The following is a 72,089-nucleotide window of genomic DNA, read 5'->3' on the forward strand; positions in this document are numbered from 1 at the left end:
CAGCCAAGTCATCACTATTCACAAGATTAGTTAGCTTTGTAATCTGTCCATTTAAGCTGAAGCGCTTATGGTTTCAAAACCATTAAACTTGAGATTTACGTTGTCATGCTGACAAGCACTAACAAGAATCCAAGTACTTGAAAAACAAATTTGAAAGACTTAAATCTTTAGTAGCTCAGCTTTTGGCTCTACAGACCAATTTGCTTTAGGCATTTTAGAGTTGTAATGAGATGAGATTCCAGTTGTTCAAACATAACATTTAATTCAGTGACAGAGAAGGTGGCGTTCACCACGCTAACTACATTCAACTCACTTCTCTACTGCTTACGTAAGGAAAGAAATCACTATATAAGAAGTTTCAACACGGCACCAGCGCCACCTTGCGGAAGGAATCTCGTAACAACATATTTATAAGATAAAGAGTAAATGTTTGCGGATATATTTCAATATTGAAATTTAAATGTTGAGTTTGACACTGAATATATTGTTTAAATTTAACTAAACATAAGTGGTAGAACTTGCTGTCCGATAAACCCAGAGTGATGTGCTATTTCTTTTAGCTACAAAATAGATTTAAAAATTGGAAACATAAAACATTGGGACAAAAAGAGCTTGATTTTAGTTTTCAGTTTACTCTAAGGATTGTTTTTTTTTAAATTATCAGACGTTCTTTTATATCAAGTTAATCAATTTTATACTCAAACTACATATAAAGGTTGTCAATTAAAATTATAATACTGGACCAGTCTTTTTCCAATAACTTTTTTATAGTTTTATTCGTTTTTTTTTTTTTTTTTTTTTTTTTCACTAAGTCCGTAGTTTTTAAGGTCATTAGCAGAGTAATTGATTATGCTGCTAGGCCTCATAGAGTATTATAACCTCAAACTGTCCTGAAGATTTATTATATTTAAGTTTAAATTATCACTAAAAATTGGAAATATCTTTTGGTTGAAAGATCCAATTTAAGATTGTTCATTTACCATTTCGTTTCAAGTCATATGCGAATGATCGATTCGGGGATTGAAAGTCTACTCTTTCGTTTTTGAACGAAAGATTAGGCTATATCGTTCCCAACAGATGTGTTATACTCTTTCGTTCGGAGACGAACGATTTGGCTCTTTCGTTTGTTGTTTGTGAATTACCAAACTAAATTAATACTTTCCGGTTTTATTAAGTGTAGACGATTACCATAATTGTGGGAAATGTGACGGGACGCATACGCAGTTATTTTTCTTCATTCTTGGAAGTTCTTTGTGATTAAATGGGGGGGGGGTATTGTATTTCTCTCAAACACAGAAATGCGAATATACAAACTCGGATAAATTATCCTCCCCTCCAAAGTACACATTTTCTTTTTGGGTTACTGAAAGAAAGGAAGGAAGGAACAAGATTTGTGATTTTGTTTACTTTTCAATTATTCAATTGCCTTAAATACGAACGAAATGTTTTTCTTTTGAAGGTAAAGGATTTTTTTTATTAATAAAAACTAAATTTTTACTCAATAAATATTTTTAGCAGTGTTGTTGCTTGATTGTTGGTGATACCTGACATATTTTTTGGGTGAGACTCGTAAAATAAGTTTACTCAACATCTATTACTAATTATAAACATACTTCGTTTTCTGAGATACTGTTTATTATACCTTAATTAGCTTTGAAATATAATATAATTTAAAAGAACTTAGAAATAATTTTTTATTTATATATATTTTTTATTTAACACAATTAAGAGAAGACTCAGCTATAAATATCTGTAGTTTTATTTTATTCTATTCGGTTTGGAATGGATTCTCTGAATAAATTATACCTATTTTTCTCTCTTGGAGAATATGACGATATCAGTGTCTTCAGTACCTACGTGTCTATGTAATTATAAATATCTTTGCCAAATTACCGCATAGACCCGTTCAATCTTGCCAGACTATCTATAAATTGTGAGATGCGAAAAAGATTGAAAATATTGTAGGCATACCATTTGACTAGATCTTACAATTGATACATAATTACTTCTTGAGTAATTGGAGCTATGAAAGGATTTTTCAGAATTTAAATTAGAGTTTTAATGAAATAAAAATAATTGATGATTTTACTCAGTGACTTCAGAACTTCCCCAAAACCACTTGATGCCACTTTAAAATTCAAATAAGATCATAAAACACCAAGAATTTTTAATATCATAATTTATTAAACAATATAGCCAAAGTTTCATAATTTACAAGTAAATTTTGCATTTTCTTTGTGTTAAAATTGCATGCCAAAATTCATTCATCTAGTTCTTCCCGATTTATCATAATTTCAAAAGGCAGTTTTTTGAGAGGACACGTTGAAATATAAAATGAGGAGATTCTTTAAACTCTCAAAAAGTTTTTTTTAATAAAAACCTGCAATTGTCAAAAACTTTGAGAAAGTTACATTTTTTGACAAATTCAATTTTAGATTTGACAAATGAAAAAATATTAATTATATCATTTTTCTTTCTTTTCAAGTTTCTTTAAAAAACAAAACAAACTGTTTAAGCTAATTTTTTCTTTCTTTCTCAGCGTATTCAACACCAACACAAATTGTTGTTTCCAGATAGAAAATATCTGCAAACAAATTGGAAAGCATTTACGCATATAACAGGCGATATCATAATTTTGACTTTTCCAGTTGGATTTTCCAGGGTTTTTTTTTTTCCTGCAGAAAAGAAATTCCCATGACCTCCTTTAAATTATTACCAAGTTTGATATCATTTGGTCCAGTAGTTCTCCTTTTATGACCATTTCAAAGTGTAACTTTAAGTATAACCATCCTGTATATGTTTGGGCTTGTGTAATAAATGCACTGTCTAAAAGAACCGTGACCAGAATCTTATTTTCAAAACAACAACAAATGGCAGCAGAGCGTAATCATGATTTTCTAGAATTTTTTTTTGTGAAAAAAGCAACTGTGTGATCCGAAACCGAAACTTTAAAATGGGTAAGATAAATGTTTCGCAGTTAAATAGAACCAGTTACTTCCAATTACTTATTATTAATTAATTATTTGGGCTCTAAAGTTTCAAGCGACTCTATATTTGAAAAGATTGGATTATGTAATACCTAATGTGAAAAGAGAAATTCTCAGTGAAAAAGATGCAACTGAATGGAAGCAGCCAACTTCTGACGCTGTTGTATATGTTACGGCCAAAGCCCGAAGTAAGGCCAGTTCGCGAATTGACTGTACTTCAGGCTTTGGCCGTAACATATCTACAGAAGTCTAAATCACGCGGCTAAGGACTAAGGACTTTTACAGAAATAAAAATACAAGAAATGAGACGTTCAATGCCAATAATAAGAAAAAAAAAATCGTAATATCAACTAATCAGTTACTTAATACAAGGGGTGTTCAAATGAAAAGATACGAAACGTCGTAAAAACGTGACTGTTAACATATTTGCCTATGTCGCTATTGGAGAACATAGCGAGACATCTAGGGATGCGATTGGAATCTCCGGCATAGATCGGAGCATGCGCGGGCGTCCGCATACGCAGGAGAGAGCACGGGAACTTATAAAGAGCGCCGTCCAATTGACGTGGCACTCGATTCTTCGAGCGCAGAAGAACCATTCACTCCAATGTGTACTGTGAGACACTCCGAAGACCCACTAAGAACAAAAGACTGGGTTACTCACAGAGGGTGTGGCTCAACTCCATGATAACGTGCACCCACACGTCTCCAGAGTCACACACACGGAACTGGCGAAGTTCAAGTGGGAGCAGCTCGACCATCCGCCGTACAGCTCGGACTTTTCGCCCTGCGATTTTCATGTGTTTGGTCCCCGTAAAAACATCTGAAGGGGAAGCGCTTCAACTCGGACGGCAAACTCAAGGACTTTATGAAGGACTGGGTCTCGTCAGAACCACAAGAATTCTGGGAATAAGGAATCCTTCAGCTCGTTAATCAATGGGATCGTTGTGCTCAGGCCTGTGGTGTATACTTTGAATAAAGTTTTCATTTATATTCACAGTGTCGTTGCATATCTTTTCATTCGAACAGCCTTTATAGTAAAGAGATTCCATTTTTACTGCTTCTACACATCATTAAAAGCCATGTGACAAATTATGGTTACGCGATAGACAGTTTGTGGTTTGATAAAATAATCCCTGAAATAAAACATATTTATTTGGCAGGTAAAGATTTTAACTATTAAAAATGTAAATTATGTTGCTCAGTTAAAATATAATTTACTGTCTATTACATGTTTAATGGATAAGGATTACAAAATAAAATCTGATAATAATTGCGTATTGATATTTTTTAAAGATAACAGATATTAAAACATATAAGAATAATGGTATCTTAGAAATACAATTAGAACCACTAAACATTTTTAAGTGCCCCTTGTCTAATCAATCTACAAGTAATTACGAGATTTGGCATAGCAGATTATGTCATATAAATTCTAATGCTTAAAATAAAAGAATATATTGTTACGAAATTTCCCGGTTCGTGTGGATAGTGGAAGTGATATGGTGTGGATAACGCTCAATCAGCAGTAGAAGAAAAAAACGACGTTTATTTACACGAAAACAGGACAGCACAAAGGCGACAACTATGTACAGCAGAGATGACACACAGTAGGCGACAGTAGCACACTTCAGTAGACAGCAGCACACGAAGCGGATAGACAGAATCCAGCAGGAGAGAGGTTCCTGGGAGCTTCGCTCTACCGTCTCTCCTACGGCTGAACTTCTATCTTTAGCTGCCGACTCGCTACTTCTCACACGACTTCACTTACACCACGACTTCTTCCTCGCAGCTTCAGAGTGCCCGTCTTTTATAGTTCTGGGAGGCGGGGCTAGAATCTTCAGACAAAATCAAGACGTCTCTGGGTGTATCTCGGTTTCTACTGGATGGATCGTGAAACTTCTCGAACTTTCCAGTATGATCCATTTTGTCACCAAAGTCGTCAAATTCATCGCCAAGTTGCCAAATTATCGCCAAGTTTGTCGCCACGCTCTGAGGTCATTCATGCAGCACCCACTCAGCATGCACAGGACAGATCGTACAACGGTCTTTCTTACTATGACACTATTCGTGATGGGAAACAAATTACTGGTTTGTAACAATATTGATATTGGTGATATAAAATTTTAAACGTGAAATTTGTGATATATCAGTACAATAATTCGAAGAACTCAATCTAAGGTGACATAAGTAATGTTCAGAAATTCTTGGGTGAATTCATACTGGATTGTATTATTCCATTCAACTTGATTCGTTCGGTGGTACAAAATATTTTATGGTATTGGCGGATAATTTTTCTGGCATGTATATTTCTCATTTCTTAAAAAAATAAATAAAAGTGATGCATTTGATGCATTTTCTGATTTAAATCTAAATATGAAAATCTAACTGGTAAAACAATTTTAAAAAAGGAACTGATAATGACTTCGAATTTGTAAATGAGTTATTTCACACTTATCTTGAAAATTCAGGTACATTTCATGGAAAAAAACCATTCCATACAATAGTGAGAGTAACGGTAAAGCCGAAAAAGCAAGCCGTATCCTTCTAAAAAGCGTTAGTTCATCGTTATATGAAAATCAGCTTCCAATACAATTTTGGGATGAAGCTGTTAATTATAGTACTCAGGTATTTAATGTAACACCAAGTAAAGGGAAAAAAAAAAAAAAAAATTCACGTGAAATTTGGACAGGTGAAAAACCGAAATTAAATTATGTTAAAAACTTTTCAGCTGTACGGCTTATTTTTATTTTCCGAAAACAATGAGAAAGAAATTTGAGGTTCCAGGAAGACATGGTATAATGTTAGAATATGCTAGAGAAAGGAAGGATTATCGAATCTATGCTATTGTTACGAAATTTCCGGGGTTCGTTTGGATAGTGGAAATTATATGGTGTGCAGAACGCTCAATCAGCAGGCGGCAGTAGAAAATAAAACAACGACGTTTATTTACACGAAGACACACAGGAAAGCACAAAAACGACAACTATATACAGCATAGAAGACGATTATCTTCAGCCGAGACGTGCAGCTTACACAGCAGCACACAACAGGACTCTCTACTGCAGACAGTAGCGCACAGCTTAGTTCAGCGCTAGCTTGACTCCGTCACTGCTCTGCTAATCTCTGGAAGGCCAGTTCTTTACCGTCGATACCGACTACGACGACTCTCTCGACTACCCTGGTTCACGACTGCCCGGCAGCTGCGGCTGCTTCCTTTTATAGGTCTTAGTAGGCTGGGATAGAAGCCTCTCAACCAATCAGGAACGTTCGAGGCGTAACTCGGTTCCTACTGGACGGATCGGGAAAATTCTCGATGTTTCGGGTATAATCTATTTTGGCGCCAAACTCGCCAAATTGTCGCCAAACTCTGGGACCTCCTATGGAACCCACTATTCTGGGAAGCCGCATCACAGATTCGTAACACTATTAATAACCGAAAAATAATTGATAGGGGGAAAATCCTAAATCCTTGGTGACACCTACCTTTCTAAGCCATTTTGCTCAGCTTCTTCATGTTATATGACAGCAGCCTTACTGCTCAATTTTCAGTTCAGCAAATAAATACTTTACAATTCAATCTTCAATACAGCTGTAGAATAAAGAAAGACATTGAAAAATTGTGTAGCATGGCGATATATCGACATATTTCGTTGAATCTTCAAATCCTCAAAAAAGATTATATTAACCTCTTTAAGATATATTTTTTGATAAAATAATATGGCAATCATTGTGTAAACATTTTCAGCAGGTCACCAAGATTTAAGATTAAGAAAATCAAAAAATGCCAAACGTAGTAAGAAGAAGTTTAGTTTAGTTATACTTAGTTACGGACCTCGTAATTTTGAACCACGGTCAGATGACGAGGACGACACCTGGGCTGGCACCATCCTCTCCACACCAGCGGGAGGACGTTTGGTCAGAACGGATTTAACGTACAACAGACCCCCTTACACGACGGCTCTTCGGTGGAATCGGGTATCGAACCTGAAACCCTCCGGTTCCGAAGCCGAGACCTTACCACCAGGCCACCGCGGCCTGTAGTAAGAAGTTAAACGAAAAATTCCTCGAAAAATTCGCTGATTCGGTGTTTTTATGAAGTTGAGATACTAAAGGTTAAAGAGCCTCAAAAGTTAAAGTAGAAGTATTTTTATCTTTGAAATAAAGTGGAGTCAGGAAATTATGATATACATTAAATTAACCTGATTCCTTCGATAGAAAGTTGTAGAAGGCAGAAGAGGGACGCGGTGGTTTGGTGGGGAGGTCTCGTCTTCAGACCCGAAGGGTGTCAGGTTTGAGACTCTATTCCACTGAAGAACCGTCCTGTTAGCGGATCTGGTGGGCGTTAAATCCGTTGGGGACAAACGTCCTCCCGCTAGTGTGGTGCGGAAGTTTGGAGAAGGGGATGCAAGCTCAGATGTCGTCCTCATCATTTGACCACGGTTCAAAATTACAAGGTCTATTCCAAAATAGACCTAGTGTTCATTTAAAACGGGTCGTTAATATAAGTAAACTGTAAAAGTCAGACATAGAAAAGAGGTAAATATGTTTTAAAAAAAACGGACTTGGAATTACAATTCTTTCTGAAATAATTTTTTACTTCAAATTATAATCACACATAAAAGTGGAAAACATTAATGACACTCGGTATTATTATGCACTAGAGATCGTTTTTAATAATTTTTCTTGTATCATTGAATCTGTCTCTTGATAAATGTAAGAAAATCGATCAATTTCGTGATTGTTTTACTGATTATAAGTCGAATCAAGTTTTCAATCCTTCGAAAATTGAAAATATTTAAGCATATTATCCAATATTAGCTTCACCATAAGCAAATACTTTATTACATAGAACCTCGTGAAGTTATTATGAAAGAATTTGTATTAATATTTCATTGGAATATTACTAAAACAGAAATCGTTATTATGGCATAGGAGATTTTCTTTTTCTTTGTGAGTTATAGAAGAGATAAAATCCTCAAATAATTCAAAAGCGAACAGTTCGATTTTGAAAATATGAAGTTTTCATCCCTTTCTATTTAAATTTCTATCAAGTGTACATTTCAACAATCATGACAAAAACTACTTTTGCTTCTATAATTTATCTTGTTTTTTATTTTAACTATTTTGGAAAATACCAGCCAGAAAAGTTTCTTTTGTGTATTTAGTTAATTATAAAGCATCAGACGCAACAGAAATTCTTAATTCGCCATATCTCATACATTAAAGAAAACACATTGATCATTAATAATTTAAAGCAATTAAAAAGAAGAATCACATACATCTACTCCTAATTGCTCCTAATTTCTAAAAAGTATTATTCTTGGTTATTAGACTATTATCCAACACAACAGATCACATATTACAGATAATTTGTTCAAGAAATATTCAATACCCTTTTTTTCCTTTCAGTTTCAAATTTACAAAAAGTGTTCGCGTATTCAGTTTCTTACGTTTATACCTGAAAAATATATTTATAAATAAGACAATAAGTATCTTTTGAAGTGTTAAAAAAATCGCTCTAACTTTCGAAACGACAGACTATATTAAGAATTCTTATTTCCAAAGAATTTTTTCTCTACTTCACTGAAGATGGCGCCACGATCGTGTTACGTCATGTCACCAATTTTACGTGGTAAACATGAAAAAACTTCCCTAGCAAGTAATGTTTGAACAGACATTCTTCTTCATTCTCTTTTCCAACTAGTTAAAATGCCTACGATTGGCTGTGGTGAAGCCACAAATGGAAGTAAGTAGCATTGTTTTTATAAACATTTCGTTTTCTTGTCATTTGTTATGATTAGACTTTCTTAAATACTCAAAACTACTTGGGTCATTGGCTTCCTTTTGAAAAAAGATGTGCTAACCTGATTTATACTTCCGATCGTAAAAACCAGGTTTTGGGGTTCTTGTACCCTACAGAAATTTCAGTAAACTCCTAAGTTGATGCTTTGTAAAAAAAAATCTACTTTCTTCTTTCTCTAATCAATTTTTTTATACGTATGCTGGATTTGGAATTCTTTTGCTAGGAAAAAAAAATCTACTTTCTCCTCTCTAATCAATTTTTTATACCTGTGCTAGATTTGGAATGATTTGCTAGAGTAAATCTTTGTGAAACTCTTTAAATTTTGTGATTATAAGTTTTATAAAATATGACAAAAGCATTTCTAAAGTCAATCATACTTCTAGTTCAATTGTGTTAAATAAAATTTTTAAAAACTGCTATATTCCCAACGATGTGTTATTAGTTTTATAAAATGCATTTTTGTCTTAACCGATTTTTTAAAGTGCTTCTGTAAATATCTTTTTTATTTTTTCTTCTTCTTTTAGAAACCGTACATTACTCTCCTTTATGTTACATTGTAAAATTATTCTAAATTATCACTATATAACAAAATTGAAATTAAATCACTATATACCAAATTATCACTATATGCCAAATTATCGCTATATACCAAATTTCATTTATTTTTATGCTGCAAAACAGTGTACTATCCTTACTATCGAATTTTTTTTACATGTATTTCGGTTTTCGTAAATTTTCAACGCAGATAACATTTTGAATGTTGTTGTAAACACGAGCTTTTGCCGAAAACTTTTTCTTTTTATCCGTATTTTTTTGAAAAATGGAAAATTACAAACATGTATTTGAGCTATACTAATAATTCTGTCTAATAATTTCTCTGGAAATAGGACTTAATTGTTTCTATTTTTATGAAATAATTTCGTTTAATTTATATAAATTTGTTGAATAGCAATGGATGCATCCGAAGATATCAAAATAATAAAAATTAGAAATTTTAAGCTCTAATTCTGTCTAATAATCTTCCGACATGCTTCACTTTCGAAACAAATAAGTTGCCTTTTGTTGCTGTTGTTTGTATATATAAATATATTTAAATGCATGTAAAAACGAAACTATTTTACGAAAACGAAACTGTACGAAACTCTTTACCATGTTTATATATAAGGATGACATTTTCTTGAGGAGGAGAAATTTTATGTGAACGAAGCATTTCAGGAAATAGCACAGCAAATTTTAACTGCAATTGCTTTTTTTGAACTTTATTACAGTTTCTTAGATCTGCTTGATAAAATGACAAACAAACAAACAAGTATTTGATCTTTCCTTAATCAAACAAAATTCAACGATTATCCTTGTATAAATAAGATAAAGCATAGAACATTCAAAGACATTTTCAAAAAATGCGCTTTGATTTTGCAATTACTTCAAATATTTTGAAAATATATCGAAGGTACCTGTTGGATAAATAATCATTTTGGGGAAAAAAGGATTCTCAGCGGAAAAGTTTCCAAAAGTAAAGCAGCATTTATTATGTTTAATAAAAAATTGCAGACAGATAATGACTAATATTACAGATCGATTTAATAACTTATTGGACAGCAAGGACTGACTTTTTAATTTATTGGTAAATTACTTTTTAAATACTTTTAGTAGCTTTAGAATACCCTTTTAAGTAGATTTAGAGTATCAATGTACGTTACTGGAGTGTTAAAAAGCCAGGAGAGGACATTAAAAGTATTCCCACCACCTATTTATAAACATGAAACATCGCTGCAATTTCAGAATGCTGTGGTTGGTTGATTTGTTGGATTTTATTGGCGTAAGAGCCAAGCAAGAGCCATCAAGTTGGTGTCAAGTCCAAGAGTTTGGGTAAGCTGCGCCAGAATGCTGTGGATAATTATCAAGGTGAATACATTGAACAAAAATCAAAATGACAAATCGATGTTTATTAGACAATGTGACCCTGAGAGCAGAATCGATGTTTACCTAACAAATGGAAACCTGAAAAAGAAGCATTAAGACCGTGAAAAGAAATGATGTCAGCAGGATGTCATCATTAAAGCATCAATATGATATAATTATCATGAAAAAGAGACTGAGTGAAATTCAAAATTAGAAACCCATTGAGCACATGATCCTGAAAGCGAAATATTAAGAATTTCCTCCTAATTTCGAAATACATTTGTACCCGTCATTATACGACTAATTGCTCTGCGTGAATGGTATTTAAGTATAGAGACAATTTATTTGAAATTATGGCAATGCTTTTAACATTGCCTTTCTTACAGTCAAGGATATCATATCAGACACTTTTGACGACATTCTCTTTTGATTATGCAAACGTAAATTCTTTTCTTGAAATGTATATGCTATATATATAAGATATCATTTCACGTATTCTCGTAGGAGATTTATTAAAAGCAAATTAGATAGTGAACGAAATGTCTGATTGTATTTCCTATTTGAGAATATTATATTTTATATTCAAGGAAGTCTGATTTTGAGAATCTGCCATATTTATTCCGTGGCAAGAAGGAATGCTGCAATTAAATTTTATATGTATCTTCTCCAATGCACTGTTCTATAACACGTCACTTACTTGCTATATGAATTTTTGATAATTTGAATTTAAGTGAAACTCCTTTTAAATTTGAAAGTTTCATTGTTATTTAATTGTGTTTCTAGAATAGTACATCACTTGGTGTCTGAAATCTGATTTAAATTTAATTTATAACGTAACCAGTGTGTAATTGTACTTGAAAAACTCCCAGAAACTAAAGGATATATTTTTTTACAACTCTTTTTCTTTTAATAAGAAAAAGTTTTCATCGCCAAAAATTGTTAAAATGCAGATATTTTTTTATAAATGTAAGTAAAATATCATCTGATTTTTTGTCTTGATCGAACCTTGTATAATTTATAAAAGTTTCATAGTATCCAAAGTATAAGACCTGCGAGAATTTTTTCACTGTTTTTGTGCGTTCCATGGCTTTAAAGCAGATGCATTATACAATACAAAATGACACGATTTCCTTCTTTGTTAACCTATATACGTTGTGTTTCGTCTACTTAATAACTCAATGTCCAAAAGTAAAATGCCGGTAAAATATATATAAAAATAAATGAATGTCGTATTACAAAAACCAGAAACGCAACTTATATAAGCGAGATGAAATCAAAATTCCTATCAAATGGCACTCCTTGATAAAGAAGATTTTTATTTTACATAATTTTTTGAAATTTCTTTATTGTTCTCCTCTTTTACTACCATAAATTATTCTTCTAATTCAAATAAATTGATTTTTTTAATCATTAAATTGCGTTAAAACATCATTGAAATCTAATTTTGAATTGATATTTTTCTTTTTCTTTTCTCCGAAACAAGAGCAACAGCGTATCTTTTTTCACTTTTTATATCTTGAATTTTATTATTCTGCTTTCGCTGAATATCACAGCATTTCGATCTCAAAAAATATTAGTTTTCCTCCATATTGTATTTCATTTTCTGAATATATAAGAAAATCAAGTATCTTTACTTCCTGTCGTTGCTCGGATGATAATTTAGAGGTCAAAACTCTCTAGGTCAAACTGCCTCTAGGTATGGAAAGCCAAAACTTCTTCGAACAATTCGAAATGTAGCATCGTTTCAAAACATCGGTCAAGTTCACGGTCTAGAAGTTCCATGGCATGTTATCTCGAAAGTATATTCGTTCCTCTCTCTTTTGAAGGAATGTTGTAACTTTCGAATTCATTCTATCTACACTTTTCATTGTGTTTTAATCCGTTGCTAGGATCTTTAAATGATAAATAACGAGAATTATATATAAGTTGAAAATATACCATCGAATTCTTAGTAAGTTTATTTTATCTAGCTGGTTTTGGTGATCATCCTGGTTTGCCAAAAATATTAGCTATTTTTAAATTCAATAAAATCTCACATTCCTAATTTGATTATTACCTCAATAAAGTATTTTCAAGTATCAAATTATGACAGCCATTAAAGATATATTATTTTAATAGCTTTACAAATATTAAGTTTCCTGCGCACATAAGCCTTCTTAATTGAGTCAAATCCCATGACATTAGAGTGCCATTAAAAAGGAACCTGTCCAGGTCATCTACCTTTCAACTTCACGTTCCACTTTTCTGTTTCTCATGTAAACTGTGAGGATAATTTGTAGGATCGTTCCTCCTTAGCTTTCAACAATGTAAGAAACTTCTAAAATTAAATATTTGATGAAACAATGAAAATGGTTTCAATTTCAGACCAAGAATAATTGTAGAATGCATTGTTGAAAATTATACAATAAAATGTTTTTAGAAAAATGTCGAACTTTAGGAAAAGCGTGTAAGATAATTAATTGGTATGAAGGTTTCTTTTGAATTTAGGAATGAAACAAAATAATTTCTGAGCAATAATATTTTTTATAGTTATCTTTACTAATAATGAAGATGGATGCGTGCGTATATGTGTTTCTATCTGTATGCGTATTGGTATTTTACAGGCTAGGCCATTTGCTCCATAGCTGCCAAATTCTGCATATATATATACCTTGAAGGGTACAAACGGGCTCTACAGAACATTTTTTTTTTTTTTTTTGAAATTGTGATTAATTAAGAGGAATTTTGGGCGATGTTCTGCTATAACTTCCGAAATAATTTTCGTAAAAAAATAAAATATACCCCGTTTCAATTTTTTTAATTGTCTTTTTAATAATATAAATTTTGTAATCGTACAAATTTGTGCTGAATGTTGGGGAACTTTTTTTGGTCTGTTTTCAACAATAGTCCTAATTGTTGTTAATTCAATTGTTGCACTAAAGTTCAAACCATTTTCTTTGTTTCAACGAATATTTAATTGCGTGATTTTCTTCCATTGCGGAAATCTAAAGAAGAAGGATTCTGTTTAATATCTGTATAGTTTAAAGTAGAATACTACGGATTTTAAAAAAATAATTTAACCGCATATTTAGTTTTTAATACCTTTATGGGACTGTCTCCAATAGAAAAGTTCATGTACACGATAATCATAACTTAACTAAGACAATTAAAATAACACGGCTTTAATATCAGACAATTTGACGGAATCATTAGCATTGAGTTATAAAAAACGATATACCTGAAATCAAATCGAACCCATTCTCCGGGTGAACTATCTGACCATCTGAGGTAACTAATCGCTAATAAGCACCATAATCTTGTTTAAGTTTTAATTAAATAAAATTCTAGTTGAAATTTAAAAAGTAATCTTTCCGAAGTCCACATTCCTACTTACCAAGGTTTATCCGTGACTAATCTAGTAGCTCTAGATCACACAATCTACAGCGCCAATATACTCACCCTGTACAGCGCCAATATACTCACACAGAATACGCACAATGATGTTATCTCTGACGATAGTCCCTCTTCTGATTGCCAAACCATTCCAAGGAAGGATGTTTAACAATAAGGGATTTAATGTGAATTAGAGAGAGAAGCAGTCGAGATCTACCGCATGCCATCCTTTGAATCCATTTATTTCTAAGAACCACAATGCCATTGGAAGAATATCGTCACTGTTTTGTTAAAGACTTAAGTCAAAGACACACAACAAAACATGCGCAATTTTGATATAACAGCTGGAACCATTAGTGATAGATATGTTTTATATTAACATGCAACAGTTCGCAACCAAGTGTAGCTAACTTATTCAAATGTTTTTGGAAATTTTACATATGTTATTTTGTTATAATACTGATATAAACATGTTCAACATAATCAAAACCTGTTACAATGTCAATTAATACGATATTAATATTTTGTACACATTTCGACAAACGCCAATCAGAATCATTAAAAGAAAGGAAAAAAAAAAAAACGCATTTTAGAGAAACAACCCACTCTTTCACATTATTCACCTTTTGTACACATTCCAACAGAAATTTTTCACATTCATTAAAGCAGCGAATGCTAGAAAAATAGCTCATACCTTTTGCTTGATAATTGAATATATGCTTTGAAAACCCATTTATTTACCGTATGACGGGCTGAAAAGAAGTCGTTACATTTGGAGCCATTTGTCGCCTAGCAACATATATGCCGTATAAAATTGCTTACTAATTACCTTTTGAAGTTACAATCTTTTGCAGTAATTATTTGAAAATTTATGAAACTCCGTTCCAGTAGTATTAAAATCACATTTTCGTATAGTCATGTACGGTTATTTATTCAGTTCAATATAAACAATTAACAACAAAGTATATATTGATTGCATACCTTTCATAAATCCGTATTAAATGTGGATCCTTGAAATGATTATTGTTTCTGTATTTTTGGATAAATCCAACTATGAAACAATGTTTAAATCATTGAAATAATTGTAACCTCTGTATTGCCATATATTTGATATGAGTAAACTTTCGATGACTTTGATCAAGGAAATATTAAACTCTAATTTGTAGCTATTATTATAAAATAAGTTTCTAATAACAAAACAAATAAGATTTCCATTTCAAAGTAAAGAAAAACAAATACTAAACATTAATTTGCCAAAGTTTCTTGGAAAGAATTCTGAGTGCTATTGTTTGTGCAATCTGATATGAGATCAAAAAATAAATATTACGGAAGAATGTTTAAATTCTGTCGTAATATTTGAAGAGGAAAGGAAAGAAAAAAAAAAAAAAAAAAAAAAAAGAAAGAAAAAGAAAAACCGATTCTAACGGTGTGTGAAGTTCGGTGAACTTGAGAAACATGATTCTAAACTGGTTTTTTGTCTGTACATAATAGCATCTTATTACTTAGAGAATTCGTATCCCCTTTAAGACATTATCTGCTTTAAGACATTATCTGTTAATATCAACTACTCATCATAGCAGTATCTGTTACAGTCAAAAAGTGCAGGCAAGTTCATTGAAACAAAGGGGTTTTTTTATATCTTTAATCTTGGTATTTATAATGTCTTTATCAAGTCAGAACAACATAACTCAGGATAAACATAATTTCTGCAAAAACTGAAAAAAAGCAATTATTAAGAGTGGCTTTGAGATGGGAGGAAGGAGGAAATGTAAACTAATCTCATGATACCCCAGAAATTTCCTGTTTCCTTACCTTATTATTGTGACAGTATACTAGAAAGTTATTTCATAAGTCAACTAGTCATTTTGTAAATGTCGGTTGATGCCAGAAAAAGTGTGTAATAAATTATTAATATCATGCAACATCAAGTTATTTTAATGAATAACTATTTATTCTATAATTATGTTCTGGTGTGAATTTAATAATCAAAAATATTTTTTCAATTTTAAAAAATTGGTGTTTCAACTTAAGAAACCAATGGTACAATTCCAAAAAATGGTTTCTTTTTATTGGACCGATTAACCAATTATACAATTTCAATAAGCTTTGTTTCTACATTAAGGTGAATTTTTAAAAAAAAATCTTCACATTACTTTGAAAGTAATAAAATACAAAAATATTACTACTTTTTTGATTAAAATTACTTCTTTATTACCATAAGTAAAAGAATGCTTAGTTGGTCTAAGTAAGGCTGCTTTTCCACATATAGGAAACTTAACTACTTCAACATAAGAAACTAATTTGTAATTTTTTCATCCAACGGGATGTAAATCAATATTTTATGAAATAGCTAATTTAACTAGTTTCTTTATGAAATAGTTAATTTAATTAATTAATTTATAAAATAGCTAATTTAATTAGTTTATTTATGAAATAGCCAACGTAATTAGTTTAGTTATGGAATAGTTAATTTAACTAGTTTATTTATGAAATAGTTAATTTAATTAGTTTATTTAGAAAATAGCTAATTAGTTTTTTTATGAAATAGCTAATTGAACTAGTTTTATAAAATAGCTAATTTTTGTTTACTTTAATGAGATTCATTATTTCTTTCATGAAAAAATAGGTGTTTTATATAATTTCGTTATGAAATATACATTTTTACAAATTTTATATTTTAATTTACATATCTCTGCAAAAAGAAGTGTTTTGTACATAATTTTATGGTATATTAGCTGGTGTGATAAATTGTTTCTAGCGATTATTTGAAGAAGTTCATTATAAATTTTTTAGATAAAATAAACTTACAACTATGATAAAATTTTCCAAAAAAATTTTTTTAACGGATGAAAGGGCATAACTATTTATTGCTCGCTCCATACGATCACGGTGTAAAAATTTAATGCGCAATTCTTAGATAAATTAATTTTCCCTTCCTGTTAGTTCCACCACAATTAACAAACTGAAAAACAAGGAACATATTTATTTTTAGTGTCACGTTTCAGATTTGTGTGGTTCTCACTTTTGTTTACTATATTTAATGAAATGAGAACTGGGAAAAGTTCTGGAAAATTTTAATCCGTGACGAACATTACGAACATATTCGTGTTTAATTAATTTTTTTAATTTGCACAATTTTGAATTTGATTTTTAATTTGATAAGAAATTATATGAATTTTGCATTTAAAACTTTTCTCACATTTTTTTTTATCGTGTCAAATATATAAATAAAAAAGATGAATTAATATGAGTTAGAAATATAATTGACTTACTTTCATTAACATAGTGGCAAGCTTGAGATTGCAGGAATAGAAATTTTTCAGAAGTATGCTTTGGTTTTTATCCAAATATATATCTTAACATTACTTCCATGCAAAGGCTTTTCGTTTTGGATTTTTTCAAACTTTAAAACCACCATGATCTCGTGTATATACATATTAGCTCATCGGATAAATCCGTGCTAAGATGACAAAATGCTGTAAGTGATTTTCTCGTAAAATAAAGTTTTTCTATCTTCGTTAATGTTCATAAGACGGTAAAATCTCGTAAGAAACATTTGTTGCATACTTATTCATTTGAAACAATTGAGTTATTTTTGGTGATATCATGAATCTTAAGCTGAGTCTTGATCCATGTAGAATTTTAAAATAGTGTAACATTTTGCCATCTCAACACAGATATTTAATATCAAGCATCAGTAGATAGGAAAATATTTAATACTTTAGACCTGGTTTATGGAAGAACTAGCAAGAAATCTTTTATTAATTTAAATCTACATTAAGTCCTACTCCTGTAGGACTTAAGGTAAGCCGAGAAGAGAAAAAACCATAGAAAATCGGACTAATCAAAAAACAAAAACACGGAGTTAAAAATCTAAAATAACACAGAAATAAAACCAGAAAATAAGAAACAAAACTGAAATTGAAAATCCATATAAATTTTTAAAAAAATCCATAACCGAATGAAATTCTCAGCCCGCAAACAGATACAGAATCACATAATAATACGTGTCAACTTCAATCAAAGTCGACTAACTCCACAGCAAAATCCTTACCTATTTAAAATCAAAATCAAGAGAAGAAAAATATAAAACTCAAAAATAAATAAACTCAATTAAAATTAAAATATAAATAAATAAAATACTCATAAGACCATTCATAAATAAAAAAGGAAAAAAAAAAATCAGTCGCTGGGAGTCTATTGCAAACTGTATAGCTTATCCTTCTGGAAGCAATTCTTTTATTTTTAATTTAATTTTTAAACCGCTTTTTTTTTAAAGAAATAGTTTTGTTTCCCTAAGCAGAAAAAATAGCGATTAACCTCGTTCTCCCCATCTCCCAATTTTTTTTTTTTTTTTTGCCAGGCCTTCACGACAAACTATTAAAATATTATCTTTGATATCGTTTGGATCAAGATATGTGGAACGCTGAATTATTCGCTGAACGCTGAATTTTATTTTTTAAATTCTTTTAAATGTGTACTTTTCATTTCTTCTATAGTTTCAAAAGGTAATTGAAGGAATCGGTCCGAGCTCATAAAATTTAAGCGTATTCTGTATTCTGCGAAAGATTATTTTGTTTATGTTTAAAGTGTACTCGAAAACTAATGATTCATTGAATTTGTCTGGGGGAATTAGCTGCACATGGATGCATTAGCGGTGGTTCTTTTTTCCTGCGACAATTCCGTGTGATATGGATTTTTTTTCAATTTTTTTTTTTTCGTAAACGTTTCCTTAACCTGTATTGATTTGGATTTTTTTTTTTTTTTTTTTTTTTTTTTGATTTGCAAAAGTTTTGAATTTCTAATGTGTGGAATTAAAATGATTGAAAAGGAAAATTCCGCAGTGGATTAAATTAAAATCCTTTTGTAAATCTGAGAAGTTTTAAAACTTGCTGGAATTTCCCTAGGGAACTTCTTTATTTATTTTACACATTTTCTGCTCTTATTATGCTTTTTTTTCACATTTTTAATTCAATTTAAATTGTTTTTTAAATTTCGAATGCACTACTGAAACGCGGTTAAATTCATATTCAGCACCATTCGATAATGCATTAGCTTGCATGATCTTTTATGCAATGTGTGGCAAAGCAATCCCAACATGCAAAAATAATTCCAAAAATATAGTGCTATTTATTTGCCCCACGAGTTTATCGATCTGTTTATCCATTTCCTGTTTATCGATTTTCTTTCATACGGTCACTAGGGTAATTCAGAGTAAACAACCATTGACAGGATGCTTTTCTATCAAATAAATGTAACTTCAGAAAAATACAATTGAAGGATATGAGTTTTGTAATATAATAAATAAAAAGTTGAATGCGTTTTTGACGTGGCATTAAACAGGGACGCTCAAATGCTCCAGTATTTAAAGATTGTTGTGACATATTATACCAGGAACTTATGTATTATTTAGTCCATGAGCAAAAATGTTTGGACCGAAAATTGAGATATAATTATTTCTATTTTATAAACTTATTTTCCGATGCTTTTTTGAAATAGCTAAGATTCATTTTCAAGGGGAAAAAATCTAAGAATTAACTCCTTCAAATTTCTTGATGTATTTCGTGTACGACCTTTATCATGGAAGTGCTCAATACCTTGGGCTTTTCATTTCTGTTATATTTCATGTCTCTATTTGTGTTAAACAGATAATCCATAAAGCCGATTGATAAGGGAATAAATTCACTCATAAACATTTTTCGTGTAGAAAAAAAAATTATTCAAATTTTAAATTTTTGATTTTTTTAACGAGAAAATTCTTTTGATATGGTATTTTTTCGTATGACGGATAAAACTTGATAAATAGTCTCTGAAGCTTTATTCTAATTTTATTGAGATAAAAGTATAAAAAAAAATTATAAATTTTTTATAGACAATCTTCTTTTGCCATAGACGATTTCCAACCTTAAATTCTTCTTCTCTCTTCTTTTAGCGACCTCATTTTGTGTTTTCATACTAAATTTTAAATGAAATTTTAGGAAAGATTTCAAATATATCTTCATTTAAATAAAATTATTGAGGAAAAAAATTGAAAATAATTATTTTCCTTTATGATCAGTTATATGAAAACTTGCTTTGAAAACCCTTTGAGAAGGGTAACTTTATTTGATATAAATATCTTGAGCTCGAAGCAGCAAATTTCAAAATAGATTATTACTACATACTAAACACAAAGAAAAAAAAAAGAAATTTACATTTTGGAAATCTTCTATGACAAAAGATTGTGAATGAAAAAAAATTGTGAGAAAAATTATTGTTGTTTACGTGTTGAATTGGAAGAAGTCCATCTTAAATCTTCCCTTGAATGCTTGGTTCACTAACCAAGCAGAAACCAGCATCTGTAAAATTCGTTCTGTTCCACTTATTTTAGGAGATGTCAATAAAATTTTGATCACGAAGACATCAAGCTAGCAATTGATTGACCGTCTCAAAGACAATAAGGGAAAAAAATGTCCACGCAAATATATGCATTGCTATTTGTGATGGACTGAAGTCATCAAATGACAAAAGCTTTATCATAAATTCATTCCACCAGACATACTAATCTTAAAGGAAGTCTTCGCCTGAATGAATTTGCATTAAATCGTTCTATAGAAGAAATAGCTGGGATTGAAACTGAAAAGCGATCACTCGTTTCAATAATTACCAGTTCAAATATGATTCTAACCCAAATAAACATCAGTATATCTGTTTAATGTGTGTTACAGCTTACTTGGCATGCCGGATGGTTTCTGTTCTCCTCTAAACAATGAGGATATGTTTGTGTTGCTATCTATCCGCGAAACAGCTGTTAGGATGTTATTGTTTGCATTACTTCAGTGAAGCTCTCCGAATACATTGAAGATGGGGCATTGAGTCTGTTATTTTAAAAGTCATTTTTTTAAATATCGGTGTTATGTTTTATTATTCAGTGCTTGCTTCGAACGTTTTGGTATTTATTAGGTGAATATTCGCATAGACTATTACTCATGCAAATCATTTTATTGTACAAGGAAATAAAAAAAGTAATTGTAAATTTTCCTTAAATAGAAACAGGAAAAGTAATTCTAAATTTTGCATAATAAGACGATGCCAATAAATCATATTTGTTCTATTTCATCTTGCAAATTTTTTTACTCGGTGAAATCGATTACTAATTGAGTGTCCAGTCAACATGAATGAACGCAGCCGCATAGCTACGAGTGTTCGCATGTCTGAATATGCAAACAAAAAATATCGAAGTCGTTCTTCGTCTGCAACAAAAGAAAACAAAAAGCCAACTTCAGTTTTAATCAAGCATACACCCGGAGAACGGCCATTAGCATATACTAATGCCGCATTAAGTGTTGAAACAATTCCTGACACGTCAATACAACCAACAAGATGCTCTCAGTTGGATAATAGTTGTCCAGATTTACTGTCGGCAACTGTGGAAGATGCTGTAAGAAAAGTTTTAGGAGGCAGTTTGCACGACCTACACCAGGATGTAAATCGAATACAAAAAACACTTTCAGAAATTGGTAAGAAATATTTTTTAATCGTAATTTTCTTTTATTAGAGAAGATCATCTAGAGCTGTTCCATTATTTCTTTTATCTATTTTCTTTTTATATTAAGTTTGTTTCATTAAGATTCATAATAAGTATTTTAAAAGCTGTGAGAAGTGTAAGTAACTATCAGTCCTCAACTCTGATTTGTTTTAATGTTTTCATTTTCAAAAAAGAAAAAAAAGCAGCATTATTTTGAAATAAGTTTCTTTCTTTATGATATCTTTGAAATAATAGGTATATTATAAAATTTTGCATTTAACCAATTAGTTTGCAAGCAATATCGGATATTCTTTCATTTTTTTTGTGTGTGTAAAATGTCTTTTGTTGATTGTGACAAAAACCATGTGAATTTTTTCGAATTAATCTTTCGGTAATCCCTGTGTAAAATCAATTCTTTCGATAATGGAGGATATATTTTAAATAGAAATACTTCATTTGCAGTAATGTATAGAGGTAATTTTTTTGATTATATATATTTTTTTGATTTATCCTTATTCTGTTATTCAACATTTATTTTGCATGTTTTCCCGCAAATTTTAAATAGTGGATATGAAAATGTAAACAAGACATTTTTAGAAGAATATGTGAATAAGAACGTTTTTTTCCTCTCATGGCATTATAATTGAAAAATTGTATTTTTATCCTGTTTATTACGTTATCCTGTTATTTACTTACATATGCTAATCATTTTAATTGCGTATACAGTTTGATTCTGATTGATATCATTGAAGCTATCTGATTCTCATGTTTTCGATCTTAAAAAATAAAAATTAAACGATATTTATTGAATGAAAAGCCATATAATTGAAGTACAAGTAGTTATAATTTATTTCGATTCGATATTTAGTGTTATCTAAAATCTGTAAAAAGTTCGGTTATTAATACGATGAGGAAAAGTAGCTGAAGTTTCTCTGCGACATTAAGATTTAGCTTTCCTTACTTCTATATGATGCGAAATTAGTTTCGTTCCAGTGACTTCATTTAGTCTAAATCGAATTTAGATTCTTGTACATTAATTCAAGGTGCAATGCTGTTGCATTTATAAGACAAATTACTTCTCATGCAGTGGGTAAATAACTTATTCACTGAATGTAAATGTTAGATCTATATTTATTACATGAATGTAATTTTCACAACCAAATTGTCTTATAATAAATTTTACACACAGCAAAAAAAATCTTGTTACTATGTTACTATTTTATATACCATTTGCATATTAGAGCGCTATACAGTACCCATATCGCATTAAATGATTTCACGCACAAATAAAGTAATTTATAATTGTAAAATGTACTTTTTTTTTGAAAAAATTTATAATATTTGAAATGAAAGGTTTGAATTATGAAGTTATTGCTTAGAAATATGTAATGTTGATAGAACTTTGTTATAAATGTATTGTAATAAAGTTTAAAAAAGCTGTATAAGTATTTCATAATATCTGAAAAAACTAGAAACATTTCATAACGGCTAAAAACATTTATATGGCTGATTTTATGAATACTGTAAAAATTCTTCAGTAGGATTTAAATAGTATAAATTAAAAAAAAATTTCTTAAAGTACTTTTCCTCGTTTTGTTTTGATACGAATTAGTCCCTAAAATAATTGTTGCGGTTTTTATAGGAATTAGTCTCTAAAATAATTGTTATGGTTTTTATACGAATTAGTCTCTAAATTAATTGTTGTGGTTTTTATACGAATTAGTCTCTAAATTATATGTTGTGGTTTTTATACGAATTAGTCTCTAAAATAATTGTTGTGGTTTTTATACGAATTAGTCTCTAAAATAATTGCTGGGGTTTTAATAAGAATTAGTCTCTAAAATAAGTTTTGATAGATATTGGTCTTTAAAATAATCTTTGAAGTATTTTATATTTCTGCCTATGACACATGGTACACGGTCCAACATATTAAGATACTAGTCCTTATCATTTTATTTTTTACTTTCTCTTACATGAAGTATATAAAGACGAACTACTGGAATCGTCAAGAAATTCGACTTCAAGATTTTGAAGAATTTTCACGTTTTAGATTTCCTCAAATCAAAGAAAAAAAAAAAGAAATGATAACATGTGAGCATTTTAATTCAATAATGCTCTGAGTTATATAGGTGGAATTTGCTATGTGATCTTTGTACTGCATTTGTAGATTTAAGTCAAATTTGGAATGAAATCTATTCATAGGAAGTGTGTATGTCCGATTGCAAGTAAACACGATAATTATTAAACGTAAAAAGCTAGATGGATAAGTTTCGGTATCAAGTCAACCATCTAACTCTCCGACCCGCCACGAAGGCACACGGATTTAAACCATAAAAACTGAATGACCGGACCGCCGCAACAGCAACATTGGCGGGGACTGTGGTTGAGTCCTAAGGGCCGCTACCGGCCACGGTACAACCCTCCCCAAAGGAAGTACGTCCCGTCATCGATGGGAGGAGTCAGATCCCCCACCTATTAATGTACCCTCCAGGGTGGCGAGATCCAACCACCATGCCGGAAGCATCTCATCCTCATTTCGAGTTGCCCCCCGGGGGTTAATAAGTTTCGGTATATAGGCTTATCATCTAAAATGTAGATCTGTATCACATTTTGAAGTAAATTCATCGAAAAGATTGACTATCTGTTGTCATGTACTCTCAAAGTATATAAACTCGATAACTCAAAAGCGTAATAATTTAAATAAATGAACTCTGCCACTTAATTTTAATGCTAATCTTGCAAAATCTTGGTTTCAATCCGCCGAAAAAAATGGCGGGTCATAAAAGGCATATTCGATTTTCTTCACTATACTATGAAGCAAAAAATGTTCATATGTGAGACTCTGCGAATAAAAATTTGAGCACTCATTGCGTTCACAATATTCCTGTGAAGGAAGGGGCGGGTGACAACATTTTTATTTGAGAGTATTCGAATAAATTTCGGGAAGATCACTCTCGTCCCTCCCTTCCCTTTTCGCTTCTAAAATAAACAATCTATTAAAAGTTAAAGTGTATGAAAATAAATTGTCTTGACTATTTATAGTGAAAAAAGATTCTATAGGATACTCTAAAAAATATTAATAAATTTCCAAGCATTCGAAATGTGCACCAGTCCGATATTGGCTATTTTATTCTTAATCTTATTCTCATATATTCATTTCGACCCTTATTAAATTTATAGATTCAACAAATCAAGAACAGAAAACAAGGCTAAATCAAGAACAGATTAAATATTTGAGGGTATTCTTCCACTATTCTTCAATGTAATTAAATGTTCCTGCAGTCATATCTAAAATTCGCTCTTTCAAATTTAACGATATTCAGACTTAATAAAAACTCATTTGCACTACATTGAAATAAAATAATCGAATGGAAGTTGTATAAAAGAAAATGAATGAAAGTGACAGGTATGGAAAGGTTTTAAATTAAGTAAAACTATTGATAAACGATTTGGATGTCATTTAACAACTATTCAGAGTAGGACAGAAAAAAAAAATTAGTATAACGAATACTATCTCGAGTATTATCAAGAAAATGAAAGGCAATATATTCAACAGCTTTCGAGACCACTGAAAATATTCAGATTGTTCATCAATATTGAAAGTAATTCAATAAGCTACACTATCTTAAAATGCTTATCTTTACGTCCGGTTTTGAAAAAGAATCCGCCATTAACTAATTTTCTAAAGTGTGCTATGCTCCAATTTTGAGATAACTTAAGCGGTTTATACCTTTATGCTCAAGAAAACAATCCGAAAATGACGTTATCTAATCAAATTTATAGTTACTTAAGTTTTTCTCCTCGGTTAGTTTCCTTATATTATGCATCTTATCTAGAGGCACTTCCGCCGGTGAGGTATGGCATGTGTCTCCTCGAATGTCAACGGCTAGATGGTCTTGATCAGTGTTTGCGACATCTTGTTTGTATAAATTAGTGTTCTTTCCTGTTTTATTGACATGCGGAACTTTTTTAAGGGGTAAAATATTCTGAAATATTTTCAAAGCTAGTGTTCTTTTAAAGTTTGGGGAAAATAAAAATAGGCATTAAAATAAATGGGTTTAAGTGATTAGTTCACTGAAAAAACAATTAATTTTTTTTGGCTACTGCTGTTAAAAAGGCATGATTTAAAATCGTTTTCATTTTTAATCTACACAGTGGATTTTTCGTAAAGAATTTAATTAATTTAATTCGTTTTAGTTATTAGAAATGGTTATTCTCATATATTTTGGCACAGCTCGGAAAATTCATGATTTTTTGACAGATATTTTAGTAGATCCAGTAAACTGCTACTAAACATAAAATTAAAAAAACCCCATCAATCTTTACATGATATTAGTTACTTCTAAATATATTGTATTTATATTGATTTCTAAAAGTACATGACTTTTCACATTCTTTTGAAATCCTACACGCATTTTCGTTGACTGGCTTCGTATTATCCTTTACAATTTTTCTTGTCCTTTAACCTACCCTCAAATATCAGTTTCTTTTTCATCTTAACAAAAAAATGAAATTTAACTTTATTTGAGAATCGAAGCAACTCCAATTCGTTTCTAAATTATAAATGTAAAAATATTAGATTTATAAGCCTTTATCAGTGGTGAGAATTCAACATTGGAGGATGGGAAAGAATATTATAAAAGGACGGGATAATGTATTTTAAAATTTAAAATTAGAAATTCAACAAATTCTGTTAATTATATTTAACTTATATTTAATCGTATTCTTGATTTCCATATGATCAAATTAATAATTAAATGTATGAAAGTTTCTGAATCACAATTTTTAATGTGTTTCAATGTTGCCAACTTAATGTGTCTCAATGTTGTCAATTTAAAGTGTCTCAATGTTGCCAAGTTAATGTGTCTCAGTGTTGCCAATTTAATGTGTATCAATGTTGCTAAATTAATGATATGCGTGTATCATTTATTTAGTAACAACGGTTGGTTAAGTTGGAAAATACTTAGATTTTAGTCCAGTACAACTTTAGGACAATTTCTACTTCAGTAGACTTACAAAATAAAACTTTCTAAATAGTTATCGATGCAAATTTTTTCCATCTAAGTACATTCCAACAATTTATTTAGTGATTATACGTTCGTATAAGGAATATATGAATCTGTTTAATACCACAGCCTGAGTTTGTTCGGAAAAAAAATAAGCAAAAATGATCGGATTCATGTCTTCGGAAGAACATTTTCATTTTCAACAACATTTCGAAATGCATTGTATGTTAGCTTCGACAAAAAGAGTTGAACGCATACGCTAACCTTTGTTCTTAAATTTTTCTGCGCGTGTGTTTCAGAGATTGTAAATTTATTAAAAATATTACCATCATCAAAATAATGACTCTGGCTTCGCCTAAGTTATAAGAAAATGTTGACCTTGGCAGAAGAAAAACTAAAAAAAAAAAAAAAAAAAAACTCGTAGATAAAGTAACCAAAACCTTGATTGTAAGAAAAGTAAGACCTTAAATTACGTTGGCCTCGGACTGCCTTGTTTTCGACCGGTTTATAAAAACTGGAGGATTGAAAAGATGCGCAATTTAGAACCTTTTCTTAGCAATTAAGAAAAGGTTCAGCATTTAAATTTGCATCATATAAAATTAATGCTCACAGAGTACAGAAAAAGAAATGGCTAAAGATGAAGAAAACACATCAGATAAAATTATCACTGGTTCGCAGGACGCTTTTCGAGTTGAGAAAAACTCGTCTTATTTAAATTGGATGTTTGCCATTGAGCAAAAATTTCTTTTGGTTTAAAGCATGGCATTTCTTTTTAAGTATATATTTTACACACTAACACCTTATTGAGACACTACTACGACAAAATCCATTACAATATAAATTAAATTTATTTGTGACAATTGATTCACCGTTACACAAACCTTCATGTATAGGTACTGAATTTTACATATAGAACTTTTTGAAAAGGTATTTTCATTAAAAATTATTATCTTAACTTCGATCAAATTTTTTTATTCTTAACGTATGATTATGTTATATTTCTATACAAACTGCCTTTGACAATTAGTCCGTTTACACATATACAAATAATTATTTTTATAAGTATAGATTTTTTTACGTAGATTTCGAACTAAGGATAATCTCTGTGTTTTTTTCTCCTTAAAAAGACATTCTTCATATGATATGCATCAATACTACCTTTGATTGACTTTCCTTTTATATTTTGATGACGTAAAGGCCTCATAAACCGGGAAGTATCAATTTAGATATACCAGACATACAGAATAAAATCACATTCGCTTCGCTCCTACAATAGCAGAGATTACATTGAAAGTTCATCATTTTATTAAATAATCTGTTTTCCATCCATCAATCAATCCACTGCTCACTTTATCACCCTTTTGTTAAAAGAATCTAACGCTGCCAGACTGCCTCGTCACTTCGTTGCATTTGAAACACTTTCCATCGTTGTGTCTATACTATACATGAGGAGACATTTTAAACCGGACAGTGAAAAAAATGTGAGGGTTTGCTTAAGCATACCTGATTGTTAAAGTTTTAAATTGTGATGAAAATTCAATTTTATAATATTTTGAAGCAATGGTTATAGACCTAATGGTAAGATATTTTTATTTTAAAATATGGTGTATTTTTAAAATTACTTTAAAAAAATACGAATGCAGATTACTAGACAATACAAATGGAATCAAAGTGCATTATTTGTCTCATTAAGAATTTGAAAAACGCATATTATTATAATTGTTATATAATGCCGAATTTTGCTTTTATTTTTTTCTTATAACGCAAAGTAATGGAAATATAACTTCACACATTTTTGGCTAGAATCTGTTTATTTAAACCGAAATAGGATTGGAACTTGCTTTCAACCAAAAAAAAAAAAATATTTTGAGGGGGGGGGAAAAGAAAATGCCGATTTTCAGAATAACGAGCCCGGATGTAGAATTTAGAGAACGCAGGTCTGCTCAAAAAGAAAGCAATAATTAAAATGTATATCCTATAAAATTACCTTTTCAATAACTTTCTATGTTAATAAGTATTTGTAATTCAGAATATTTAAAATGTGCTTGAGATTATTAGTAACATTTTAATTTACTCTCCATTTTCTCATATTCGAAGCATAGAGAAAATACTGTAATCATAAAAAAAATTCGAATTCGAGATTTTGAGAATCTCCACATTTTCGATCTCCTTGAGTTCGAAAAACACGTTTCTTAAAAATGTCCGTCTGTCTGTGACAAAGATAACTCCAAAACGCTTTTAGCTAAGTGGATGAAATTTGGTATATGGTTATTACACCAAATTTGTAGATTTCTGTCAAGTTTTGAGAAAAATCTGTTCAGAGGAAGTCTGTCTGTCAGCCCATTCGAATAAATATTAACATGATAACTACGGAACGAAGAGAGTTAGACAGATAGAATATCTGTAATTGAGATTTAATATCTGTATTGTAGACACCTATGGAATTTTCAGCCAAATCCAACAAGGGGTTGACTGTCTGTCGGTCTGTACTTTCAGAAACAAGAAAACGCTATAATCCAAAAACGCAAAAAAGTAAATATATCAAATTTGGTTTGGTTGTGTGACTTTATGGTTAGTTCTGTGTCAGATTTCTGTTTCAATCGGTTGGTTAAAACGCGTCTGAAACACAACCTTCATTTTCAGACATTAGTAACCGCTTGCAGGGATTAATCGCCAAAAAATTCGCCAAAGATCACACGATAAATTCGGTAAAAAAGCTAAATTCAGTCGAAAAATTAATATTTTTTAGATAATGTGCGCCAATAACATTCAAAGTTTTTTGTTTTTTTTGTTACAATACCTTTATTAAAGAGTCTGCGAGAAAGTTTTGAGGCGATGTCCCCTGCTGGTTTAAGTATTGTAAAGAAACTTTCATTAAAACGTCAATATATCAGAAATTTGCTTTGTTTGAGATGGTATAACTGGGTATAAACGCATGCGTGAAGTATAAAGATAGTCTAGGCATAAATTGAGTAGGGCAGACAGGGTATAAATCCCTGGGTGATATAACGAGGTTCTGCAAAATTGAGGAATCAATTCATTGCACCTAAGAGAAAGATATGACTTTTCAAACCTTTATTTCTCATATTCTTTAAAGTTAAAATAATCCTAATCAAGAGGCGGAACATTTATTATACAGTACATTTTACAACCTGGGAACCAATTCAAACTAAGTTTCTCCAAGTAAAATAAGCAAATACTTTTCTGTTACGGAAATCTGATAATCAAAACTCCGTCTTTGAAAGGAAATATTGTTAAAGTCCATTTTTAAGATATATGTTATAATGCGGGTTGGTATACTTGATTCTTCTCGGATCTTTTTGGAAAAAGAAAGATAGTATATCAATTAACTGCTCAAGGTTTCTCACAGTATATATGAAGATTAAATGTTATAGCCCACCATTTGCTGGTTAGATATCGGTTTCGTCTGAAATTTCGTGATAAAAAATTAGGAATTAAATATTATTCCTATTTTAAAAGAGGAGAGTAAATCAAGGAAAAAATACTTCTACCTGTGTAGTAAAGTATGAAAGGAGTCCATTCCAGGTTTTCAAGATTTAGAGTTTCTATGGATAAAAAAATAATGAAAGTAATTCTTTGATTATTATTTGTTTTTATCAATTTTTGGAAAACGAATTAAATTATTTATATTCATTTTACATTCATTAATTTTTTTTTGAGGTATTTCATAATTTTAACATAAATAATTCTTACTTTGAATTTCTTATTTAAATCTTTTTTAAGTAGTTAAGGAAATATTTTACCAAATTTTATGAACATGCTTTGCAAAATTACATTAAAAACTCTTTAAAAGAAAAGATTAAAACAAATTTTGTGCATATGATTTGTTTTTATGATACCTTTTAGAAAAAATATTCGTCCGTATTAATTCCAATTATGCAATTATCTCTATTCATATTAAAAGCAAATATGTGTGTCGATTGCAGTCCGTTTGATTTAAAATTATTAATTTCTCACAAATATACTTAGGAGGATTGGAATGTATATTTCAGAACAAGTTTTTTCGAAATTTTTTTATTAATGATTTTTTTTTTATTTTGATAATTTTTGAAAATATTATTACGCAGATATAATTTCTTCACTGTCTTAAAATTCTGAAAAATAATATTCTAATAAATGTCTAATAAATATTCTAATAAATGTCTAATAAATATTCTAATAAATTTCTAAAAATATTTTGTTAAATTTCTCATCAAATCTTTAAATCACTTGCTTTCCTTCTGTATGAAACAAAAAAAAAAAAAACATTATACCTCAAATTACTTTTTATGTGAAAAGGAATATAATTACATGGATAAACAAGCAGGTCGCCAAAAACTGCGAGATCATATTTATAAAAAAATGTTTTATACATTATTATTTAGGTTTAATTGCAAATTCAGTCATCTGTTCTCTGGTACAGATGTTTGTTCTCAATTGCTTAAACATGGAGTTTGCCCTTTTTAACGGCACAGAGTGCCATACCAATAATCTTTAAAAAAATAATAAATAAAGGAAAAGTCAGTTCGTCTTTAAATAAATACATATTTCTATAAATAAAATTTGTATTTAAAGAAATATTGAAACATGGAAAATTTGATTCAGGAAGTGCAGTGGGTTTAATAAATTTTTTTTCAATACCGTTTTAAAAGTATTTTCAAAAGTCAGTTAAAAAATTTAATAAAATATGATTTCTTGAGTTTTAAGATTGTTAAAGAAAATACACAGATGTTGCATGTTTTAAAATGTTTGAATGCTCTACCGAACTTTATCAAAATTCTTATAAATAAAATTTGCTACATAATAGTCACTTAAATGTCATCCATTACCGAATTCCCCAAGCAAAATTCCTTTGAATCCTTTTATAGCAATGAATTGAAAAAGTTTACTAATTTTATTGCTACTCACAAGGCACTAATAATGGTTATTCTTACAGCTCTGAAAATGGCAGAGAGTAAACGCATTGCCATAATTGGCGCTGGCCCTTGTGGTTTGACAGCCGCCAAAGGTTGCTTGGAGGAAGGCTTGGATGTTGTGGTTTATGATAAGACAGATAACATTGGTGGTCTATGGTGCTACAGAGACTATGACCTTGAGGGGCTGCCATCTGTCATGAAGTCTACCGTCATCAATACTAGCAAAGAGATGAGCGCCTTCAGTGATTTCCCGCCTCCAGCACATTTCCCAAACTTCATGCACAACACTCTTATGTTTCAGTATTTCAAAATGTATGCAGAAAAATTCGGAGTGCTTCGACATGTGCAACTCATGACAGAAGTTCTTCAAGTAAGTAAGAGCATTATTTTTTCTCTTTCCAATAATCCCAGTTTTTCCAATTTCATGAGTTTAACTCTAGTCCAGTCATCCAGTGCCATAACGTTTGGTTGAGTATTGGAAATTCCATATGAGGAAAGTTTAAATACTTATTGTCTATACATTAAATGAATATTCTTTTATGATATTAATCAATAAACAGCAAAGGTTTTTAGGATTTCCTTTCTCAGAAAACTCTTCTAAGTTAAAAGAATTGGTTACAACTCTATTGGAATTTCGAATTGCTTCTATAATGTTCGGAAGATAACTTCATTTAATTTTTGACATTTCGATTCAAATTCTTTTCAAGAAAGAATGTTTAATTTATCGTATAGCGATATTTAACTTTGAACTGACGTATATAGAATACTGAATGTTCTGTTTTAAACATCATATCTTCCGATTCTTCATCAAATTTTTATGATATTGAAATATTAAATCAAATATCTTTCATCTTTGAAAAGCGATAGTCGCTTATCAACTCCTCTGTCTTAGATCCTTTTAAAATAATATGGGATTTGGGAGTGTATTGGAAACAATATTGTTCCCAATTGTTTTAGAAAAACAATGTTTTCTGCACATTGTTGAGTTTTTCAACTGAATGTTTCCTCAAAATAAAATATGGGTTTGATTTGCTAATTTCAAAGTGGTATTAAAAGAAGCAGGCTCGTAATTTAATAAATGAGTTGTTGACGTAAAATGGAATTTGATTCTTGAAACTTGATTTTACTTCAAAATAAAGAGACAGATTTCATAACTATAATTTGAGGTAAAACTGAAACAAAGGAAACTATTAATATTTGCCGAAAAGTGCAGGTTTATAATTTTTTACCAACGTTTTTTTGTTGCTTTATTAGGACCTTTAATGCGCCCTCTGAACCAACATTTCTGATGACTGAATGGTTTTCACAGCTTGAGATCAATGTAGTTTGGCACGACTTATACCAATTGAACAATTGAATCCTTTTATAGGAATGAGAGCAATGAATTTCACAATTCTGGACAGATTGAATCAAAAATCGTGGATCAAATACATCACACACACAAAAAACATGCTTGAAGTTGATAACAAATATGTTCCAATGTTTTAACATATTTATTATCAACTTCGATAACAATATGTTCCAATGAAGATCAACAAATATGTTGATCTCCATTTCCAAGATAAATATTAATTAAAAGTTAATGAATAATTTGATGAAATGTTTGATGTCTAATATGTGTATATTTTGTAAAACATTTCATATTTCACAAGGCGGATTCCGTTTTATAGATAACTCAGTCCGACGATTATGAGAAGACTGGTCGCTGGAAAGTGACTACAAGAAGAATGAAGGACAGTGTTACGAATACAGAAGAATTCGATGGTGTCCTCATAGCAACGGGACATCACACAAGCCCCCTCATGCCAGATTTCCCAGGCCTAAAAAGTTTCAAAGGAAATGCCATTCACACGCACAGCCTCAAGAAAGCAGCTGGATATGAAGATAAGGTTGTTTTAGTAGTGGGCATTGGAAATTCAGCTGTTGATGCTGCTGTCGAGATTAGTACAGTTGCTAAGCAAGTAAGTGTACTTGCATTTACAGTATTTCTGTTTAAATGTAGGCGATATTCAAATATTTATTTATGTTAAAGATTTCTGAACTATCTTTGGCCGTTTTGAACAGAAGAAATTTTTGTGAGATTGTTTTTCCTTAAAAATTTTCTGAAACATAAAAATTGAAAATTAAATTTTAAAAAGTAATAAGTAAAAAATAGAAAGAAATCTGATCTAAATTAGTCACAGAAATTTTTGATTCGATTTTTTTTAAGCAAAAATGCTTTTTTTTTTCCAAAAGTCTCTGCTGACAAATATCAAAGAATCTGAAAACGAATGTATGATTTTTACGACTAAAGTTAAAGTTGTCCTGATTTATTTTTATTAAAATTTTCCATGTTTCTATTTCTCATTATGTAAATGAAAGATATTTCTTACAATATGACGTTTTTTTAATTACGTAGGTTTCGATATAATTCAATAAACATCTTTTTCGAACATTAGATAATTATGCATATTGTCCGTGATCCCCCCCCCAAAAAAAATGAGTAATATTATACTTCTCGTTCATGCATTCTTGCAGATTAACAGTTTTATACTTAAATTAAGCTTATATAATTAAAAACTTATAAATTATACTTAATTAAATAATACTGCAGCATTTTTCAAAATAATAGTTGGAAATAATATCAAAAAATATTGTTTTCGCAATTTATCTTATTTAATGTTCCTTTGCATGTATAATTTTTCTCGAGTTGTTGTTGAAAAATGTAAAAGAAACAGGATGTTATTGAGAAAAATCTATAACGGTTTCTAAAAAAGTTTAATTGTATATGAGATTAAGGTAATTGAATACATGATAATCTTAACGAGAACGAAAGGAAATTCGATTGAATATTTATTTTATTTTTTAATAAATAAGTATTTCAATCATGCTCTCCAGAAGTTTTAGAGAAATAAATTGGATTTACTTGAAATATCAATTACGCCATTGAAGATGTAAATGTAAAATTGAGGAAATTGAATTTTGAAGTTTTTAATTATAATTTTTATTCTGAATGCAGTTAAATTACTGAAGATTTTAGCTATCAGGTTTGTGGGACGAAAGTCATTTGAAATTAATTTTTTTCTGGAAATTTTCAATTTTACCTTTTTTTTTTCTTTTCTTTTTTTCTTTTCTTTTTTTTTCGTTTTATTCATTTCTGTCGGATCTTTTTCATTTTATCTTATCAATAATTTTAACGACGTTGAAATTCAACGTTGCCTCTGGTATTATAGACAGAAACTGTATATAAAATAAAACTCAGATAACATTAATTAGTTTTTTTCCCAGTTTTTTTAATATATATCGATTTGCGATTTGTAAAACTTAACGGAAAGATAGAAAAATATGTTTCAATTTCGAATACTTTGAATTCGATTTAAGATGTTTTATACCCTAAATTGTAACTAATTTTAAATAGCTTCATAAGAAAATAAAGTAATTATATGTATTATTTCTTATAAATTTTGTAACTTCATACAGATTTGTTGTATTCGTCCGGCATTGTTGTCAGGTTGAGTCTAAAATAAAAGTTTAGAAGGACACAGAAAAATTAGAATTCGAATGAAATTCTCCATTTTTTTGTAAAGAAATTCAAATGTAACTACTTACTTTTGTTTTTAAGTTATAATTTTAATAAATGCCCACATCGCTCCTTCTTTCAAAAGTTTTTTTTTCTAAATACATATTTCAGAATTTTTTTTTTAAATGATGAAAGTAAAAACATAAAGATGACAAGAGGGGAAAACGCCGTACATAATTTCCTTTAGGCGTTCAAAGAGAATTGTCTCTATCTAAAAGAGTGAATAAAACATCTTTTTAACTTATTTAGTTCCAACAAAAATTAAAAAGTGTTAATTGACAAACATCTTATTTGTTTAAGTTGAGGCACAATATGAATTCACTATTACTCTGTAGCTCTACAAAATCTTACATTCACACTGTACTGCGCAATATGCTTTTACATAATTTTACAAAAGTTTTGTATCTTCTAGAAGATATAAAATTATCAAATTATTACATATCACAACATTCACACTGTACGGCTCAATATGCTTTTACATAATTTTACGAAAGTTTTGTATCTTCTAGAAGATATAAAATTATCAAATTATTACATATCACAACATTCACACTGTACGGCTCAATATGGTTTTACATAATTTTACAAAAGTTTTGTATCTTCTAGAAGATATAAAATTATCAAATTATTACATATTACAATGCAGTCACGGAAAACAGTGACTATGATAACTCCTACATTATGGATGGTCGAGGTTGGAAATTGTGATCGTGAAATTTAAAATTTTTAACTAATTTGTGTAGTCTACACTCCGACTGTGATGAGCTGGTGGTTGACCTTCGACAGAAAACACAGAAGTCGCATAAAAACGGTGTTAATATTCAGAACTTTGAATCTGAATTAGTTGATAGTGCATTTCGTCCAGGAGGCGAATAAAACTGTTCAAAAGTATTACTATGTTGTTTGCAGTTTCTGCCTGCAGTTAATTTCTTTTAAACATGATTCTCTAAAAAATAGAATATTTATTCATAATCCTAGGCATTAGAAAATGAATCGATATCTGTCTTGTATGGCTAAGTATGTTAAGGATTAGTTTAATTTGTTTTATTACAATACTCCTTTTGAAGCTACATGTAAACTATTTTGAGATGAGTTTTGCAATATTTTACTGCGGCTGGAAAGTAAGGATCACACCTGAGCTTTCATGTCACTTCAAATTCACCAGGACCAGATATTCCACAAATTTTCGGTGGAATCGGCTCTTGAATTCACAATCATTCAATTTGAAAGTCCGGACTCTTTCATCAAGCCTCAATATGTCGTGAGGATCGTGAAATGATGCACAGAATTTTTCTAGCGTGAAGGTTACTTGAACATGGAAAATACATACCATGTTACGGTCGAAAGCATTTTCCCATTATTTTAATCAACTTTCTTGTAGATTTGAAATGGATCTTACTACAGACATGTGCGGAGGGAAGGGGCCTTGAAAGGTTTTTGGAACTGATGACTGTGACGAATTCGCTGAAGATTATATTCTCATCCGTAGTCTATGACATTTCAAATTGGTAATAAGCCATTGTATGATGTAATACACAAGCATCTTAGAGTTTGTAGAAGAAACTTCATGGCATTAAACATTTTTATTATAACTTGCGGTATTTGTACATCAAGTATTCATCACTATTTGAAACTAAATTATATTCAAATACATCGCTTAGTTTTTAATATTTTATCCCCATATTTAGATGTATTTATAGTGTTTGAAAACACACCTCGTTGACTTGTTACTGGCTGTGGTAAAAAGTCTATCTTTCTTTGATGTATCACACAATCTAGTGATGCACATGGCAAGTTACTTGAATGACGCTATTTCTCCATGCATGTTGAATTTATAATTGCCACTCATAAATTTACCGTTTTCATTTAAAGCTATATTATAGAAAGAAAAAAGAATTATCTTGCATTTTGTCAGAATAATACAGATTGTTTTCCACTCTAATGGGTTAAATCTCGGAGATGGTAGAGCACGCTGAAAGAAACTTTTTTCATCATGCATCATTGCATGATTGTAAATAAAGTTATTATTTACCGAAAAACAATTAAAAGTTTTTCAGGTACTTTTATAAAAGAGATGTTTATAATATAAGGTCATTAACGGACACTCACAATTGCTATCATCTTCAGGCAGTCTTAAGAATAATGTGTTGCTCTTTCTCAATTAGAGGAAATGCAAACTTACTTGATATAAAGTTAATTATCAGTTAAATGAACTAGTATACCATTATTAACGAAAATATTTGAAAAGTGAAATTATTATTTTGTCTCTCTCTTACCTGCTGTTAGTGTAGATGTTTCTCTTTCACTGCTGGTAATTTCAAAAAATAATAATAAAACAAGCTAACAACTAAAATAATTAACATTATTTTCTCCAATATTAATTTTAATCAAACTATGCACTCAATGATCTTTTTGGAGACTTATTTGCTTTGACTCTTTCCATTATATTTTATTATTTTTCTTACCCACAACCAGCGATTAATACAATAACTATGTGCCATAACCCAACATTAGAAATTCTTAATCTTCTACAATGCACAGTCGGTGGTTCTTTCGGAACCAATGTGCTGTTCTCTTACACAATTCGATATCATTGACTAATGAAAATAGATCAGCATATCAATGCGGCAAGGCGACTCTATATTCTTTTTGCTGAGAGCATGTTAGTTTTGGAATATCCCATCCAACTATGCTCTGGTTCCGAGCATTATGTATGAGAAAAATCCATTTCAATAGAAAATTTTGTGATATACTCCAACAAATTAACTTTAATTCAATTTTTTTAAAATCTTTCTTAGGTTTATTTGAGTACCAGGCGAGGGGCATGGCTTTTTCAACGAGTTGGACCTGATGGAAAGCCTTTTGATGCAGCATACACAAGGCGATGCCTAGATACAGTAAACAAAATCGTCCCTTTCTCTTTGTCTTGCTGGTTTATGGAACATGAGTTGAATAAGCGTTTCGATCATGCTGCTTATGGTCTCAAACCCAAACACAGAGTTCTGAGTCAACATCCAACAATCAACGATGCTCTTCCTAACAAACTCCTAAGCGGCACAGTTATACTTCGAGAAGACATCAAATGTTTCACAGAAAATGGAGTTATATTCAAAGATGACGAACAACCCATTGAAATAGATGCTGTAGTCTTTGCTACTGGCTACAAAATTGAATTTCCTCTCGTCGGTGGAGATGTAATCAGAGTAAAAGATAACAAAGTACAGTTGTACAAATACATGTTTCCACCACATTTACCACATCCTTCTTTAGCAGTGATGGCGTGCGTGCAGGTAATAGGTGCAGTATTCCCCGTTGCAGAGCTACAAGGCCGATGGTATGCTTCGATAATGAGTGGTAAAAAGAAGTTGCCTTCCAAAGAAATCATGCAACATGACATAAAACTGAAAGAAAAGCAAATGAAAGAGAGATATGTTTCGTCTCCAAGACATACCGTTCAAGTCGATTACATCTCTTATTCTGATGAATTAGCGGAACTTGTTGGATGTAAACCAGATCTTTGGAAGATCTTCTTTACAGATCCCAAACTTTTTTGGGCCTTGTTCAACGGTCCATCATTGCCTTATCAATATCGTTTAACCGGACCCCATCCGTGGTCTGGTGCAAGAGCGGCTATTTTGGGCTACAATAGCCGAGTATTAGCAGCGTTGAATACTAGAAAAAGCAGTGAGTGACATTTAAATTACTGCAGACTGAACCATCCTGCAATACAACTTAGCACAGACTTTTTTTTGAAAAGATTGAATTATTTTGCTAAACATTTTTACAATTTTACCATCGTCTTATCATTTTATGTAATATTTGTAAATGAACTGCATATCCTACCATATGGATACATATTGCGAATTACAAATTTCCCATTACTTTAAATATAAAATGTTTAATAAAATAGTTATTTAGCATTCGTATTACTTTAAGAAAGTCCATGTGTTGTAGCTCTCTTTCGTTCACTAGCGATCTTCAATTATTCATGTTGTCTCTACAATATTAAATATTATTTTTGTAAATTATGTTTATAAAAGTAATGTTAAAAATCAAAAGTTATTTGAAGATACACCATTTTATTTTTAAAAATGAGTAGTTTGATTTGTAAATAACTTTGTAATAATTGAAATAAATATGATTCATATTTAATATTCATATTTGTCATCTCTTATGTATAACAGCGAATGTATATAAAGTTCTGTTGTCATGATAACGGTGGCTGAGAAATAAAAGATATCACATTTGTTTATTTTTATATACTGAAAGCATAGCTGAAAATATTTTTATGCAAATAAATATTTTGTTTAATTTCGTTTGAAATTATTGAAATTTGTATGAAATGGTCTCCTTGGCGACCATGTCATTTATACTCCTTTGCCCTTCGTCACTATGGCATTGTATGAGGGAGGAAGCGATACGGATTTCTTTCAATTCCTTCAATTAATTATCAGATATAATAAATGTAATAATATTTATTGTTTATAATTATGAATTGTTTCTTAATATTATCTAATTGTAATCAATCTGAAAATTCTGTGAAATAAATCACTGTATAGAACCCAATTATCTTCGAGAATCTTCTGGTTTCTCTTTAAAACCTTATTTAGTATCTTTGACATGAAAGCTTGTGAAAAAGTTTTTAGGATAATATTCGTATTCATTATGTTTTATGCGCGATACATTCTCGCTTCTGAAGTAATTTCGTTTTCGACCTATGGTATCCAGTATATATATTCGATAATAGAGATAAAACAAAAATATCGGGATTAATCCAATCAAATATTGTAAGACTAAACAATGTTTAATGACATGTATTAAAATTATTTCCAAATGCTCCCAAATTCTTAATAAAATATCATATTTATTCAAAATCTGAAAATCAAAATGCTTGTTCAATAGGAATATTCTAAAATTTTGTGTCAATTATTATGGATTTGTTGTTCTTGTCACATAATCGAGCTACCCTGCTTCACTCGAAAGCATATGGAAATACTGAACGATCAGGAAGCCGTGATAGCAGAAGAGAGAAATTATGATTAAGTCCTAAGGGCCATCACCGGTCACGGTACAACCCTTCCCAAAGGAGACATGCCCCCGTGAGGTAATTCGACCCCACATTGCTACTATACCCACCAGGATGACGAAAATCAACCTCCATGTCGGAAGTTTCTTTTCTCCATTTTTGAGATTTGGTGGGATCTGTTCTTGGCACATAACTTATGTATCAATTTAAGTACTCTCATTCATGTACGTAATGAGAAGTTCGCATGTTGATTTCAACATATTGATTATTAGTATGATAAGTCTACTGATAGAATTTGAATCTAATTTGACTCAAACAACTGACATTAACACAGCTAACTCTGACTTCATAATTGTAATTTGCACAATGATCTAATTTGATCATTGGGCAGATGTCAGTTATAACTGCTGTTATCTATTTGGATTTGTTTCATGGATGATTCATTTTCATAGGCGGAATATAATAATGATGTAATCGTCATTATATTCTCTATGAGTCACAACTAAAGTTGACTTGAACTTTAAACTATTAAACGTTAAATTACAAATAAGGTTTAAATGAGAAGATATGAAATATCTTTGATGAAGAAAGCCGGTTGGAACTTTACAATTCTGATCGGATCAGATCTTCTTCTTTTTTTTTTTTTTAATGTGCGTTCACTGCTTGAGGACATCACAGTCTCGTCAGATTGATCCCAGACAAGTAAAAACAAGGAATTTTTTTTGACTTTATTTGCACTAAATAAAAAAAAAATCAATATTAAAGCAGTACATACTATTTGCGTTTTTCAGTAAAATATCAATTAATTATCAGATAGTTTAAAATTATGATAATCGATGTATGTTCATAACATCATTTACACAATTAAAAGAAATGGGAAATTGCTTTGAAAATTTTACACGTATTTTAAAATTCACGAAGTTCTATCTAATTTTGTGGAGATGAATTTTAATTCTTTTGAAAATGTTAGTTTTAGTAAAATCTAAACATTTCAATTATACATTCATTTCATAATTTTTATTTCAGTTCACAGATAATGATAATTATGTGAAACTACCAGCTATTGGTACTTCTGATCCTTTTAAAATTAAATGTGAAAAATACAAATTTTATCTTCAAAATATTATCAAAAATATATCTTCAAATTATCTTCAATATTATTACAGAATACAAATATTATCTTCAAAGAGTACAAAAATTATCTTAAAGTCATAATATGTAAATGAGTGCAGCATTAGTAAAGTATTTTATTGTAATTTTAATAATGTAAAGAGTCAAAAATCCATTTTAATTGGAGTTTCATATTTCAAAACATAGATCCGCTTTTGAGAAGCTTTTGCAAACACCTTTCCTGTAATTTAATCAATTCAAGTTACGAGTTTTGTCTTTAATTAAAACAGCAACTTCTTTAAAAAAAATTTTTAAATATTTATTGGAAAAACCTATAAAATATGCTCACAGTATTGCATTGTAAATGGAAAAAGTGGAACATTTTAGGAAAATTATTATAAAGCGAAGTGAAAACTTTGCACGGCATATTTTTTTACCTCATTTCCATACGATAATGAGAATCATACTTGACAAGCTGTAAGTTGAGTTATCAAGTCATGCAATCTTCTGTGATTTTAATCAGTATATATAATCTTCCTCCACCGTCTGTAACACTGGGTGGAGTTAAAAATATCCCTGTTCTTTTGGTTTGTGTTATTAGCAGATTAGAATTTGTTTAGACGTCTGAGGCAACTGAGCACCAACTGAGACAGTTTTTTTTAATGTTTAAATTGGTTGATTTATCTAAGCAACACAACTTTTAGTATTATTATACATTTATGACTAAAGTGTGTTACTAATAATATATTTTTATTTATTTCTCATGCGGTCCACCTACGTACATGATATTTTCTACTATACTTTTCGTTAAGTTAATTTGTGACGGTCAGATCTCAGATATTATTAGCAGATAAAAACCCGTCTAGACAGGCCCATTCTTCTAATTAGAAATGAAAGGGGAGAATAATGTTTTAACTTTCTCCAATCCAGATTTCTAATTATATCTCATTGAATTAACATTAAATTCATTTCTTTCAGACGATGAAAATCGATTAAGTAAAACCGTTATATCAATCTGTATCTCAAATTAAAATTTGATATCGTCTGCTTTAAAAAAAATAATGAGTTTTTCTGAAAAACTACCAAGCTTATTATTTTCATTGAAATGAAATTCTGAAGAATAAGATTTAATGCACTTTTTACTTCTATTCTATAGAATAAATATTTGATTTAATTAATTTTTTTCGTCTGGCGGTGATAATTATTTTATCTTCTACTTGAATTAGGTATACATTATTTTGAATATTATATTACTGATAAAGATATTTTTTGTAAGCTTTTAATTTTGTTTTAGAATGGAAACTTTTTGATAGTAAATTCTCTTTATTAAGTTATTATCTCTATTTATTGGTTATAGTTATTTTATTTCAGGTTTATTTTTATTGGTTTCAGTTTCATTTTAATAAAAATCTGGGCACTAGACTATCCGTGAAATTTACATTTATTCCGGTTTGTAACGTGTAACGCCCTTATATTTTAACAAGATAAAATAAGGATAATATTTTAAAAAAACATTAGAATATTTTGAATAAAATTTAATATAAAAGTTCTACATTTCTTAAGCTCCAATCTCAGATTCTGTGTGATTATCGCAAGCGTTAGGTGGAATTTCAACCTACCACTGTATTTAATATGAAAAAGAATGCATATCTATGCTTTTATAAATTCATTAACTTAACATGATGAATCCAGGTGATCAGCAACTTAATCATTAACAGTGAAAACAATTTCAATAGAATGATTTGTGAATATGACGTATGAATCTGAAACCAATATTCAAGGAAAGTTAATAATTAAAGGGAGAAAAACGCCCTGAAATTTTGAGTTTACAATATTTCATCAACTAATGTGTTAAATAAGCAAGTTGCAGTAAAAAATTAATGAAACTAATTTCTTTTTTCATATAGGATGAGAAAAACAGTCACTGATTACAAAATGTCACAACTGGTATAATAACTTATTAATGACTATTTTGATAGCATTAACTTTCAAAGATTAGTTGACTATATTTCTTTATTTTCTTTTCCATTTAATAAGTTTACATGACGGATTGACAAAAGAGACTTCTGGGCGAAAGATTTCGTCCGAAATTTTTGGAGTAAAATCCAAGCACCAATTTCAGTTGTCCAGCTTTTTACTCTTTTCTGTTATTATGTTCTTAGACTTAAAGACAGACATAGCTCAAAAAATGTTTTTATAATCAAGAATGTTCTACAGGTGTGATGGAGACAGATATTTCTCACCCAACAGATGATAAGCACATAGAGTGATCTGAATTTCTATCACAACTACCAACCACCACAAACTTTGTGAATTTATGCAACTACTGTTCATTCACGGATTCGAAAACCTTCCGCGCTTTTACGCAAGCGTCAGGATGCGTTTATTTAGTCAAAATAGGGGTGACAGGAAAGATGAAAAAAAGATATTTACATTTAACAATAAAGTGAACTAGGATTATTCGCGGACTTAGAAAACAACAAAATTGTGGATAACTGGTAATATTGTGGGGGAAAATTCTAATTCACAATAAAAAAACCTTAGAACAATTTTAAGTTTTTTTATACATCTTAAATATTAACTTCTGATGAATCAATGGAAAATTTCTTTTCTTAAAATTTGATAATTCACTTTTTTTAAAAATAATAATAATTTTCTGTTGAAACACTTTTTTCTATTTGTTATTGAATTTTTTCGATAGCATTTTTAAATTAACAACTGTAGATAATCTCGGAGGCTTATAATGATATTATATAAAATATTTTTTGTGTCATAAAATATTTTTTGTGCCTGAAAGTTTTTTGCCACATAAATTACTCATATAAGCTATCAATATGCGAGTTTGAGTTACAATAAAATAGTACTGTCAGAAAAGAATGGACACTCACATACATGTGGGGGGGGGGGACTGAACGAAAGTGTATAATGGGGCAGAAATCAAGGCCGAAACATGGCGAAGAAATCCTGAAATGCTCTCACTCTTCCGCGTCTCATCCCTTAGTGAAGTAGAATCGTCGAAAAGTAGTTGTCTAGGGATACTGAAACCAATAGTAGTGTGAAGGTTTGTGTAAAATAATATTTTTTGTATTAGTTTATAGGGACTTATTTTGCGCTTACACTATATTTTCAAGTACTGTTTCTTACTTTTATCATTATTATAAGTGTCCCATGTTTAGATGCTATAAGAATGTTCTTCATGCTACCAGGATTAAATTAGAAGTAAATGGACAAATCTAAATATGGTTTTCATAAAATGACATTGAACTTAACTGTTACAAAATATCTTTCCTCTGGTGAATATCCAGTGAGACTATTAAAGCATTGCTGATGCTCGGATTGAAAGATAATTAGAAATTAAGATTTTTCTAGACCGAGAAATGTACTTAAATATAATACGATATTCTGAAATTTTTATATCTCATCTATACGAATTATGATTTGTTATGGAAAATTCTTAGAGTAATTAAAGGTTTAAGATGGTAATTGCTACAAGTGTACTGAATCTCGAAATCTCTCCATATAAAAGTCGATAGATCTTTTTTATATTTCAACTCTGTTTCTCAAACTATTCAAATTTCCTTACCCTACTACTTATAAAAAGAGAGATTAATAATAAACAATAATAAGTAAGACTAAATTGATTTGTAGAGCAAGAGAAAGCATATTTCGTACTTCTAAAACGACTACAATTGTTAGCTGATGTCTGTGGATTTAATGGTGCAAGAGACAAATATGACAATAGTGCGCCATTAAATTAATGATGAATAAAAACACACAGTACACAGTCTTTGTACAGTATAAGTACACATACTTTGTACAGTATAAATTCAACAAAAGAATGCCGTATTATCATATACGTGAAAGTAAATTTCATCCCTTTAATTTGATGATAAATGAAAATAAACAAAGTAATGCTCTTGAGACGTGTATCTGAGTTAAATAAAACTTTCATATAAACTTTAAAAAGAATGAAAATGATAAAGAAAAATAACTTGCTCAGCCTATCACCAACAAAATAACGTCGCAACTTTTCGACACACTTAAAAAAATTCTTATGAAACTTTGCTCAAAGACAAATGAGCTAATGGTATGTGAGTGCGTGTTACTGAAATATGTATAGTAAGTTATTGTCACTTTACATAATTGTTTTTTGAGATACTTCATTAACTGAAAATCATTAAGTAAGGGATTTTATGTAGACCGGAATGGGTAATATGGTCATTTAGTACAATAATCCTGAAATATACTTCAAAAATTGATTTCCTTCCAATCGCAAAAATGTTTCATTTTGTGAAAATGAATGAGGACTTTTTTTAGGTTAAAATGCAAATGTGTCAACAATATTTTACTAAATGCAACTGATAAAACAGGAGTATTGTATGAAAATTTAGATTTAGCAATTATTTCATCAGTGCATTTATAGAAAATAATATGAAATGTAATCGTTTCATACATCATTTAAAATCATTTAAAACATTTAAATCATTTAAACATCATTTAAATCATTTTTCCAACTGGAAGTATTTGCCTTTCTATAGTAGTTTATAAGTTAGCAAACTGGATCACAAAAAGAGTGGGAGCTCGCTATACAGGGTGTCCCAAGAAACCGGTACAAGCTTTTATCTCCCTAAATATGACACTAAGGTATATACTTTCAGTTGCAAAGCTTCATTAAATAAGGTGGAGCATTGTGCAAAAACACTTTAGCTTCTCCGGAGGTAGAAATCAAATTTAAAAAATCTAATTTAAAAGTGAAAAAAAGGAATTTTTTAATTTAAAAATTAAAGAATTTTAAGAAATAAATTTTTTGACGTGTCTTGTAATCTAAAAGTGTCAGTGAGTAAAACCTTTCTCCAATATTCACTTATGCTTACATAAAGATACAAGTTTTTATCTAAAACATTTACATATATTTATTTATTTTGAATTTTTGAGGGGCATATTACAAATTTAGATGGAGACATATATTTAAGGAATGCAAATTTATTCATTACGGAAACACTCTCATATGCAAATGCTTATCGAATCGTACATTGTCCAGTCATCATGATTTAAAAGAAATTTGCTAATTACGCATAGCGTTGTTCACTATCGTTGATCGAAAGTTGCAACTTCAAATTCATAAGAAAGAGAAGAGAAACTTGAGAAACCGAATGTATCAGATGTTCCAAAAGTTCTGGAATGCTGAAAAAGAAAATAAAAGTCTTTGTTATCAATAGTGCTCTTTATAAAAGAATGGTATATTTCAATAACATGAAACGTTTGGAAATGCTGACGATTTATTCTGTATGTAATTGTAACTCTAGCCTAATAGTAAAACACAAACAATATTTTTCTAAATTCTCGACACCTTTCTAGGATATTTATTTACAGAATGATTTAACAATAATAAACTGCAGGATCCTTGCTTACCGTGGGGGGGTGGGTGAGTGTTACACGAATTATACAGAAATTGACATTTTAATTTATTCTTCAAGTTACCCTCATGCTTGGTACGAACAGTCAATTCAAAAATTTCCAAAAACGACATTGCAGAGAATGATTCAGCTTAATAGCTGACATCTATGCAGCATTCGTGGAGTTCGAAGACTGTTGAAAAGTTAAAGGGCAACTATGCGATCGATCTTTAGAATTTTACCAGTGGATTGTGGATTCTACTTCAGGTAAAGCCAAATCTTTCTTTCCTGAGGAATGTAAATCGGACAGAAGAATGTCGTTATAATCTAGAAAAAAGCATTAATCTCCGAAACGACCGTTTTTGGAAAGGTAAAAATTTATAGTCCGCACAAAAGGATTATCATCAGTGGCATTCTTTTTTTTCTATATACAAATGTGTGATGCAGTATTTTTAGAAACTCGATGGTTAGTGACATTTTATACAACTATATACTGAATGATTACAGATTTATTCCGTTAATTTTGATTGGTGTTACTTCTAAATTAAGGGATGGGTTGACTTTGGCAGTACATACTCTATAAATTTTTGCTCACAAATTCAGAAAGTTTGCCTTTATATCACAAATGATGTCCTGGATCGCATATATACAAGTATTATAAATAGAATGCAATTTTTTCAAAGAAAGTTTTATTATTTTCTGAAAATTACAACGAAAGACTCGTTCAAACATCGGCCATAAATTTTCTTTTTAATATCCCAGAAAATTTTACAGACAGCATGAAACTTTGGTCCTTACAAATGAGTGTAAGAAAAACATTTTACTCATGGACGCTATTTTGCTAAGGGACCATATAAAAATTTAATTTTTTTAAACTTTTATTATTACCCACTGTAGAAGTCAAAGTATTTTCATACATGTTTGTACCTTTTTTGATGAAACTTTTTAATGGGAAGTATATCTCTCATTGCAATAGTTAAGAAATAAAGCATAAATGTAAAACCATGGAAATATTTCCTGAGCTGGGAAAAGTTAATTTTGGAAAATATTAATTAAAACCAAATTTAATTCGATAAAAATCTATTACATTTCTTTGAAATAATGTAATAGTTTAGATATAATCAAATTTTGTATTTGATTCTATGGTTCTACAAAGAATCAATAAAACATTCTTTTTGCTAAAATTTTTCGACTGCAGTGTTAGTCACACTTTGAGCATTTTCTTTTTCTTTTTTTTTTTTTTTTTTTTTTTAGTCTTTCAGTAACAGGTTTTTTTAAAACAATGATTAAGCAAAATATCTTTGTCTTTTAAGATTTATTATCAAAGAAAGTTTTTATAGTTAAAAAAAGGTATCGCTTTATTAAATATAGGTATGCAGTACTTAGTTTTCTTTTATTTAGATTTTGAAATTCAGTTTATATTTAATCCAATTGAAACTCTTCTACTACAGTATCAATAACAGTTTGAATATATTCTTGAGTTTCAAGAGTAACTTTGTTCAAACAAGTATTGAACTGAAATATTTGCATCCTTTTGGGTTTATTTTTAAAGCACGTGTATTATTAAAAAATTCGTTATCAGAAGGATAGGTTTCTCTTTTTAAAATTAAATTTGCAGTTTTAATCTACTCTTTTTGTACGAGTAACAGGACAAAAAAAAATTCAAAATCTGCCAAGTGAATTTTTTAAATGATTTTTGAAACAATTGTGCTAAAAATTTTGTGCGTCTGTATATGTACGTGCAGGATATTTTATTCACACTGTACCAATATTTTAATCAGCTATTGATACAACAGAGAAGAGAATAATTACAATAAATAATATCCATAATGGGTGAATATCCCAGGATTCAATTTCTTTTATTGAAAAAATATAGAATAGAAATTCTATTGTTCATTGTAAAGACGCTAGATGGCGACACAACTATAAAATTTCTGCAAATACGTGAAGAAATGATGATATATGGTTGAAATAAATTGTTACTGAAAGCGCAGAGTGAAACATGATACTTTTATTACGGGAAGCGGTCATTTTCTTTTGATGTCACTTTAAGCATCGTTCCTTATTTATGTGACGTTTTTAAGACTGCTATTGCTCCTGAAAATTCTGTGAGTGTTTTTAGCTTAATATTAAAATTTTATTTGCTGATTTTTTAAAAATATAATAATTGTTTTTCACTCTTTCATTTTGCTACTGTATGCTGATTGTTTTAATGACACATATTTAAAAAAGATATTTTAACTTGTCATACAATTTGCTTCAATTTGAACTTTGTATGGATTTAAATCAAAATTAGACACAAGTTAAATATAATTTAAATTTTATTCGTCTTTTTCGTAATAGGCTGGACATTAATTCCTTTTTGAAGAGATATTTGTGATTAAAAATCAAAGTTATAATTTTCGAAAATTTTGATTATTTTTTGTTTCTGTCAGAAAACGTTTGAAAAATGAAGCCCTTTCAAGCTCTCCTGTAATTCTAAAATAATTTTCTGCGATTTTATTCTAATAAAAATATTTTCTGCTGCTTCTCGTTTGATCCACATTTGTCGTAGGATATTTTATGTCTGAGATGGATTCCTCTGTCCAAAAATGTTTAAACAGGGCTGCAGTTTCAATATGTAAAGTTTTTTTTTGTGTGTACTTAATTCTCACAAGAAATTTTAAAACCCATATGACGTTAATTGATCTACTGAGAGTTCTCTAAAAAGTTTACTTACATGTGGGCTTTGCTCCACTCAAATGATGGAACATAACTCCTATGGGAGGGGTTGGGTAGCAGCCGGGGATGGCCCTTTGGACAATCATTCATATTACTGGATGTTAAGGCAGGACATAGAATAGCTCTTTTATGGTTATATGCTCGCATTATTTAGATCTTTCGCTAAACGCAGTTAATTCATGTTTGAATTATGTGAAACGGAAGGTTCGTAGACTACGTGAGCACAGTGCACGTCAAATTTAATATCGAAGATCTATCATCCTCCCTGATGTGTGGTGATGAAGTTTGGAAAAGGAATGTTGGCTCAGATGTTGTCCTCGTTATTTGACTACAGTTCAGAATTGCGAGGTGTGTCACAAAATATGCCTCATATTGCCTTAAATAATAAAGCGTGATTTTTAATATAACTGGAATAACCTAAACTTTAATTACATGGGAATCAATATTTCTATTTTAAGAAATTAATCAGAAGACATCCACATTTGTTCTTCTCAAGTGGTCACTTTGTCCGGTATCTTTTTGGTCGTAAAATTGTAAAATCTAATTCTCTGTGTCCTTTTTTTTTTAATATCCCTACGATATGAACGATATGAATATATATATATATATATATATATATATATATATATATATATATATAAAATAAATGGGGGGGATTACATATTATTCAAATTATATGTAATCCCCCCCCATTTCTGCTTATTAGAGATAACGATTACAAACATCTCATGTTATAGAAATTAAGATGAAAATTAATGAAGATCAGAACCAATTTGAGTGATATGCTATCTCCAAGCAATCTCAACCCGAAAAAGAGAAAGGAAAAGTTTACGAGAGAATTTATTTGGAAATGCAATGCCAGATTTCCTAATTAAAAAGGGATTATTCTTTGGTTTACAACTTCAATCCAAATGGCAGGTGAATCCACCCAATGACGGAGAATTCATAATACAGAATGTGACTTAATGAGAAATCTATTTATATAAAACATTTACGTGGACGCAAAATCAGGCCGAATTTGTTAATTGCCGTTCGGCAACACTTGACACCGCCAAATGAGTAAGGATTCAGTTTTTTCCCACGCTAACGAAGTTAGGCTTAACATGTTTTAGATCGATTATTTCAAACGATTCTGTTTATTTGCTTGGTGTTTGATGCATTTAAAATTAAACATTGTTAATTAATTGGTCTTTCGAATTCATTCTGAAGTACTTTTGAATTAAAATAAAACAGAATAAGGAAATTAAAATTTTTTAATCTGCATTGCGTTACCCCCAACTGGCGTAGAAAATTCACGCATGCGCAGTGTGTTCTGATTGTTGACAACTGTATTTTCATAAAACGCTTACTTGGTCAAATTTGTTAATCGCCGTTTGGCAACACTTCGACCTCGCCCGGGAACATCAACACGCGATTTGATACGATTTCAAGAAGATACAATTCAAATACGACACAATTTATCCTGTAGGTGATAGTTGCAAAAATATTTCTCCATTAAACTAATGTTGTGATTCCATGGTCTATCCCTTGCTGTCTCCAAGAGGAGAATTAGGTTCAATTTTCGAGTGTACTTTTTGTCTTACATTTTTTATTTCTTTCATTCTTTTATCTTATTTTGGAATGAACTGAATTTTATTTTTTATAACTATCAAATTCTTATTCTGTTTCTGTAGTGTAGCTTCCAAATTTGAACAATTGTGAGAAAAGCATATTTTTTGAATTTTTTTTAAATATCAATTTTTTATTTTGTTCCTATGGTATAGTTCCTAAATTTGAAAATTGTGAGAAAAGCAAAATTTTCTTAAATTTGTTTCATTGGTGGATGTAAATAGTTATTTAAATGAAAGATTATTTGTGTTTACAAAAAATTTTGATGCAGGTGATTTTTGCGAGTGTACTTTTTGCTTTACATTTTTTATTTTTATTTTTTTCATCATATTTTGGAATAAATTGAATCTGAATATATCTGTTGCTAGACTAAAGTGATTTAGTAGATGGCGAGCGAGCGAAGCGAGCTTGGATCGCCAAGCAGTTCCTGGGGGTAGGCGAGCATAAGCGAGCAAGGGGTGCAGCCCCCTAGTAAAATATTAAATTTTTACGTTTAACTTTAAACTATATCTTCCCATAAACAAGATAGTGAATTTTATGCAAGCACAGCCTATAATTTTAACTACCTGTTTTAAGTATTTCCATTTGTCTATTTTTTTTACTAGGAATTTTCTACATCTCAACATGAACAATGTTTTCAAGATCCAGCCATGTTCACTTTAGATGGACAGTTAAAATGCACGTCTGAGCTCTCCTTCAACCAGAATTGAAAAGGGTACCTAAGTTGCATTTTGTAGAAAAATCTAATTTAAACACTTAGACAGCAAAATTAAGAGTGGATTTCGAAAACTCAGCATTTCAAAATTACTGTTTACTCTTTTATTGTTTAATTTTTCTTGGGATATTCAAAGCACTTCAAACGAGATGCCGAATGGAAATTTGTCTTTACGAACACAAGCTTATAAAAAAACTGTTATACCCCATGAGAAATTCGAAGAACTACATTTGTTTATTACGAATTCTTTAACCAAACACACAGATGTAAGAATTTTTAGAGAACCGTATTACCGAAAGTAATAACATTAAAATTTCGTCCCTTGAAATAAGATAGAAATCTTATTGAGCAAAAAGATTGACAATGTAGTGAAATATGCTCTCTCAATCAGTAAATGTTATTTGTAATGACATAACCACTTCTATCTTGAGGCATACTTCTTCTCATAGCATACCACTAAAGCATACTTAAGATATAAATGGTATCCTACCACTTTTAACTTAACTAATGGTATCATTTCGATGTTTTTACTGTTTTTATCAAAACATGCAACTTCTTTCAAACAAACGAGGAAGCGATATGTCAAATTGATCAGAAATAGAAAATTTAAATGTTTATATTTTGCGAACTAATTAAATCACATGAGAATGTATGTTTGAATTACAATTTTTCTTTCTATTTTATTTTCTGTGTTTTCAAATTTTCTCTGTAATCAACCGAGTTTTCGGATTGGCTGCTTTCACAATTACGGAATTCCCGTTTCATCGATTTTACCGATAAAAATGTTTATTTTCGTTGATATTCATTTTTCATTCCCATTGTTCGCTTTCAAGGATACTATTGTATAAGTAACAAAGCGGCCTTTACACGCATGATTAAAATAGAATTTATATGTCAGTGATTTTCTTCCTTTTTTCAGAAATTTTAAACAAAAAGGCTTTCGTATTGTCAAATGATCCAGTATCTTTCGTTTTTTCATTGAAATCACTCTAAGGTTTAGGATATCATTCCACTTTTTGGGGCTGAAAAACCGTTGAGGTTACATACATTTTTTTAACTTAAATAAACAGTTAGTTTATTTAAAAATATATCATAGACATGAAAGCTGAATGTTTAAGAGATTTTACAAATGAATTCACCTGGAAAACAACAAACTTTAACTGATAACTTATAAAATATACGTGTTTGAGAAATACGAATTCATTATAAGGAAATATAATCCGAATGAAAAAAAGAAATATTTTTTTTTGGTGAAATAGATTTCAAAGTGCATTTTTTGAACGAAAGAATACACGGTTTGTGAATTATAAAACAATACATTAATTTTAAAAACTTAAAGTGCTTTTTAATTCAATATTTGAATAATTCCAAACAATTATTTTTTTAAAGAGACTAAGAAATAAAAATAAAATAAACTTTTTAGAGGCACTTAGTCTGGTTAAAGACTTCAGTTTTATTTATTATCAATCCTATTTTTAGATGATTCTTAAAATAGAGTATAAACATTCTTCACTCAGTTGTTTATACGAAACAAACTTCGCTGACAGAAAAAAAACACTCGTTTCTAAACTTAACTGAAAAATTTCTCATTTCAAAGAAAATTATTTACCATGCAACGAGAAGCGGATTTCTGTGGCATGGAAATTAATAAAAATGGAGTTATTTTAAAGTACATAATGACTTTTCTTTCTAGATAATTTATAGATTTGATCAGATTCTTATGATTTTTGAAAGGAAAAATTTTCAAAATGCACCCATTTTCTCTTGCGTTGATCAGTACTTTTTAAAATTTGTGTCTCAACACATATATAAGCTGTGCGTACCATAACGACTTTCGAAGTTTTATTTAACACTTGCATTGGAAACAAATTATCTTTACTACTAATAAAGAAGTTTGTGTGTGAGTTGGCATTCTACAAGACTGATCGTTTTTGCAAAATATTACTTTGAGTTTCCATATTTGGCACAAATATGCTTTGGTAGGAGGGAATGTGCACCTCTGAATTATTTTTCGAAATTTTGGTAATAATTTTATTAATTAAAACTCAAGTGAGATTTCGGCATTATTCCTAGATAATTCCTGTAAATTCCATCGCGCAAACTTATTTTTACACCATATTAAAGTATAAAAAAATGTGTTTATAATGATAACAATTTAATATTCCTGTAAATTTTTTAATGAATTTTGACAATTTTTTTTTCAAATTGTTTTATGCATAATTTTCTACAAGAGATTTCATTGTTGAGATGAAATTCAAACAGTTTTCATTATTTCATCAAATATTTAGTCTCGTGTATTTCTCTCGTATTTTCGTGTTGATTGAATTTATAAAAGAAGATAGATTCAATTGGCTGTGTTCGCTCAGCTAGAAAACAAATTAACAAACGAATAAGACAGACGACATGAAAATGGCTATAAAATAATGTAATATTAGTTTTTTTTCTAAATATCGGTCTTAAAAAGGATATTTATATCTCAAATGTTATTCAAAATTACGACATTTTATTCAATTTTGTACAACATCGTATACAATTCATTTGTATTCAAAATTACAGTAAAATTATAATTTGAAATTTTGAATAATGTTTGTGGAATTTTAATTGACAGCGATTTTGGAAATTCATATTACCTCTGAAATCAATAACGTAAATAAACAAGTTCACTGGCACTGGCTGAGAGAATAAAACACGGAGCAGGAAAATTTGAGTTACATTTTATGATTTGATAATACGAAACAATTAAAAATAAAACACTGTAATATATAAACCATGGCATTGGTAAAAATTATCAAAACTTACTCAAAGCTTATCAACAATATATTTTTTGTAATACATTATCTTTCTTTTTTCATGCAACATTTGCTTTCATTATCTTGCTTATTTTTCACCACATATACAAAATAACTCGAGAAGGATATTTTATATTCTCTTAAAATTATTATTAGGTTTTAAAAAAGATTTTATTAAAATATTCATTTTTTATTCAAAAAGTAAATATTTAATTCTCTAGAACTTCTAAATTCTATCAACGAAGTACATCTTTGCTGGAAAAAAAAAGAAACACATTTAATTAGAATTTTTTCTGGAATTTTAATTAAAAGGTTCAAATTCGGCTATTTTTTAAAATAGTAGAATAGTAGATCAACGATTTTTTTAAAATACCAGGAAAGAAAACTGATATGATTTGATAAATTAAATTATCTTAATCAGTGGTACGGAAAGGAATTCAAAAATTTAGAACCAGGAAAGAATTTTCTGTTTTTGGAATGGTTCTGAAGAAAACCAATTTTCACAGTTCTTAAAAACAAAATGTAGCATGATTCGGAAAAAAATTAAGTTTCAATACAGTCAAATTTCTTAAATTAAAATACAATTATTTTTTGGGATCCTCACTATTATAATATATTTCATGTCTGTGTTGTATATTCTCTATGCATCAGTATAAATATTATTTTTCTAAAAATTTAAATATAAATCGTATAGAGTTAGTAAAATCCATTAGAAACAATTTTATTTACTTTTATTACAAAATCATATATTTCTTGCATTAAAAGAACTACTACAAACAAACTATACAAAAAAATTGGAAAGACAGCACCACAAACAATTTTACGTTATTATAAGAAATCAGTGAAGCATATTCAATGTTTATTGCAGAGATATAAGATTAAAAGATGGAAATGGGAAAACAACATGGGAGAAAAATTTATCCTTCCAATAGTTTTTTTTAATATAAACTAATATGCTTCTTCTGTTAAAGAAACTATTAAAAACAAAAAGGTCTTAACCCAGATTAAATCATATTGAAATACTTTACAAAGATATTCATAGACAGTTCAAAATTAATTCAAACACCATACACAAACAAATTACAAGAAAGATTTAAAACAAATTCAAATCAGAAAAATAAATCAAATTAATACGTTAAAAATTTTAAGCACAAAAAACAATAAGCACAGGAGCACAATACAGAAATTATAAACAACACATTGCTATAACTATTTCAATAACATAAGACATAAATTAATTCACATTTCATTCTATATCCTCTGAAAAACAAGACTGATATTTCTTTTTGTGTCCTGCACTAAAAGAGCAATTGTAAACACGATAAACACAAAAAGAAAATAGCAAACTTGACATTACTATAAATATTCTAGCATTATGACACGTAAAGAAGTGTGCGTTTCATTCAATGTCTAGGAATTATCCGCTGAAAAACAAGACGGATGGAAGTTGCGTGGCATTGGAATGTATATTTTGTATCCTTATTTAAAATTTTAATCTTTTAAATATATCTTTTTGTGTCCTGCACTAAAAGAGCAATTGCAAACACGATAAACACAAAAAGAAAATAGCAAACTTGACATTACTATAAATATTCTAGCATTATGACACGTAAAGAAGTGTGCGTTTCATTCAATGTCTAGGAATTGGATAAAGTAGATTTTTGTATGCATTTAATTTCCTGCAAAATATTAACAGTTTAACTTGCTACTCTGCATCACTTATATGGTGTTATTTTCAACAAAGCATTTTACATTAGGAATATTGATCATAAGACAGTACATATATTTTGCAAACTTACAATAAAATTATAAATAAAATACACTGCAAATTTGACACATTCTCTATAAAAGTATTGTGTAACTCAGGAAATTTTTTAAGTGCACCAGAAATTATATGTAGAAAAGTTAAATATTAAAATGAACATTTCATAACTTTATCTGAATTTATTTAATTTTTTTTTGTAGTTTAATTGAAAAAATATCAACTGTCTGTACACTTACTTCATTAATTGAAGATTACCATTATAAATTCTATACTTGAGCTTTCAATAAATTTAATCACTTTCATTAATTCAACTTTAAGTCACTTTTAATAAATAAATGTTAAAGAATTTCATACCAATAGTGCTTAAACAAATTTTAATAGAAAATGTTTATTTTTAAAATAACAGTATATTTCTAAATAACAGTTCTAAGAAAAAGAATTAAATATAAACATAATTATCATTGTGAAATAATGTGAACAATTTTCAAAATTTGTAATCATATAACAAAAAGTGCATTAAAAATAACACAATATAAGAATCAATATAAATACTTTAAACTTTTTTCGTTTTAATTACGAAAAAGCTACTATCCCATAATTTTTGTACTTTTATAATTCATGTATAGATTTATAATTTTTTTTTAATGCAACAGATTCTGGTTATAGAAGACATTTGAAAATTCGAATCAATTATACAACAGTAAAATTATGGTTCTCATCAAATTGCTTCAATAACAGAATAATATTTATTTAAAAATGATTCTAAATACAACAATAAACAATTACTAACAATACTAGGTACAATTTTTAATATTTCTTACTTTTATTAAATTGTTGCATTACTTTGAAATTTTTTTAAAAAAATTACAGATTATTTAAAGCTCTAATAAATTAGTTATTGAAAACTTTATGTTCTAATTAATTTTTTTCATACAAATGGATATGGAATTGGGTATTGGGTACTGGAAGTATATAATTGGGTATGGAACTTTTATACATTGAAAGGGATCGAGCATTATCTAGTACGGAGTTTTGAAGTTTTATTTTATACAATAAATGAATTAACATATTTAATTTAAATTTTCTGTACGAAAGATGTTCAAAAGTGTATATTCTTATTAAAAATCGTACCCTCATCGCTAATGAAAAATAACCTCAAGTAAGAGCCTGCATAAAGTAACTTTAAGCTCTTACTCACATGAAAATAGATATATCCAGTTTAAAATTTTTAGTATTTTTGATTTCAAACGTATAAACCAAATGCTTGAACATGGGGTTTACCGCATTTTTGGTTAAAAAATAATCACTGCATTGGAAAATCTGTTTTATAAATTTAATATATTGTAGAGGAATACTTTTATTGCTTTTACATGATACAATAAATTTTTCAAAAGGACATTTCAACGAAAATTTACTGATTTTGTGATACAGTATTAGTTACTTTATATATGACAATATACTGCTAGGAATATAAAATATTTTGTAAAAATAACTTTATAATAATCATAACTTTAGTATGTAAGAATATAAAATATTTCGGAAAAATAACTTTAGAATAATTGTAATTTTAGTATGTCAGAATATAAAATATTTTGGAAAAATAACTTTAGCATAATCAACATTTGTAAGATATCAATAAACGTAATGCAAACAACAAGGCTGTATTTATCAGTTGGTTTCAAAAATTTAAAAATATTTTTTCCCTAGAACATTATGACCATAATGATGATCAAATCATTTTTCTCTCCTTCCAAAATTTGCAAATCAGTTTAAATCAGCATTTTACTTCTGCTTTACAATATTATATATATGTTAAAGTATGAAATCCGTTATTTTATAGAATACCTAGTTATTCCATGAAATAACTGATCGTGTCCGTTAAAGTGTACAACTCTCTTGTATTTCATGATTTAACTAGTTATTTAATGGAATAACGATCTGCATCCCGTTAAAGTGTAAAATAATCTATATCATATATCTCGCACGACAAATACATTTACCTTCCACCCCTCCTGCATTTATGTTTTTGTTTGTTTGTTTTAGATATAAAAAATGTTTTTGTTTTAGAAATAATGTTCTTTGTAATTTCAAGTGTCATTTTAGTAATCCTTGTTGTAACAAATGATTTTATGGTACGTTTCCATAAATACCATTTATACGCTGCATAAATTAGATAAATTGCTTCTTTTTCATTTTAATTGTCTATCATTAGTTTAATTTCATTTTAAATAAATTGTTTATTTTACACTTTAACTGTCTCTCATTAGTTAATTTATAGAATACCTAGTTATTTCATAGAATAACTAGTTAAAGTGTCAAATTAATAACATATTACACACTTTAACGGACACGATCAGTTATTTCATGGAATAACTAGGTATTCTATGAAATAACTGCATTATATACTTTAACGGTAACATATACATTATTCTTTAACAAGTTAGCATATCTTCTGCATTGTGTTACGTTAAAAAATTTTAGCAAATACATAAAAAAGAGTGAAAGCATTCCGAAAGAGCAAATAGGAGCATGCATGCCAAATATATATCAAATAAAATGTTCTTTTTCGAATAAATATAAATTTCAAATCTTATTGCCTGTCAATTTGAAAAGAAAAAAAAACTTTTTTTAAAAATTCCTTTTAAAAATGCAAATGTTAATATTAATAAATTTTATACTAAGAGTTATCAGGGAAATAAAATGTTCTTAAGTAATTAAATTATTTTTCCAAGTGATTTTGCTCGCCTAAACATTTGTTCATTTACCAAAGACAGACTTTTTGACAATCGAGAGCTTTACCATCACTAATTAATTCATAATTTGCAGGATATGCTTCTACATCTCTTAATTCAGGCAACAATTCATAAATTTTATCCATGTCTTCGGTATTTAAATTTAGGCTTAACGATTCGCTTGCTCTATATTTAGGTTTTAATACATACAAGCTATCCAGCCTTGTAGCATAAAGAATTTTCTCCCAATTATTGTCATAAACGTGAATTTTCCCATTGGTTCCAACAAAGTTGGCCCCTCTTTGTTCTAAAATTGTGCCAGATAATAGATTTCTGCTCAGTTTAGGAGAATACCTAACATTGGTTAAAATGACACATATTTCTGACTCACGGTGTTTAATATAAAATTTTACATTACCTACACCTTCTATTGAACTTTCTGCTCCATCTACAGCTAGAGTCATCGAACTATTTTCAACTTTTGTGAATTCAGTGAATAAACTAATATTATTACAGAAATGAGCCGTCGCAGCAGTGTCGATGATCCAGTTGAATTTATCGGTAGCATTATGAATTTGCTTAACGTTTTCCTTTTCTTGCAAAACATTTTTATCACTACCAGATTCATTATGATCAAGGGATGTGTTGCTGCTTTCAATATTTTTATTTTTCTTGGACCTACTACCTCTGGACTTAGTCCTGCAATTTTTAACAACATGCCCATATTTCTTACACCTAAAACAGGGTCCAATCCCATGCCTAAGAGATTGCTCATCATTGCGGTCAGATTTTAAATTATCTTTTTGTAAATTATCGTGTTTATATCCAGCACTAAAAGCACAGTTTTTCGAATGGAATTTTGCATTACTACTACAATGAAAAACACTAGGTTTCTTCAAATTTGATTCTTTAATTATTTCAACTAAATTCAATTGCATAAATATCCTCGTATAAATAGATTCTACTTTACCTTGAAGCTCTGCTGCTACAGCTTGAAGTTCTTGGTGAAATTCTTGTGCTAATTGTCCATGATTCTTCACTTCTTGCATATATTGTCTTAAGCCGCAAATGAAACGGTCCGTTCCATTCGGAAAATTTATGGAGAATTCATATAATAACTGAAGAATATAAAACGTTGAGTATGGATCAGGGTTGTTTTCAAACATATACCACAGTTTTTCTACTTCTATTACATACGCTAAATAAGCACGATATGCTTCAGTAATTGTTCGACAGATTGCAGAATAAGGCATGATTTGCAGCAACTGACATTCAATGAATTCTTTCCATAAAATTAAGGCTAGATTAACGTCGATCTGTAGTCTAACACGTTCGATTAGCAATGAAGTGAAGTAATGGATCATCTTTATACTATACATCTCATTAGAAAATGTAGAATCTTGAATGGGCGGCATTCTTCTTAAAAAACTTTTCGGATAGATAGCTTATTCTAGAAGCTAGATGTCCGTTACAAAACGAATTAAAGAGAAAATAGATCACTTCCCAGCAGACAACTATACTGATAACTCCTCCTTGTTTCTTTACTGAAAGGATTTAACTATCAAAAGCATTTATTCCTTCCTAAAATCTGTGAGTATTGACTGTCTATTGCAGCTCTCCGTAGCTGAAGTAAGTACAACTCAGCCAGTGCTTTGGAATATTTTACGTCAATAAAATGAAAACTCGTAAAAAGAATCAAATTTCGTAAGCTACTATTGGTACCAAACGGCTGCACTGCTAGTATTTCAATGTTAGTTTCTTCTGTAACATTCTAATCGCGTGTACAGCAAGATATTTGAAAGAGTTATCGGTGTGGATAAACTGTTATTTTATCTGATAAAACAGCACATAACACATGTTTATTTGTTTTCTTTACTACTAACTATCGAATGTGGCTCATTTCTGAAATCCGTTGATAAGTAAATGAGGTTTCGCATCGTTATTTTATATAGCATTTTCCTGTCATACAAGAAATAAAATTAGTCTTAAGCATATATTAACAATGCTGATGTTGGAATCATGGCATTTCAATGTCTAATCTTGTTAATCCTTCTTTTTGCCTATTCTTCTTGTTAACCGGTTTTTGTTTTATATATATATAAAAAAATCTAGTACACTCATGTCCAAAATTAAGGTCACAAACATAAAATCTGCGAAAAATGAAAAACTATTCACTGTGTTGCCACGAAATTTGGCACAAAGGTACATTACAATAGAAGAAAGAACATAGACACATAACAACATGGAAAAGATTTTAATTCGGAATTAAAAAACAGGGATAAATCAAAAAGTGCTACATTATGAATCAGAGATAAAGCATTTATCTCGGGAAAATCCTGTCTAATATGGAATGTGATCACCGTACACTGCTATACAGGCTTCACAACGAGCTTTCATACTGTTTATGAGAGTGTCAATACATGCTCTGAGAAACAAAGCCCATTCTTCCAAAAGAGCGGTTTTTAACTCTTGGAGGGTATTAGGAGGGGGGTTACGCTGTGCAATGGCTCTTCCGAGACCATCCCAAACATGTTCAATAGGATTGTGATCCGGAGTCCTCGAGGGCCTGTCCATATGTCGAATATCCTCCTCCTCAAGAAAATCATCAACGATCTGGGCTCTGTGTGGAAGCACGTTTTCATCCATAAACATGAAGTCTGGGCCAAAAGCACCCCGGAACAACCTCACATAGGCTTCAAGGATCTCATCCCTATAGCGATGTGCATTGCAGTACCCGCATCGAAGACGTGCAGTGGTGTACGACTGCCCAACATTATGCTACCCCAGATAAGGATTCCTCTGCCACCAAATATGTCGATTTCTTTTACATAGGAGGGATGAGAGCGAGCTCCTCGCTCTCTCCAGATGAAGATTCGACGAGTGTCACTCTGTGTGGTAAATCTCGACTCATCACTGAAAAGAACACGCCCCCATTCTTGCTGTGCTCAAGACTGATATGTTAGGCACCACAACAGCTGGGCTTTTCTGTTGGATGCAGTCAAAGGGACGCACTCAACTGGTCGCTTGGCATAAAGAGCCCTCTCTGCTAGACGTCTCTATACTTTTTGTCCGGAAATTCTTTTTCCAGACGCAGCAGCAAGGTCACGAGCAAGTTGAGGAGCCATTGTCAGCCTATGCCGTCGTGCGCTTAATGCTAAATAGTGATCCTGTGCAGGCGTCGTTGCTCTGTGACGGCCTTGGCCGGCCTTCCTGGTTACAGTACCACTTGTTTGGAATTGATTCCACAACCTGGATACCAATTTCGGGGCCACTTGCAACCATCGAGCCACCTCCGCTTGAGAATGCCCAGCTTCAAGCCTGCCAACGGTTCTTCATCTCAAGGCATCGTCTAAACGATTATGAGAACTCATTCTGATTGGAAACAGGTTAAATTTTTCTTTTAATGCAATATTCACAAAATTGCAAGCAAATATCCCAGATGCTTAAACGGTCTAATTTCAGTAGTTCCCCAAAAACTAATGCTAAACAACATTTTTTCCTACAACAAAGGTTAATATCGTGTTAGCGGTCCTTCACAATATATAAAATATAATTTGTTTAAATTTTACTGGTAGCCATTTAGAATTACTTTGAAAAACATTTTTGTGATCTTAATTTTGGACATGAGTGTATTTAAAAGTATGTTTAAACATTTTAGCCATGTCTTCTGGTATTTTGCCATACTTCCATCATCATTGTTTCACTTTCTAATATTTTTAGACATTTGAGCTTCACATTTCTTATTTCGATTTTATAATAAATTGGTAAGATATTGATATAAATAATAAACTGATAAAGATGTTTTACTATCATTAGAGTGGGATGGTTAACCAAAAATATATTTTGTGCCAAAAACAGTGAACAAACTCAAGCGCACAGTTTAATTTTGATTATAAGCTAAATTCGATAATTCACCTTATTAAACTTATAATTAGGCAACGATGCAAAATTTTACTCAGCAATTTCTATTTTTTTAGGCATTTGGACTTTCACTTTTCTTATTTCAATTTTAAAATAAGTTGATAAAATATTGATATAAATAATAAACTGATAAAAATGTTTTATTGTCAAAAGAGAGGCATAGTTTAGCCAAAAACAGCTTTTTGCACCAAAAGCCGAGAACAAACTTTATCTCATAGTCTAATTTGGATTAGTAATTATGAATTAAATTATAAAATTCACTGTATTAAACTTATAATTTGATACGGATGTAAAATTTTACCCATGAATTTCGATTCAAAATTCTGAGGATAGTAAAATCTTCCTCGTACATGTGTGGTTTAATATTTATCTACAGAATCAGAGATCTTTTTCTAAATTGCACATGTTCACAGAATGACCGAGAACAGCATTTATCACAAAGAAATGCTACTCATTAAACATTTATGTCATTTGTAAATCGTTCTAGAATTTGCTTATCTAGAGCTTATAATTTATCGACAGGAAAGTGCTACTTTTATTTTTCTTACTCTATCTCCCCTTGTTGAAATGGTGTTTGAGAAAAATCCATTGTAAGATAGGATTTAATCTGATCTAGCTAATCTGCTAAGATTTTATGAAGAAATCACGAAAAATCGGCAATCACGTGAAGATTTTCTCTCGGAAATATTATGCTAATTTTATTTTCTTCCGATATTTTTAGCCTTCTCATATAATTATCATTTTTAATATTTTATTTATCATGTAAATAATATTTTAAATATCATGTAAACATACATGTGATAAATTGCATTACATGTAGTCACTAATTGTTCCCACAGCTTGGTTACAGACCATCTGTTCGAAATATAGAATAGGCATAGATCTTAATAGTGATATTTGAACCATAAATAAAAAACATTATACTTATTCATAAAGAAGCTTGTCTGTATTGGTTTTTTGTTTTATATCTGTTACCATTCCTATTGTTGTCAAATAAACTTGATTTGCTTTCTCACGGTGGGTTCATTAAGGATGGAGTGTTTATAAAAGTAAGTGCTTTTAATTAAAAATTGTACCAATGCAAAGGCATATTTATAAACTTTTAGTTAATATGATTTGATTCATGTTAATAAAAATGATTTTTTGTAATTTCGATTTTTCACTTTCATTCTGACATTTATGATTTCCATTTATTTATTTCCGATGACAGTACAATTTTAGTAATTTTGGAGATCTTAATTATTAATTAATATTATAATTTAACTAAATATTTATTTAGAACAGATAGCGTTATGTAGAAGTCGATTCGAGGCGAGTTTTTTTATTTAATCATCTTACACTATAAAAGAATTAAATCATACTGAATCTCATAAGGCAAAAATTCTTGATCAGCCCTTAAAATTAAAATATATTCTAAATATGATAAAAATTCCAATTTATTTTTAATATTTCTCTTAGAATCTTATACTTCTCACATCCACATTTTTGAATAAAAGATTATTTAATGGAAGAAATTAAGAATATTATAAGAAGGTAAGAATGAAAATATTTTGTCTTAAATTATTATTAATGCAAATTAGAAGTAATAAATAATAACACTATATGAAAACTTATTTATTAATTCCTAAAATTTAACAATATTAAATAGAAAGTAACTTTCCGTCAATTTGAAATTCTATATATATTTTTTTAGAATATGCATGTAGATGTAGAGAATCCAACCTAATCACCCTGTGGCTGGAACGACGTGCTCCCATTTCACCAAGTCTGTAGGTAGGATGGGAGCACGTCGTTCCAACACCAGGGTGATTAGGCTGGTTTCCCTTAGCTAAAAAAAGAACCGTCTCCACTTTTCGTGATTGTTATTTGGCTAAAATTCTAAACTAGAAAGTAATAAATATAAAACACTTTTTTTAAAAACTATTTATTAGATAGTTTTATAATAGTTTATTTCAAAGGTATTATAATTTTTATAAAAATAAATTGGAAGATAAAAAAAAACTCGCAAATCCTTGAGGTTCTGCAAACAATAAGATAAGGGTATAAAGCCATAATAAATATAATTACAAATAAAATTTCTTAAACATTCAGAGTGTAAAAGTTAAAGTCCATTATAAATGTGATTACAATCCAAATTCACTTAGAGCACTTCTAATTTCATTCTTTTGCGATTTTAATTTTGACCTTCAAATTCTTGATAAAAAATATTTTTCCATTTTTTAATATACTTTTAAATACGTTCTTCCGTGTTTATTATTATTTAACTTGACCTATTTGATTTTTGTAAAGATGGAATTTTGCAATTGGATTTTTCATTCATTTCCTGAAATATAAGAATATTGTACACTAAATGATTTCTGACAAAAACATATTATTATTACTATTATTATTATTTTTTTTGGCTATCAGTCAATCAGTTAATTTAATAAAATTTTTGGTTTCATTATATATAGTGAATTTGAGAAAAATTTGTTTCCAGATTCTCCAATGATTATAATAAATAATTATAAATTAAAGACTGAGAAATAGAAAGTTATAAATGAATAAATGTTTTTAGTAACATAATAAAAATGTACTTTTAAGCACTTTTTCAAGGAGCATATTATTTTTATATTTTTCGAGAGATAGGTGATTTACAGACGAGACGTGGTAAAAGCCTTCTGTAATCATCAACTGTCAGAGAAAAATTCAATTAAACGTTATTATCAAAGAGATTTAATGAATCTTCCGTTCGTGAGTTGTCTATACAAAGATTACGCTGGGCAAAATCTATCATGCCAACTCTATATCGAAGATTTATTAAACTTGGCCTACTCATGATTAAACTAGTATTGTGACGTTACTTTCTTTGCAAGTGTTCTGAATCTGAAGTATAATTACTTCCTAATTTCATCTCAAAATAAGGAAGAAAGCTTCACAGACATAGTAATAGATCCTGAATGGATGCCAGGTCAATTATTTCTGACTTTGGTGATAAACTTGCTGACCATTTGGCTGCCAAAAATGCAGTATTTCGAAAGTGCAGGAGTTTTGGCTATATCTCTTTTAGGAGCTGAAATTTGAAGATCTTTCTAGAAGCTTCTATGCTTTATCATGAAGGCTATAAAAACTCGAGAGATTGGGAGAGTTTAAGTGAGCCAGTCGAGAAAATTCTCTCTTTGGAGTGTGACTGCGGAGAAAGCTCTCGATCTCAATCTGAGCAACATTGTGCTAAGTTGTTTTTCAATTAACGATTTGTTGTTTGCTTGCGTACTGTTGATTTCTGGAAATAGCATCTTGTGTATACTTCGGCTGTGTCCTCCCGCTGGTGTGGTGAGGTGCGGAGAGCGGGGTGCCAGCTCAGGTGTCGTCCGCGTCATCTGACTGTGCTTTACTATCTGCATTTTGTGTTTCCTTGTGTTATCGAATTTATGGGATTTTTCACTGTACACCCACAGAATGGATTTTTTTGCAACAGTATCCTGCAAATTTATACAACAAAAATTTATGAAATGTGGCCTATACATGAGGAAACCAATGATGTGCCGTCCGTTTCTTTACATCCTATCCATCTATAACAAATACAATGCTATCCATCATTACAGTCTTATCCAGCAAAGGTCGAACAGTAAGATTTCTTTGCAAGAGCTCTGGGGGATGTATAGGCAATCATTATTAAACTGATAGTAGGTATTTACATGCGTTTCATGGAGATATCCAAACTGGTATATGCTATCCAGGTGAAATCTAGTATTCCAGTGAGAACCCTGTTTATAGAGAGTTACCTCCATCTTCTGTGCTGAAACCGAAAGAATTTTATTGTATCTAATTTGCTTTGACTAAGAAGTCAATTTTTTGCAAACATCTACACAATTTTCAACTGTTACATATGACCCATCAATCAGATTTTTAAGTCAAAGCGCCACCATTTTAATGTTTTTGGTTTATTGCTTTCATTTATTTTTGAGGTAATGAGGGAGATTCAAAAATAACCTTTATTATTTTTTTTTTTGTATTCTACTATATTTTGAAATTCTTAATATATTTCTTTGACAAAGTTTTTTAAATAACTTCACCTGTTTGTTGATATTTTTAAAAAATTAAAAAAGATCTCATCAATTTTTTCTGAATTTGATTTTACTTTACAGCCATCTTAATATAATTTTAAAAGAAATTTTTTGAAACTCATGCTTTAAATTAAGTTGGGCTTTATCGGGTTAATAAAGGTGGTTTGGACGTATAAAAGGAGGACCGATAGAGGAGGGTGAGATACGTAATCGATACAAAATGCAACTGAATGTGCTATTAAAGGAAATAAGATTGAAATAAGATACAAAAAAGCAGTAAATTGATAGAAGAATAAAACTTACTCTGTAGAATTCTTCAAAAAACTGGAGAAATTTTTAATCTCTCTATAGGCGGATCTATGAATTTTATATGTCAAATAAATGCAAATTCCGTACAGAATCTAGGTCCAATAAACATTGTCTTTACTAATGAAGAAACAAATTTGTGGCGTAATTATTAAAAACAAAAGCGGAGGACTCACGTCTGACGACCTGCGAGTGTCTGCTCATTAGAGGGGGAAAAGACTAAATAAAAAGCACTTCTTTTCAGCGATAAAATAAATAGCTGGTAAAAACTTGTTTTTTTGTTGCCTGGATTTAAACTAAAATTTCCCTATTAAGTTTGAGGAAACTTATTGTGGGATAATGTTGAGAGATTTTACGGTCATTATTTATACTGGTTGTCTATTGGCGATTGGATTCAGAGTTGTAAATGTAATCGAAGACTCATTGCACTTGCGCTCATGAAAAAGATGAAGATGATGAATCAGCTTATCTTTGAGCATTGTGCCAGGATCAGCCCAATCAGTCGCAATAAGACGAGAATTTTTGTTTTTCAATCAAAAAATAATTTATTAAGTTGATTAAAAATTTTAAAAAGAGTTCATTTTCGAATTATTATAAACGTTATTAGTGCACGTAGTTTCTTTTTTGAAAAATCGTATGCACAATTGTTGATTTTATAACTTTAAAAGTTATAGCCATACCATCATCCTGCACTCTATCCTATGCGAAATTCATCATCATTATCACTTTTCTAAAAATAAGTGATAATAATGTTTTCTTAATCCCCTTGATTAATGTTATACTTTAATGAAAGAGAAAAATATCCAGCTGCAATCTGTAGGTTACAAAATCCCTTGTTTTGCATTTAACTGAAACTTAATCCATATCAAAATTATGTATTTACAGATTTAAAACAACATTTTATCATTTTAATTAATGCCTTTATACCTTAAAAATTATTGATTTGAAATTTATAATGGTAATAAAAAAACAGCAATTGTAACACTGATGGGCATAGCTTTGACCTTTCCTTATCAAGAGTTCTAAAGTTAAATAACAAAATTTAAAACCATTCAACAGAATAAAGACTTTTTTTTTCTTTTAGGAATCGTCTCAATGTATGAGTTATCGGAGAGAAATTATTACGGAAAGAAAGAAGGAAATTACGTAGGTCTTTGAATATTACTTTAGATAAATAAGTGGGTAGAAATATTTATCTTTTCCAAAACTAATAAAGGAAATATGATATATTGAAAAGTTGGTCCAACTCAATACGAATGAATGTAGTTACATAAGTTGTTAAATAAAAAAAAACCTAAGCGAGTGAAGTTAAAAGACAAATATTTGAACACATTAAATACTCGCTTTAGAATTCGGCACAGAGCCATCTTTCAAAAAGAAGCAGAAATTTACAGATAAATGAATCCTTTTTTTATTTGCTTTTCATTCTAGTAAAAAATGATTTGATACTATCATGTAAAAAAAAAAAAAATTGAAACTGTTTTTTTTTTGTTGTTGTTATTTATGTTTTACGAAAACTTTATCACGAAAAATTTCAGTTATAAAGGAGTTTTTTTAATGAATCACCTAATTATCAGTTTTCAGCCATTTTGACTAACAGTTCTGAAGAAATATTTTTCTTTTACATTTATTACAGGGTACGCGGTGGAAATGGGTATTATGTTTTTAAAATTCTATCCTGCGAGCTAATATAAACTATAATACAGATTAAAAAAATTTGTACTCGCTTGCTTTTCTGCTCTGATTTACTTTGTAGTTACGTTATATTAAATTTTTGGTTTGATTATAAGAAATAATAATAACAATTTCTTGCCCATTTCCCTTACTGAGAGGATATTGGGTGATGCCTTTGTAATTCATAAGGGTCACCTGTTAAAATTAACGGCAAATGAATGTGAAAAAGATCTTTAAAATTTGTATTTACACAGGTATGAATTTGAATGTTTTTTCACATAAAAAAATAATATGTAAAGATTATTTCTAGAAACTTGTTCTCATTTAGAAAAAGGGATGTGAGGAATAGTACTAATTTAACTGAGATATCTAACTTTCAAACAAACAAACAATAATTTAATATTGTTATATTATATGAACAATATTAAATTAATTAAATATTTATTATATTCTGTTTATGTTAATTTACATAATAAATATTTATATTATGTAACAATATAAATATTTATGATATTATTTTTCACAAATATAATAAATATTTGTGAAACATAAACTTAACTTGGTTTAATATATTGGATTGGTTTAATATATGGTTCTAAATATATTGGAAAATATTTTAAGAAGTTTCAACACTTCGAAAGAATCCACAATTTTTCCAACTTGTTCAAGCAATTTTAATTACCAAAAATCACTAATAATTCCTTATACTACAATGTAAATATTTATCAATGAATTTTTCCTTCATGTTTATAGTATAAATACCAAATAAACTAACAAAGTGAAATGTTTTGACTTTATTTAAAAAATGCTTGGGCCTTGACTAAAAATTATATAACTTTCTCAAATTGTCAAAAAAACCTAAAACACTACAAGTAGATGTTTACATTAACATGTAAAATCGTAAATCATGATTAATATCCGTATAAAATTGACATATTTTGTGAGTTTAAAATTACTAACCGATTTTTCAATTGGGGGGGGGAGCGGACTGAGTAGCAAAATATTTTGCACACAACCACTCCATTATCGGTATTTCATAAAAGTAAGGATATCAACATGATTTCATAGAATAAAATGTTACTTAATTAGAAAAATGAAATCAAATTTTTTGTGGGAGGGGAGGGGGAAATATTATTATAAATCTGAAAAAAAAAATGAAAAATACGTCTAGATTTTTTTAAAAAACCGGAATGCTGTTAAAAAAGGGGCTTTACTATACACAAGAAAAAGTTGAATATATTTTTTGCCAAAACCAAAAATAAATGCATACATTTATTACAGTCTTAAGTGCAAGTAAAAAAAACAGAAAAATTTCTAAAAATATATCTATTTACCTCTCCTCTCCAACACTCTCACACAAATAATCTATTTAAGTTTTACGGAATAATAGATTCTTTTTTTTTCGTTCAGCTAAAGACCCACAATGAACGATATAATGAAAAATCAAATCCTCATTCTTTGAAAATCTGATTTTACATGCTTGGTTTACTTATGAATAAAGAAAAAAATACCAAGAACCTTTTAATATTAAATATTTTATGAATTTTTTTCTGAATTTTTCTGCTAAATGAACATATATACATAAATATGTAACTTCGGATTCATATTTTAGCATATGTTTTGTCCTATATATTTCTGTATACATCATTTTAAGATTAGTTAGAAGGCGCAGTGAAAAGTTATAGAATCAATTAACGAAATGTAAAAAGTGATGGGAAACATTATAAGACTGATCTTTTTAATGAGTTATTTTAAAATGGGTATTTGTGCATATTAAGAAGACACCCATATTTTTCTTCTTATTCGTATACATTTGGTTTTTTGGCGAGATATCTGAATTCCATATTCGGAAGATACGTCTAGGTTATTTTCATTTATTGAAACAGAACACATTATTAAATCAATAAATATTTTATTTAATTTTAAAATTTATGTATCACCAGAATAAAACTTGTTCGAATGTTGTTGTTGTTGTTTTTTTTTTGGGGGGGGGGGGCTAACCGAACATGCTTTTTTTAGTAATCGGAGCATTTTACTCATTGTAAGTTTTATTGCATAAACAACGTATCACATTTAAATTGTATATCAAAAAATCATCTAGAATTATCAATCGATTGCATAAAATTAAGCAACTTAACGTTGGATAGATGTTTCAGAATCAAAGCGGAAGTCAACCCTTTTCACATGCAGTGCGTGAAAAGATATTCAGTTGTTTAATGTAGACATTTTAAAAATGATTTAGCAATCGCAGATAAGAATCTAGATAATAGAATCATTTTATTTTAATTCTGTAGCATGTTTAAATTATGGAAGCTGAAATTAAATCATTCATATGGTATGAAAATGAGCCCGAGCAACTTCCAAAATGCATGGCCATTATAAGGAAATGATGCACACGTGTTCACTAATAAGAGGGAAATTGGCCGTGGAAAGCTAGATCACAAATTTTTTGTTCGAGAGGAATTCCTCTCATTTAGAATGAAAAACTAAAAAATTGCTAGATCAGCAATTTATTATGGGGTGTAGTGAAAAATCGATCTAAGACAGTTAGAAGTACTGATATTAAATTTTGAAAGAATTGAAAATTAATTTTAAAGTGCTTGATAAATCGATTAATTACATATATATTCAATAATGATAGAAAAAAAAATCAATAATTGAAACTTGCAGTCGAATGCACCCATCATCATATTAGGAGGATTCCATATTTAATTCATTATTTAAGGCTAAAATGAGGAATTCCTCTCATTTAGAATGTAAAACTAAAAAATTGCTAGTCCAGTAATTTATTAGGGGGTGTAGGGAAAAATCAATCTGAGACAGTTAGAAGTACTGATATTAAATTTTGAAAGAATTGATTAAGAAAATTAATTTTAAAGTGCTTGATAAATCGATTTTTTTAATAATGATAGAAAAAAATCAGTAATTCAAACTTGCAGTCGAATGCACCCATCATCATATTAGGAGGATTCCATATTTAATTCATTATTTAAGGCTAAAATGAGGAATTCCTCTCATTTAGAATGTAAAACTAAAAAATTGCTAGTCCAGTAATTTATTAGGGGGTGTAGGGAAAAATCGATCTGAGACAGTTAGAAGTACTGATATTAAATTTTGAAAGAATTGATTAAGAAAATTAATTTTAAAGTGCTTGATAAATGGATTAATAATGAAAGAAAAAAATTCAATAATTCAAACTTGCAGTCGAATGCACCCATCATCATA

At 29.7% G+C, this 72,089-nt stretch overlaps 1 protein-coding gene across 3 annotated transcripts; it reads left to right on the forward strand.

The window, feature by feature from the left end:
• Positions 1 to 8,651: 8,651 nt before the first annotated feature.
• On the forward strand, positions 8,652 to 39,491 carry LOC129960358 (flavin-containing monooxygenase 5-like). 3 transcript variants are annotated; one of them, XM_056073756.1, is made up of 4 exons: positions 8,652 to 8,736; positions 31,517 to 31,866; positions 33,167 to 33,457; positions 37,854 to 39,491. In XM_056073756.1, the coding sequence occupies exons 1-4, from the start codon at positions 8,700 to 8,702 to the stop codon at positions 38,745 to 38,747; spliced, it is 1,572 nt and encodes a 523-aa protein (XP_055929731.1). In that variant the 5' UTR covers positions 8,652 to 8,699; the 3' UTR covers positions 38,748 to 39,491. The 3 variants fall into 3 exon arrangements, with proteins under 3 accessions (XP_055929731.1, XP_055929730.1, XP_055929732.1); XM_056073755.1 differs by lacking the exon at positions 8,652 to 8,736 and adding an exon at positions 20,867 to 21,566; XM_056073757.1 differs by lacking the exon at positions 8,652 to 8,736 and adding an exon at positions 28,060 to 28,158.
• The last annotated feature ends 32,598 nt before the right edge of the window (positions 39,492 to 72,089 follow it).

Source organism: Argiope bruennichi, chromosome X2 (genome assembly GCF_947563725.1).
Source record: "Argiope bruennichi chromosome X2, qqArgBrue1.1, whole genome shotgun sequence".
Classification (NCBI taxonomy): Eukaryota; Metazoa; Arthropoda; class Arachnida; order Araneae; family Araneidae; genus Argiope; species Argiope bruennichi.

Coding starts and splice junctions, on each gene's coding strand:
- LOC129960358 (XM_056073755.1), top strand. CDS start 21,221: ATGAATGAACGCAGCCGCATAGCTACGAGTGTTCGCATGTCTGAATAT. Junction 31,867..33,166: donor TCATGACAGAAGTTCTTCAA/GTAAGTAAGAGC, acceptor TCCGTTTTATAG/ATAACTCAGTCCGACGATTA. Junction 33,458..37,853: donor TTAGTACAGTTGCTAAGCAA/GTAAGTGTACTT, acceptor AATCTTTCTTAG/GTTTATTTGAGTACCAGGCG.